Source organism: Lactuca sativa, chromosome 6 (assembly GCF_002870075.4).
Source record: "Lactuca sativa cultivar Salinas chromosome 6, Lsat_Salinas_v11, whole genome shotgun sequence".
NCBI lineage: Eukaryota > Viridiplantae > Streptophyta > Magnoliopsida > Asterales > Asteraceae > Lactuca > Lactuca sativa.
In genome coordinates, this window is record NC_056628.2 from 16,748,845 (window position 1) to 16,810,889 (window position 62,045).

Genomic DNA, 62,045 nt, shown 5'->3' on the forward strand with positions numbered 1-62,045 from the left:
AATCTCTATCTTGTCATAATCTCCTTCAGACATTTCATCGAACAGATGTTATGCATCTATAATCTGGCCATACTAAAACGACATCACAAAAAATATTCCAAGAAGATTAAGATTCTTATTTAAGAAGGGACTTGTTCAGAAGGAAAGAATCAATATGTTAGCTTTGTCTTCCAAAACCTCCAAGAATCTTGCTTCAACTGTTGATTTTGGACCTATTATCTCTTGCACTTCAATGTTCTCCAAAAGATCCAAAATTGAATGTCCACGAACACACTATATTAGTATTCAAAATTAAAGGTTATGATAATTAATCATGAGTAAAAATAACAAAAGAAGCGACACCTGCATACACGACTTGTAATGGCTCTTTTTTGGTATCCCTAGTCTTAAAAATTATCCTAGTTCTGTGGCGATGATTGGCTTTGTAAAATTTAGATGTATCCATGGTAATGCAATGATAAATGACCTTTCCTACCCTTGATTCAATGTCAATAATCACTCCCACCTGCATATCCTTGTAAGTAGGATCTTCATGTGTTGTTAAAAGGCTTGGAAAGCTAAGCAACATCAATATCAGAAATGGAAATAACCTGCAATTCGCCATTGGCAAATGAAAAGGAAACTTAGTTAGTTGTGTGCGCGCGCACGTGTGTGTGTGAGGTAGGGAGACGCGGACAAGAGGTGAAGATGTGATGTGGATTTAGTTTTAACTTTTTTAATTAATTAAAAGTGATATGGGACATGAAATTGGTAATGGTAGATTATAGGGACCAAATAAGCATGTCACTAACAACTTTTTTCCTTATAAAGCATGGAAATAACTAAAGGGACAGAATGAGCAAATGTGCAATATATTATAGGACTAATGTGTCATTTCTCCTTTAATAAATTATCATACTTCAAAAAAACTCACTTAAAACATTTTATGAAAACTTTATTATTAATTATAATTATTACAATTTTTACGATAACAATAATGATATAATTTTTCTAACATACTAAAGAATGTTGCATTCAAAAAACATACACATTCAACGAGCTCAATTTGTTATAGCAGTTTTCATTTTAGTTATTCCAGTGGTGAAACATATAAGATTCAAATTTGAAACAACCCTATTGAGATTTTTAAATCTTAATTGATCACCATTATGTTAACTTGCTTGTGGTTTCGCTAGCCTAAGAATCTCATGATCATTGAGAGATTATGCAACCTCAAAAGATAAATACCAAAGACTTGTGATTTTTCTTGAGTTTTATATATGATCAAGATTTCATTTGGTTTCTATTGATGAGCAATACATGTTTTCTCTATTGGAAATTGAGTAATCTAACCATTTTTTGAGTTTTTTTTTAATATATCATTTTTTTTCTTTTGCAAAATAACCACATATTCCAGAATTGGTCGTTCTGGAACGAATTCTAGATTATTTTTTGGGCCGTTGCCCGACCCATTTCATTGGATCTGGAATGCCAATTCCAGATCAACCATATATGTTCTGGATCAGGAATTTGAATTTCAAAATCCCGAATATAATTTGAGGCGGAGATATCATTCCGAAAGGCGCATTCCGATTCCGACGTTCCGACTCGATTCCGACACGCAACTCCCGTCTCCGACACACATCGACACCTATCTCCGATATGGAAGATGAGCACTACGGACACCATTATTTTACGGGTATGTTCTTTGTTTTCTCTTTGTTTGTTTAAGGTTCTTTTTTTCTACTGTTACTTACTATTCTGGAATTCTTGGACCACCTTCGGAATGAATTGAAAATGTTTTGGAATTTAAATTAAAGATGTCATTGTTGTAGGACCAACTGAAAAGTAGTTTAGATGTTTAGGTATTGTTGATTTACATTAAAATGTCGTGTTCCAGATCTGAAATTTTCATTCCGGAACATGATGAACTCGTCCGGAACATGAAGAACAGGTTCAGAACAGGTATAAAATATTGGTCATTTCCATTTTAGAATGATGTGATAGCACCTTTTTTATTTGTGCAACACAACATGGTTTTTGATGCATCAATTATACTCTCCTGTAAACCCAAAATCGACGGGGAAATTCTTGCGACATTTAGAAACAGTCCCGAATGCGAGACTATGTTCTGGAATACATGTTTCGGGAGGTGGTTAGATATTCCTAATGTAGACGGGGATCATTTGCTTCTACATTACAACATTTTCCACGAAGTTGTCACCGAACCCCGAAGCCAAGTAGAGGAAATGGTCTTTAAGATTGGGGGTTACAAGTTGTCTTTCGGGAAGAAAGAATTTTGTCTCATCACCGGCTTCTGGTTTGGTGACTATTTTCCCCTTCTACATCCGACGTCGCCTTCCATTCCCGTGCCTTTCCTATGGTCCCGACGAATGTCTCGGTCACACCATGTTATGGATGTGTTTAAACATTCACTTAATTAGTTATCGGACGAGGATGTAGTCCGTGTATGTCTTCTATATACCTGTTAGAGAAGAGTTTTAATGGGCGGCTGGCTAAACAACCTGTTAAATAAGAGTATTTCACTTTGCTATCCAACCTTGATAAATTCTGTAATGTCGTCTATTTTATAATTATTGATTTTAATTACCTATTGTTACTAATATTTTATAGAAATTTAATTGTTAACTAATTTTTATGTGACAGATATCCATGGGGGATGATAATTTAGGATCAATTGTACAAACTACTTTTTACTATATTCAGTAAGGTTGACAAGCTTATACATCTAGATGAACCGAAAGAGAACGAACCTCAAAAATTGACCTACACCATACAAGGGTGATCATTTGTACAAACTACTTTTTCATATATGAATGTTAGCAAACAAATAAATAAAAAATAGTTAGAATGTTAGCAAACAAAAAAAAATAATAATAAATATTAGTGACTTACAGAACGAGGTCGGTCAAATGAAAAATGAGGTATGTGAATGTCGCTGGCAGTTGCGGTCTCAGGTGGAGTGTTTAGCAGAGCGTGAAACTACTTTAGCCATGGTTCTAAAACTTATCAATAAGACTCTCAGAGACGATGTTGGTACCTCGAAGGGGATGGAGGTACATTTTTAATTATTTCATCATTTATGGTCGTTATGTTTTTTTTGCATCGTTTACAACTATACATTATTGAACCGTATAGGGATACTACAATGACAATGAGTTATGGGAGCATGATTATGTCTTATGCACCCCTGAAAAGCCATTGAATGTCGGCCCTGAACATCCGCTGAATGACGGCCCTGAACAGCCGTTGAATGTTGCCCTGAGCAGCCGTCTCCGGTTATTCACTTCTCGGATGTAATAGAGATTCCGTAGGATGAACACAAAACATCGTCACCAGCACATCTTAGGCGTTCCAAATGCCAAAAGTTATGTCCATATGGTATAAGTCGCCATGGATACAAATGAAGAAGAAAGGTGTTACACAGCAACAACCAGCACCGTTGGATAATCTTTTAGATCCTACTGTACACATTGTATATAAAGAACGAGATGGTTCGCTGTTGTTTGGTCACAATTATTTGACCGGTTTTGCTACACTTGAGTTAACAGACATTGTTATATGTGGGTAGTCATGAATGATGGTTGTCATGTGATGTAAGTAATATACTTATTTCCTTATTACGTATTACGCTTCTAATAATCATACTTAATTTACTACAAAAAAAATTAATTGGAAGCACATCATGATGTGACCTTCGTATTTGCTATATGACCTACATACACATCATTTATTTAGTTAGTGTATTTGTTAGTTGTTTATTCATTTTAATTGCATTTTATATTTTATAAAACCAAAAATTATATATTTTATGAAAGCAAAAGTTATACATTATACTCGGGAACCATGTATTATAAATGTATTCCGGAACCATGTATTACATTTTATGAAAGCAAAATTTATACACAAAAAAGGTCAAATCTATTCTGGAACCATAGTCCGAAATCATACTCCGGAATTCCGGAGACCTTTCTGGAACAATCTACCATAATAAATGAAAATGTTATTGCCACTTGTCATTCTCTCATTTATTTGGCCACATGTCATTTTGTCATAATTTTGAAATATATTTATTTTCCACTTGTCAATTACTTCATTATTCATTTCCACTATATCATTAATTTAGTTTCCATAAATTAAAACTACTATAATAACTATTAATTTCAAATTTCAAATTTCAAATTTCAAATTTGAAATTTCAATTTCAATTTCAAATAAATTTACACTTTAAACAAATGTATTTAACATTTTATTATAATAAATCGGTTAGTACACGGGTCTAACAATTAAACACATAATTTTAATTAATTTATTTTTTGCATGTTTTTTTTTCATAATTTTCACTTATTTCATATTTTAAATTCAAATAAATTCTTCATTTAATCGCTCCTGTTTAACATTATGTTTTAATTAACCCGTATAATATACGGGTTTCACAACTAGTATGGTTAATTTAACAAAAAAAATCTATTCTAATAAATAACTATGTTTAATCTCCTATTGACAAGTGTCATACTATTAAAACTCCTCATTAATATTATATGTACATATCATGCCACTTATTAACCTATTAATTATCGATTTTAAATTTCTATCTAATTATATTAAATTAATAATTGATTCTTCATTTTTGAATTTCAAATTTTAAATTTTGCAATTTAACTATATTAAATTAATAACATTAGATTAAAAAATAAAATAAAATTAATATAGATTATAAGGTGATATACGTTCACACATTTATTTAAATCAACGATTATAGTTTTATATAACTAAAAAAATATCACTTAAGTAATAATTTATTTAAAATAATTAATTAATAATTATGAGTTTTTAATATAAAAGTTTAATTAATTTTATAACAGTGGTTCTCACGAGTTATAAACTAGTAAATAAATAAATGAATAAAATAATTATGGTCATTTTTATTAAAAAGATTGTTTATAAGGGTTAGATTACTCATTTTCTCTTCCTCTTTTTCTTTAAGTTGTTAGGGTAGCCTTGCTGTTAAAATGAAATTTTTTAATTATTTATGAAGACTAGGTTTTCAATTATATGGAATCCAAAATCAACAAGTCAGAAGCATCTATCAAACTTACCCCACAATCAATTACGCAAAATATTAGCAGTCAAAGATTATATCAAAGCACGTTCACATGCATTGTTCATTTGTATACTTTAAGGCATATCTGTACAAATCATTATACATGTTAAAACGTGAGGGAAACAAGAAAGGTAAGTGATTAACAATGAAAATGAAAGGAGATATGAACATTTACTTGAAACTACGACTTTTGCCTCGAAACAAAATAATAAAATACTAATATTTATTATGGTCGTTGGAGAGTTCATATCTTGGTTATGCTATTGTATAACAGTTGTGAAGTCCAGATTTTATTAAATAATTAGAACTGCTGAAAAGGAAGGATTGCAGTAGTTGTATCACAAGTCAGCATAAACTTGCTATTTAAATCAATTATTTTTATAGTTCTACTCATTGCCTAATAATTTATGTTCACCGCATCAAAGACGATTCTAGAGTCGGCGATAAATCGATCTGGGTTGGGTTTGGGTTCAACCCATTTATTAATTGGGTTGAATATTTCAATAAAACCCAACATTTTTATTTAAGTGAGCGGATATTTCCAACTCAACCTTTTTATTTAAATATGTGGATATTTCCAACCCAGCCCAACCTTTCAGATAAATTGATTGTCACTGAGTTGATCCGTTTATGTAATTTCCAACCCAACCTATTAAATAAATGAATTAAACCTGAGTTAACCCATTTTAAAAAAAAAAAATAACTAAAAATTACACCACTTAAAATAGTTTCAAAATTAAATAAACTTTGAAAGTATAATAAAAATACAATCTCAATTCACAAATACAAAAAAATTGTTCAAATAACATTAAAGATATTTAATTTCGAAATAATTTTAAATAGTGATTAGTGTTGTTGGCGTAAAAAAAAAGATAAGAATTAAGATTGCATTTAAAAAAAATAGCAATACAACATTGTAATTTATAAATTAATTCTTAGATTAATACATGGTAATATTTAAATAATTATTAAATTAAATATATATTAAAGTCAAATGAGTTAGTGGTTTAAAAACAAGTTGATAACTTTTATCAAACTCAACCTATTTAATTAAATGTGTTAGGCAGGTTGACCCATAATAACCTAAGTGGGTTGAATATCTCAACCCAACCTACTAATTTTAGGTTGGGTTGGTGGGTTAAGTCGATTTTTGCCAACTCTAATGGTTTTCAACCTTATTTGGTGTCCATCATGACTTGTTATTATTGTTGAGTCGATTTTTACCATGGGTCCGATGACTTCAACGACTTTAACAAGTTTGGCGGGAACAACTCCATTCACCTTATTGAAACATAGAAAAAACTTTATTGCCCTATTGAGCATAACTAAAAGATGAGTGACTTAATAAGTAATTTGAGAGTTATCGATGACCATTCTGCAACATTAACCCTTATAGAAATAATATTATTATAAAAATAGATTTTTTTTAATAAAAAAGTTATTTCAAATGTTGTAAGTGTTAAAATAAATTTCGATGACTTTCAACTTATTTGACATGTTTCTTTTTATCTATGTTTGCTTACTCGTTTGAACCATAAGTAATAAAATGTATCTCGAATCGACCATGACTTCCTTAAATAAGATATAACGATAAGAGGCCACCATGTAAGGTAGAGGTGGGAAAACGCTTGGTTCTTGATCTGAAATTGTAACATTCTAGATTTTCAAATAAAATTTTTTTTCATTTTTTAACCCACGCAAAACACAGTTTAACATCTCATACTCAAATTATAATTGTTTCAAAACACAACCACACAACTGTTTGTTACATATCCCATAATCCTCAAAACATAAATCAACAAACTGGTGTGTACAATAATGTCGACGTCTTCCCGCGATCCTGAGATGTACCTAAAACATATTTCACACAACACTGTTAGCACACAGATTAGTGAGTTCCTCAAAATACCACACACAAATAATTAGCCTATCATTGCTATATCTCGTTAAGGACCCTCCGGTCATGTGTCTTAGTGAAGACCCTCCAGTCTCACGGCTCAGGTGGGACTCTCCAGTTCTATATCTCTGTACGGACCCTCCGGTCTCACAACTCGGTTTGGACCCTTTGGTCCTATCTCTATAAATGGATAGAATAATATACAACATATATCACAAAGACATAATGCATAATATCACATATCTCCGTATAAGCACATATGACCCTTCGGTCAATAACACAGATAAGACCCTCCGGCCGCACAATAATTACCACTCAGGTAAGTATAGTGAGAAGACTCACCTCGTAAGTAAGCACGTATGTCTCGTACTCAACTGTCGGTTTAGACTCCGCCTACACATATCACAATCATCTCTAATTAACAGTTTGAATTAACAACTCCCAAAGATGATAAGCTAACACCTCTACTAATTCTCAGAAAGGGTGACATACCATTTTACCTAGGGATGAGCATCGGAACCGGGTATCCGCTTTTGGAACTGGAACTGCCTCGGAACTGCTGGTTCTGGAACTGGAACTACCTTAAGCGGTTCCGGTTCCTAAAGTTATGGAACCGCCTTACGCGGTTCTGGTTCCAATTCTCATTTTTTCAGAACCGCCACCCGCTGGGTAACCGCCGAAACCAGTTTATATATATATATATATATATATATATATATATATATATATATATATATATATATATATATATTAGTATTTCATATAAATATATGTGTGTTACTTAGACCGGTTTAAAATATATTGGTTCGATTCTATCCATCTTTGATCCGAATTGATTCGATTTGGATCGAACTGAATTGCGGTTTTATCAAAAAAAGTTAACAAAGTTAATGTAACCGGGTTACCCGCTCCCGGAACCGAAACCGCCGGTTCCGGGATTGGTTCCAAAAATTTAAAAACCGCCTAGAGCGGTTTCGGTTCCGGTTCTCGCCAAATGAGGCGGATACCCACCTATGCTCATCCCTAATTTTACCCTTCCATGGTCTCCAAAATCCACAATTTGACCCAACCCTAAAAAGTCAATGGAAGTCAACACTCAAGTCAACAATCCATGTTGACTCAACTCGTCAACTGCATCTATGCGACTCTTCGAGTTCCTTTTATTCTCAGAAAATCGAGAAAATTCGAGTCAACTCGCCGAGTTGTCTCTCGACACAGTGTCCAAAACATCGGGGGAAAACCCTAACCAACTCGACGAGTTGGGTAACCAACTCGTTGAGTTCCTTCAACTCCTTCTCTCATTCAGACGCTTTTAAGCGAGAATACGGCCCCAAACTCTAGATCTAGCCTTCTAGGGCTGAGATACCACGCAAAGCTGCAAGTTTTACATCCATGCATGACATTTAGGGGCTAACTTTGCCAAAACAAGGCTCAACAAAGGGTATAAGGCATGAAGATTGGCCACTTTGGGCCTAAAGGGCCTAATAGTGTCCAAATTTGAAGTCTTAGGTTCAAAGCATGCTCAAAACCCATAATGACTCAAGAAGAAGCTATAAATGGCCATAAACTCTCTAATGGAGAGATCTAATAAACAAGTGATCAAGGTATTGGCTTTTTACCTTCAAATGGCTGCTACAACTGAATGGATGTCGGATCTATAGACTCTTTCTTATTCCAAGCTCTTCACTCTTCAAGGAATGCACCAAAACACACATTCTTAGCCTTAACACACTCTCAAAATGAAGGTAACTCAATTAGGGTTTGTCTTTAGGTGATAAGTTGATAAGGGAGGTAGGGTAAAGGACTTAAGGTCCTTTAAATATGGTGCAAACCCTAAAAATTAGGGTTTTCTCACTCAGCTCCAACTCGTCGAGTTGAGTCCACCAACTCGTCGAGTTGGTTCTAAAATCACGCAACCAATGTCAATCTTTACTTAACTAGTTGAGGCCTCCAACTCGTCGAGTTGCCCGGTCAATATGAATATCATAGACATTTAAATGTATACCTGCGAGTCGGGATTTTACAGAAATTGGTTTGCAAACGAAACCGATCAAATAAATGAAACCAGTTTAGGTGAAACCGGATATGTACGAAACCTATCTGCCGGTTTGGACCGGTTTGAGAAATTTACACTTGAAACCAGTTTAGGTGAAACCAAATTAAAAAATCGGTTTAGAAACCAGTTTTCAAACTTATAAAAAAACCGATTTTCATATCGTAGAAATATATTGTTTTCATACATTATTTCATTTATTTGTTGTTATACAATGTTTTAAGGGTTTCTCAAGACCAATGTTATAGAGGTTTCTCAATACAGTTTTCACCTTTTGTACAATCTCGGATGCCTGAAAAATACTTTTATAAAAACTCAAAGTTGAAAAATACCACTTTGACCCCCCCCCCCCCTTAAAAAATCTTGAATGCCTAAAGAAACAATTAGAAATTCGGAGATTTGGTGCAACTAGGATTTATGTATAATGTCGAGCGGTTCAAATAAAACGTGATGCAAGAAATGTGGTGTTTTTTTTTTCAAAAAAGAAGGTAATCCAACATTGAAAACTCATATGAACAAAGGATGACCGTCGGAGAAATTTGGGCTCGGGCATAATCAAACAATGACGAAAGGTACTATATTGTGGAATTATGAAACAACTAAATTCAGGATAGTCTCATGCATACATGCCTACTGTTTCTTTTCTTTTCTTTATTAAATTATGAATAGACCATTTTGAAGTAAATAACCAAAACAAAAATTAATCCACTGCGTCTAATATCCAAACTAACCAAAAACATAAGCCAAAAGAAGAATAGGCCAATGCGACGGTTTTTAACCGATTTCGTCTGAACCAAACCGATTTGCGAAGGTTCGTATATTGTTATTGAAGAACTGATTTAGCCTTCAGTTGGTGTTAACTTCTTTGACTTGAAACGAACCGGTTTGGAAAAAAATGCTTTTGTAGTTCTATCTCTATAGTTCTACGAGCAACTACTAAAATATTGTTTTAAGGATAATGACTTAAAAAGGTAATGTATTTTTTGATTTGTACATATTTGGTTACTAAGTTTTTTTTTTTTTTTTTTTCGTTCATATTTACTTCTTCAACTTGTTAAATTGTACACGTTCAGTCCTTATGACCAGCTACTGCAGGTTAGCCAGTAAAAATAACTTGATAGGATAATATACTTCTCACTTTATACACATTTAGTCCTTAATATTTTTGTATTAATGACTTATCTTGCAAATATATATATATATATATATATATATATATATATATATATATATATATATATATATATATATATATTAATGACTAAATATATACAAAAATATTAAGGACTAAATGTGTACAAAATAATAAATATATTACCCTGTTAGGTCATTTTCCCGGCTAACCTGGAGTAATCGGTCATAAGGACCGAACGTATACAGTTTAACACGTTGAAAGGGTAAATGTAAACGAAAAAAAAATAAATAAATAAAATAACTCTTTGGACTAAATTTATACCGATGGAAAAATATATTATTGTTTTAAATCATTATCCGTTATTTTATTTTGTCAATTTTTTTATAAGTTTGGAAACCAGATTCTAATCCAATTTGATCCAATCTAGTTTCAAAATTGGTTTGGATTTTCAAAACCAAATCTATTTTTTTTTAATGCACCTCATCATAGTTTTAAAAAAAAAATGAGTGACATGAGAATAATAAAATAGCCCAATGTAAACATGAACAAACAAGTAGCAGCCCAAAAATCTTATTGGCCTTTTAAACCATGACAAGGAAACCCTAGACTAGTTCCACCGCATCGTATAAGAGCCATAAACGTTTTCAGTAGTCTTCTTTTCTTATTTGTGAGATCAGCTACCGCTAGGGTTTTGGTAATCCACATTTCGAGACATGGTAGAACCCTCATTTCTCTACAGATCTTCTGATTACATCTAATTTGAAATCGTTCGATTTTCAGTACTGATTTTCGATGTTTTTGTTTTGGAATTACTAATTGAAGGGTAAGGGAACCGGGAGTTTCGGAAAGAGGAGGAACAAGACACACACATTGTGTGTTAGGTGCGGCCGCCGCAGCTTTCACCTTCAAAAGAGCCGCTGTTCTGCGTGTGCCTATCCTGCTGCCCGCGTCAGAAAATGTAAGTCTATCGAACCCTTCAATGTATATACTATATAATTTGCTTTCTTCGATCTACAGTTATTCTCATCAATCCGTGGATCAACTATAAATTTTGCTTAAAACTTTGTTAATGAAATCGGTTTGCGTTTCGATTTTCATATGTTGTTTATTTGAACTCGTATGATCAACATATAAGCATCACTGCTATTGCCTTTATCTTGATTTCGACTTTTTTCATTATCGCGTTTGTTCTAGTTGATGCTAAATTGTAGCCACAAAATTAGCAAGTAGATATTTCTCCATTATAACTTGCACAAATCGTATTAGTTTTTTGGATTCCTCACTCACTAAACTATTGATTGCATCACCAAACATAAATCCATTGCACAGTGATGCAAATCAATCCCTAGTTTTGATATGATTGTTCGCTCTTATTCCTTTTCTTTCATTATACCGGCTTATTTATCTTGGTGTGAAGTAAATAAGACACCCGTTTTCTTAGTTTGATCCATATCAACCTCATATAGTTTGAAAAACATGATAAGCTGTTATTTGATAAATCAAAGTGGGGTCTAATGTTGAAAAATTAGAAGTCTTTATTGATTTGCATATGTCTTATTGGATACAGACAACTGGAGTGTGAAGGCAATCAGAAGGAAGACAACAGGAACTGGAAGGATGAGGTACCTTCGTAATGTTCCACGTAGGTTCAAGAGCAACTTTAGAGAAGGTAAAAACTTGTTGTTATGCCATAAAGATTTGTAATTTGATCTGTTTTTGGATATTGATTTTGTTTTTATGAATGATTTTGGTTATAAACAGGGACTCAAGCAACCCCAAGGAGCAAGGGAGCTGTTGCCAGTGCTTAGATTCAAATGAAGATTTTCATGTATTTTAGTATCTGAACAACAAGTTTTGGATTTTGATGATGTTTGTTTGCTTATGAGATTTTACTTTTGATATGGAAAAGAAAGCAGCTACTTTCTATTTTATTCTTGCTTCATTGTGCACCCTATGTTTTTAAGCCTTTAATCTTTAGAATGTTATAACTAATTATTGTTGAAATGCTGGTTTATGTAATCTGGTTTCAAATTAAAGTCGAGAGATATTCACAAAAGTCACAACATTATTACAGGAGATGTAGGTGAAAATTGGCATGGTTTGGTTAAATTTTTACGTGTGTTTGATCTCATTTTGATGTTTGGTTGTTTGTATTATATGTATGAACTCCTTAATCAGTGACTTTGGGGAAGTTTTTTCCTACGTGGCAAATCAACAAAAAAAATTATTTTAACCTTTTCCTATCACTAAGTTAATTGCTTATGATCGTGTGTTCTTGGTGAATCTTCGTGTTTTGAAAGATTTTTGAGAATTCAGTTACAATATGGTGTTCTTTAAAGTCCCATTTTTTTTCTTAATCATTAAGACGTTTGAATCATTTAGTAACAATTAAGAAATAAAAATGTTATTGCAATAACAAACATTTAACACTAGTTATAGATAAATATTATGAATTTTTGGTTTAATGGGAAACAAAAATGGGACTGCATTTGGTTAAGTTAAATTAGTTAGTTTTTCTAAACAAATCAAAGGGTGTTTTGGGACATTGTGTTTTGATTGGAATGAAGCTCTTGTTAAGCTATGAAAATTAATATGTTTTGCTATACGATATCTTTGGATTGTTGTGGGAATTGCTTACCCTGGATATTGTATTTACTTGGACAAACTTGAATAATGCAAAATGGATAATATCATTAAAGTCTATATTTGTAAACCAAAGCAACAAGTAAATAATGAAAAAAAAAACATGTAATCTAATGATTTAGCCAGTAGTTTCTAAGCTGAGACATGTGCAACAAAATCTCATCCCGACCTTGATTTGTAAGACTGCTGGTCATAATCCAAGGTGGCACTGAATCAAAGTATTTGCTAATCAAGTCTTGAAAATCTTGCACGTTTTCTTCCGGATGCTTTCCACCATTCTTTTTCTTTTTCCTCTTGTCACATTTTGTAAATACTATTGTCATTGGCACCTTCAACAAATTAACAAAAGCGTGTTGTGTTGTGTTAATAAGAAGAAAGATGAGTGATTATCTTATGACATGTTTTAATGATGTACCTGATTCTGACCCAGCCAACTTGCATATTCTAGGTCAATCTTTTTGGCAGGAATGCTGGCATCGATGAGAAGGAAGACTGACACCAGTGTTGACCGGTTTAAAAAATAGTCTTTTGTGAACTTGTTCCAATCTTGTTTAAGTTCATGTGGTGCAGATGCATATCTGTCAAAACCATAATCAATTTCAGTTTCAGTTTCAGTTTCATACTTTCATGTCAACCTACTTTATCATATCATTGATAAGTTGAAATACAACAAAAAGTGATCATATTTTCAGGATAATTACTTTCAGATGTTACTCATAAAACTCTTACCCGTATCCAGGCAAATCCACCAAATACCAACTGTCATTAATTCGAAAGTGGTTGATGCATTGTGTTTTCCCTGCAAAACAAATGAAAAAAGCACATGAACAAAAGATGCAATTCTTCTTCTTAGAGTTTAACTTAATGGAAATGGCCATGAAGGTATCAGAAGGGCAATGGATCAGACCCTAATAACTGAAGTTGATCCGGCTGGAGGAGGAAGACAACAAACTAGTAATAGTATATTCATAAAAAAACGACGATTGATGCATCATTCGGGTATAAATTGTAATTTGCTTGTTTTTTCACTCTCAGAGACATAAAATCAAACACATGGTATGCTCACCTGGCTTCTTTGAAGTAAGCGCGAGCTTTTTCCTCTTAACAATAGAATTAAGCAAAGATGATTTCCCAACATTCGAACGCCCAACGAGGGCAAACTCCGGCGACCCATCAGACGGACACGCATCTGTTTCAACACTGCTCTTCACGAATTCGGCTGAAACTATCTGAGCATCTCTAGCGTATTTGCTGAGGACAATGTTGGAACCTCTCAAGATTCTGGGAGGTTTTTCGGAAGATATTTCGGTGTCTGGAGGAATAAAAAGCTTCTCTTGGGCAATCTGTATGGGGGTTTCTTCTGGAAGTGAAATTTCTTGAAAGGTTTCGAGAGAAGAAGAAGAAGAAGAAGAGGGTATTATTGTGGATGTTGAAGAGAAGTGAGACGGAGAAAGTGTAGCGAAAATTAAGAGGGTTTTGGGTTTAGGAGAAAGGAAGAATCTGGTGAAGAGAGAAGACGAGTGATGATGAATCGGAGCAACAGGGAAATGAGTGAGGAATGCCATTGTTGATTGTTTCTCGAAATTTTCGTTTATCTATCAAGAAAGCCATGGGACATAAATATCTTTTAAGCACAAATTCATATTTTATAACTTAGGTTAAAAACCAAAATTATTTTTTTATTTTATTCAGGGGTGTTTGGATAGGAAAAAAATAGACTGTTTATTGCTTAATTCCACATCAATAAACAAATTTAACTATTTGGATAGAAGTCTTTAAAAATCAGCTTATTGCGATAGAAATAAACTAAATAAGTTGATTTTAATAAGCAAGGGGGAATACTTATTGCTTATTTGTAATTTTATTTTACTCATATAAGCTGTTTTGTTTATCAAACACTTAAAATGTTTATTGTTTATTTCCACCGCAATAAGCTAATCCAAACACATTTTAAAAAAATAGTTATTCTCACCGCAATAAACAAATAAACAATAAGCTAAAAACTATTTATTCAAACACCCTGTAAGCCTCTTTAACTTGATAATTGATAGGCAATCACGAATTGACATAAAAGTTCACGAAATATTGTTACATAGTTTACAAGTTTTATTTTTCTCTTTTTGCATAATTATATGATTAACATTACTAATACATGCTTCACGGATTTTCATTTAATCTTTTATTCCGTCAATTTTAGTCTTGTTTGTTTTTTATTGAATATGCAAACAAAGTCAAATAACCAACTTATGAAGATACCTTAATGTAATTAGATGTGTGCCCATGCAAAGCAGCGACTTAAGCAGTTATTGTGGTCAAAAATATAATAGCAGTCACCGACCGCTATTTGAAATCACGGTTCTCGCGGCGTTATAGCGGTGATATAGCGTTTTTTATATTATATTATATTATATATATATATATATATATATATATATATATATATATATATATATATATATATATATATATAAGTATTAGTCAGTAAATTATACTTTAAAGTTCAACCCAATCTAGTTAATTAGTTAATCAGTAAATCATAATTCATATATCATATTTAATTAATCATACTTCACAAACCGGTTACCAAAGTCCCAGTTAATTATACTTTAACTTAGTCAACAAAAAACATATGCAATACTTACTATTTTATCATACTTTAACACAATTACAGTTATCAAATGAAATGATTAAGTAATTTGATAGTTAATCATAATATAGTACTTTAAGTTTTCAACACAATTAACAAGACAACACATACATGGTTTCAATAGAAGTCATGACAATTACAAAATTACAATTTTATTCAATAGAATGACACAAAATTTTTGGTTTGGGTTAAGAAAAACAATTTTATTCAATGGAATTGCACAAAAAAATGTTTTTTTTTATGAAAAATAGCCCAAAAATGGAATTTATCCATATAGCGGTGACCATAATCATGGTAAATAGCGGTAAATCGCGGCGCTAATAGTGTCACCGCTATTTTGAAATAGCGGTTCCTTACCTCCGCTAACCGTTATAGCGCCGCTATTGACTACATAGGCAGCGACGATAAATAATTTTTTTGCCGAATATCGGAAAAATAATTATTAGATTTTGTTATTAGTTATTATATAATAAGAAAAATTACCACTTTTAATTAAAATATTTATGTTTAGAAGTTATATTTATATTGTATGTTTATACATTTGATGTAAATTAATTATTATATGTATCTAATTTAAGAAATGTAAATTAACTTATATTGATGAATTTAATATTTTAAAATTGTTATTCTGCCAAAATTAATTTTTTTAATAACCTTCTTTAATTCAAGTTTTCATAATATTGGTAAGTATTAATGGTTTTTTTTATGTATAATTGATTTGTACAAAAAAATTTGTATCTTGTACCTCTTAAAATTCAAGATATGACTAATATGTTTTATATATAGTATAATATATAAGATATAAGATATTGAAAAAATGAAGAAATCTGAATAATTAATGAAAACTATAATGGTGCAAAAGAATGCCTAAAAATAGCAAGAAGTGCATGATGCTCGTACCGAAGGTTACAGAGGATCTTTGATGGCAACAATTGTCCCCTTCTGGTGGAACTATCTGAATTAAAAGTACTAAAATGAGAATATGCCAGAAAAGGAAGAAGTTTAGATATAAGATCGTTAAAGTAATAGTGCACAATTCATGAAATTTATAATGGTTGTAGTTGGGTCGGCCTCTCATAAATTAATTGATCTTGTCCTTCACAAGCCATAAATAAATATGGTAGTTGACATAAAGTGAATTTATAGATATAACATCTCGTCAAGACCTTATGGACAAACTTTTGTTAGAAAATATTTCATTGCGAATTTACAAGACATTTTTAGCGAAGTTGATGGTCATTTTGTGACAGAAGACGAAAGTATGGTCATCTTGATGCATTTGATTTCAATATATAATCATTATACCTCCCTCTTATACAAAGTAGTGTTAGTTCTTCCATATTAGTGCAATCTTACTTATCTGTCGATTGTGTCACATCAGCGTTTACAATTAGTTATACATCAACGCAATAACAATAACAAGCATCTTTCAAAAATATCCCATTACCATGTCAATAACAACTTTTGTAAAACATTCTTAATTATTAATAATAAGTAATTATTCGATAATATTAAAAGTTTGTTTTAACTTAATTAAAGAAAGAAACGTTGAAAAAGTTTCTTTTAATTTATGCTAATCATTATTATGTTCGCACTTCTTTCAAGTTTTGAAAGATGTAATTAGTGGCCTTTCAAATGGATTTGCAAGAGCCGGTGTGGTGTAAATTATATATTTACATTTTAATAGATATATTTGTGTAGGTAATAATATTCCTGATAAATTATATATTTACATTTTAATAGATATAAATTAAATAATACATAATTTCTTTCTTAATTCGTAATAATTGGAAATAATAAGAAATTAAAAATTGTCCTTTATCCTGCTTTGCGAGGAAGTAGGAGTAATCTACTTATGTAAATAATAAGAAATTAGAAATTGCCCTTTATCCTGATTACATATATAATTTCTATTATGCACCGACCATGGACCTTTTATGTAAGTTACATAGACAATTTTTGTTATTGATTTTTTACATAGAGACTAAACTTGTCAACATATGTAAGTATTGAGGCCAAAGTCAAAAATCCAAATGTTAAAAGAATGAACATGACCTTTTCTATAAATTATAAGGATAGTTTTTTATAATTTATTTTCTATATAGATACCAAACCTGCCAATATAAAAAACTATTATAGCAAAATTGTAAAAGCCAAAAGTATAAAAAGGAAAAATATATATTGTGGCAAAAGTGTAAGTATGATGGCAAAGTGTAAAAAGCAAAAGTATATGTTGTGTGACAAAAGTGTAAAAAGGAAAATACCGTGGCAAAATTGTGAAGTCCACTATTGCTAAGAACTTTTGGTTTAATATATAGTATAATATACAAAGGAAGACCACCAATGATATGTAACCATTGTAACGTGACACACTTTATAAATTGAGATTAATAAAAACTAGCAATTATGAGAAAATTGACAAAAAAAATGGTGATATTGAATATGAATGATATGTAAAAACGTGCGCTTTGTGAAGCAGAATTCACCAAGTGTTAGATTGTTCATCCACCTATAGTGAACATGAGTTAGATTTAGACGGTCGTGAGATAGTTTTATTTTACCCTATTGATGAAAATGTCATAATAGTAATTCAACATAGTACGAAAGAAACCCTTGATTCACACAATTGATCATCACGCTTGGTTGAAAAGTCAGTGACGCGAATGAACTAGATTACGATCAGACGCCTTTAAGTCAGAATTTGGGATAGAAGTGAAGCGTGTGCACACCGCCTATTTGTCGACCAACAGTCGGGCCTCGACCCTCAAAGACACATGTCGTTGGCTAAGCATAGACAGATGAGTCGTGTAGGCTGCTATGAAGTATTTCTCATCAAGCAGATGGTAAAATCATTTGTAGACAACTTAAATACACAATGAGCTATTATAAGTCGCAGAGTGGCCTTGCTACCAAGATCTACTCTGCATCACTCAAATTCTTCACTCCCTCTCCCCCCTTAAAACAAGCCAATTAATTTCATTTCTATGTATATTGACAAGAGGTTGTCTCCCTACACTTAGTAAAATAATAGGCTATGGGAAACTACAACCCAACGTGGTGCCTTAGTTTTGGGTGTTATGCATCCTCATGGAAATTAACTCATATTCATGTCACCAAGCTCTTTGTGCAATATGTATATAGGGGTACCATAGGGACCACCACCCATTGGTGCTCGACAAGGGTATTTGACGACCAAGGCAAACGAGTTTGGCAAGGCTTGGCCATGCGGTCAAAGGAACTAGGCGTCGTCCCAGCACAAACCAGTTAATGAACTCCATGCAAGCCAAATGTTCAAGGGAAAATGGGTACTTGACGACTAGGGTATGCGAAGTTGGCAAGGCTTGGTAATGGCAAGCCAAACAATCATGGGAACTAGGTGTGTCTCATACACAAACCAGTGAACAACCCTCGTGCAAGCCAAATGTTCAAGGGAACATGGGTACTTGACAACCAACGCATGCGAGGTTGGCAAGGTTTTGTCATGGAAAACCAAACAGTCAAGGGAACTAGGCGTCGTCGCACACACAGATCAGTGACCCCCCCCCCCCCCCCCCCATGTAAGAAAAACATTCAAGGGAACAAGCCATCGTCCTACACACCGACCCATGAATAACCAAGGAACAAGGCTTCTTCCCACACATAGATCAATGAACGAACCAAGCCAAGCCTAACGTTCTAGGGAACAAGGCCCATCCTACTCACACTCACAAACCTATATAAGCCAAACATTTAGGGATACAAGGCGTTTTCGTCCCACACACATACCGATGAACGACCCTAAGAAAGCCAAACGATCAAGGGAACTAGGCAACGTCCCACATACAAAGTGTAGCTTGCTCTGAGCGCTCTAATTTCTTCAAAGTAACAATATCGAAGCCACGACCCAACCAATTAAGGCTAGAAGCGCATCGCTAATACAAGGGACGAGGAAACCAGTGCATACCTAAAAACGGACCCATCGACCCAACCCAAAGTCCAACTACAAACTCTTTAACGATAATAACTTAAATATACGCCATTGGAGCTGGAATTATTGTGGATCTGAATCTTACATTAATGGATTCACATCAAGCCTTGTATCCATTTCAAGATAACGACATAGGTTGTACAACAAAGTCTTGAGGTGAGTGAAACTAGAGAAGATATAAGATGCGGATGAAATCAGAGCACACATAAGGTAAAAAAATAATAATGATGAATATGATGAGAGGAAGTCGAGAAATGACAATTATGAGGTCAAAGAAGAAGGGGAAATTTTACGAATAGTCTTTTGGTGCATTGTAGCACGACATGTTTGTTGATTCTATAGATGTAGATGTGTCGAAGGAATCTGCGATTCATTGAAGTGAAGTCGTAGAGGTGAAATTTTTGTACTGCTTTAGTTTGGGTAAAAAGAAACGAAAATAGAAATTTAACACTCTATTTATATTATGCAGGTGAAAGAGAGAAACATAACACATGTCTTACTTAATGGAATCAAATAATCAAAAATAGATTTTCAATCCGTTTAATTTGTTTAAATGAATGGATCAACTTCAATTTAACTAAATAGGTAGATGTAGGTTCAATATGATATCAATTCGTAAGCACTTTAAAACTCTTAATGTTTTTAATTTATATTTATTTAGTATTACTATGTAATCACTATTTTTATAATTAAAAGCTTTGAAAATAAAACAAACAGTTGCATACCAACCCCAATTGCATACAATCTTAGTTAGTCATCTACTTTGTTACTCTCACTGTCTCACATAGTCTTAATCGCTATTATAAATTCTCTTCGATCTTATAAATTACCTTGAACATATTAATCACAAAATCGTATTAGGTAATTGAAACTCAGTTAATCTCAAACCCAATAAAAAGGGTATAATATGATCAAAGCTGAAAATGATAGTTGAGCTACAAAGAATTTAAAAATTAAACATTTATAATGGTTTGCAAACACTTAAATTGTTTTTGTATTACAGTTGTACTATTTTCAAACATAAATGATTATTCGAGTTTTTAAGTTTTGAACTGACTTTTTGGATTTTTAGTGTTTTTTGGAAATTTAAATGGATTAACCTATATTCAACCCGTTTATTAAACATGTTGAATTTGAAAAAAAAAAAAAAAAAAAGGGTTGGGGTTTGTTGGAAAATCTCAAATCGTTTACTTAAACATGTTGGGTTGGATTGAGATATTCAACACATTTGAACTGAGTGCATTACATTACAACCAAAATAACATCATGTTTGATATGAAAGAAGACATTCTATGATCCGAAAAAAAAAAAACTCTATGTGTAAATACAACTTGACAAATTATGAAAGATGCTTGGGTCAAATATGTAGAGCATGAAACCCCTGGAATTAAGAGTTACTTTTGTACAACATTAACAAAGTCTCCTATGATTAAAAAACTTGTGTTGGGTTTTTTTAGTAAGCAAAAGGTTAAAAGTGAGATGATGGGATATTATATTAACAGTAAAAAGTCAACAGAAGAAGTCAAACCTCCCCTTGTGAGGAAGAAGCAGGAGGTCCTAGAGTTGTTAATGTGGTGGTGTCTTTCTTCTCGAGCCCAAAAAAAGAACAGCTTTGAAAAGCATCAAGGCTGCAATTCAATCCTCCAAGTCCAAGACTATCACTTAAAATAACATCACCAGTGTCATGATATCTACACGATGCTACATCCAAATCTAATGCTCCTAAAGACTCCGGCTGCAATTAATTAAAATCCATTATTTCTGACTAAAAAATAAACCAAACACAATACAATACATAAATACAATACATACCCAATACATATCAGTAAGTGAGGTGAGATCCTTTGGGGGAGGAATATGATTTTCATCAAACTCACATTCTTTCGGCTCCTCTGGTTCAGGTGATTTCTATGAACATACATAAAAAAAATATATAATAATAAAATAAAAATAAAAAGAAGTGGTGAGTGGTGAAAAGAAAATGATGATAAGTTTTAGTTTACCTGATTGAGAGAGGGTGATGGAATCATCTGTGGTTTGTCAGTATTATTCTTAGGGAAGGAAAAGGCATCACATGTTTCCTCGGCATCATAAATTGAAGATTGAATGGTGGTGGAATGGAATCCATTATTTTTGGCATCATGATTTTTGTTAATGTGGGCAGCAATTGCAGCATCAAAAGAATCACAGCTGTATGAAATCTGCTGATGACATGGAGTGGGACCTACTGCATTATGAGATACCTCAGAGAGCAGATCACCTACACTTACGTTAGTAAGACTATCAACCCAGTCCAATGTAGACAATCCCATTCCCACACTTCCACCAATACCAATACCATTGTTACTTTCTTCACCCTTACCAAACCAACCATACCTTAAAAAACACAAAAACCATCATCAATGATTTTTCTTAGAATGTTGTAAAAATTGTTGTTAAAAAGAAATGAAAAATTAAGAGAGAAACCTTAAACGGAAAACCGGAGGGCTTCCGATTAGGGCGTATACATCTCCAGCAGTTAAAAGGGAATCCTGATTCCATTTCTGAGAATTGGAAAGATTTGATGTTTGAACATCATAAGGCACCAGTTTTAATTCTCCAGATGCTGCTACAGTAGAGCTACCCCATTTACGTGTCATATGTTCCAAAACCGATGATATTTTCTTTCGTGTACTTAAAGTCAGCTCCAAATGCGGGTTGTGATTGTCCTAACAAATAAAATAAAAAATATTAATTTATTATACATATAAAGATAAAGTACATAATTTATTATTGTTTCTTACCATTTCCAAGGCTCTCCGTGTAGTTTCATCAACAGGGAAGAGTTGAAGTTTAAGTTTCATTGAAGACAAGATGTTTTGATGAAAAATTGGCACAGGGGGGATGATACTTTTGGTTTTGGGAATAGGATCCGAACCTTTGTCTCCTGAAAGCCAAGATTAAATATTAAAAATTAAAGAAACAAAAGTGTAAGTTTATTATTTGGTCAACTCACCACCCTGTAAATCCTGTACAGTATCAGCTAATTTATCCAAGGCTGTCCTTTCCAAATGTTCAGCAGCATCAGCAACTAAAGAAACACCAGCTATTGCAGCCTTCTCCCATTTCTTATACGCATCTGTGGTGGTGGTGGTGGTGGTGGTGGGGGCAGTACCTTTAATATAATTAGAAAGTAGAAACAAAACATTAATGAATGACTAAAATACCCTTGATGAGAAACTGTGAAGATAAGATTTTACCTGATCTACGGCGTTGTCTTGGTGGTTTAACAGGATGTGAACCGTTTCCTCCTTGTGTTGCTGTAGATCGTTTTCTTATATTCTTCTTTCTGTCTTTCAATAGTTGGTGCTCCTTCATGGAAAAAATAAAATGCAAAATTAAAAATGATATATATATATATATATATATATATATATATATATATATATATATATATATATATATATATAAAGAAATATAAAAGTATTGAGAATTAACTAACCAATGTCTCCAAGAACATCTTAAATCTTCGAGGCTTTAAGTGAAGTTTTGAGGCTTTACAGCTATGTTTTTCAAGTAACGACCACCTGTAAAAGCAAAACAAAGATGTTTTATCTTTTATAATTAATAAAAGATGAATCATGAATATTGTTATATTGTTATATAGTTGTATACCATCGAAGCATGGCAGCATTAGTATCCTTAGAGTTTTTGGCATCAAGAGAAAGTTCGGGTCCAAGCAACTTGTTCATACGTCTTACAAGACGATAGTAATAATGTCTAACTTGATCCTTGTTTTTACTTTGGACACGAGAAGTTATCTTCTCAAAATTCTGCAACAAATATTGGTAAAAATTACTTCCTTTTTAAAAGAAATCAAATGATATATATATATATATATATATATATATATATATATATATATATGCATATAAATATAAACATAATAATGGAGAAGAGAAAACTTGTTACTTGCCTTGCCAACTTGGCGTAGTGCAGTAAAGAAGCTTTCCTCTTCCTGACGTGTCCAAGCTGCCCATTGTCGTGTTGCTTTTTTCACTATATTAAAAATTATTAAATAAAATGTGTATACAAATAAAATAACAAAGGCAACTTGATAAGATAAGAAAAATATAAGTATTCCCTTTATCCAGATCCTTAGAATACCTGGCTGACTAGAAGCAACATGGTTTGTTTCAGATGTGATTACGTCTTTAATGAATACATCATCATGGTGTTGTGTGGAAGTGGAAGCCTCTTTCTCAAAGGGAATTTGTGACTCCATTTTTGTGTATTCTACTTGTCAAGGGAATGCTGGTGTTTTCATGACCTTGACACCTGTAAACTTGTAGTGAAATGCTTCCTTCAATGTCCAGTTGAATCTTGATGCAAGATCTAATTCATACAAACTACAGATACATTAGCATTCATTCATGTCCTTGATGCCCTATAAAATGCCACAAACAAATTCCTGGAGTGAAATGCAAGTAAAGGCTCCTATTGGAAATTAATAATGCAATATAAAAGCACAATACATCATCATTTTGGAATCAAAACTTTGGTAAACACAGGTGCAATGGAAACATATGAACTAAAATTGGTGAAATGTAAGCTAACAGTTCCATACGAGAATTTAAATTTGATTTTGGGGGTAACAAGTAGGATATTGAAATTTGTGTGTATTTTACTTTCCTATTCCTATTCTAGATTTTTCTTTCTGTTTGGATGGATATTGAAATTTCGATTTGCATTCTACTAGAAAAAGGGAAAGTCACATGTCTAAAGATAAATGTTTGGATATGGATAATTTCCAAGGGTCAACCAAATCTACATATTCAAGTAACACATACCATAACATTTTAGTAAGCTTTGTTTCCTCTAATTTAGGATTGAAACCACATGAAAATACATCCCTCCAAATTAAATGTAAGCCATTCGAAAATATAGATATCAAATATCAACTAAATCCCAATTGCATAACCAAATAAATATCTTTTAGTATCTATTGCAAAAGAAGAAAACCTAACCAATTACACAGCCACGCATATATTGATACTCTACGGTAGATATGAATAAGAAAAATAGCATATGAAAGCAACCAAATAAGCTCACAAGGGTAACGATAAATAATTTAGTTGAGAAAAAACGATACATTTGGTTGTTGTAATAAGGAATGATATGGATGATTTGGGAAAAGAGACCTTGACTCTGTTGAAGTGCAAGACTACAAGCTATCCGGTTTCTCCCTACGCTATGAAAATTGATGCTTTTGCTTCAAAGAACCTCATGCAGACATCGTTTTAGGTAATGTTTGCAACTTCTTTATTTGCGTAGTTACAGATTTTTTCAAATAAAAAAATATGTTGCATTTTTGTTTAATAAACCTATGTTGTAAATGGTTTTGGTATAAATATAGGGGCATTATCAAGTCTCTTTGCCCGGAATGTGAAACACCTATGGACCTGCCCTGCTAACATAACATATTTAACATTGTGAACACACAGTTATACAGATTACTGATTAGACACAGTAACCAAACAGCCATTACAATTGTCATACAATATCAACAAATCACTCATTGTACGATGACAATTGAACTTTTAACTTAAATTAAATCAACTATTCAACGTAACGTTCTGTAGCATGATTTCTAATTAAGTTATATATGCAGAATTACTTATGAGAAAGGAAATTAGTTTATGATTATGGAAAATTTGACCCCTATAATGTTGTGTAGATCCCCAGCTGACTTATTGAACACACACACAGTGAACAAATTGAGCACATACACAGATTCAACAGACATAATGACACATATTACACATACACGTGTAAGCTGTAATGGTGATTTGTGAAATGCTCGAAAAAAAAATAGTATAAGGTACCTTAAATTCTTAATCGATCAGCAGGAAGCCAGGAACAGCCACCGAACAGGACGAAGGAGAAGCTGTGGTCGGTCGACAGTCGCTGCCGCTGGTGGCCGAGAGCCGGCGACAAACGAATTTAGAGTTGCGACTTGCGATTTGGGGTATTTTGTGATTTTAGGGCAATGGCAGATGAGGCGATGAAAGCCTGTAAGAGGCAGTAGTTGATCGATTGATTACAATACAAAGGCAAAGGCAGGCACATGAGTCTCAACCAAGCCCTTTATTTTTTTTTTTTAATAAATATAGTAATATTTTTTAAACTAATAATATAAAAGGGCAGAGGTCAACCCATAAATCTTTTGGCAAACCCGAACATGACTTTATAATAAGCGGATTGTTGGGTAAAAAAAAACAATACAAATCCGTTTATTTTGGTGTGGAGAATTGTCAAACCTAATCCTTATAAGCTTGTTGCATTTCAAATCATCTCACTTGAAAACAAATAAAGAAAACCTAAATTTACATATTATTGTATTATGATAAGGAAAAACTTAACTTTGTAAAAAAGTTAGGAATTACCATTGTAGTGTCTTGTGTATGGATTTATTGAAATTGATACAACAATACAGACTAAAGATGATAACTCCTAAAAAAACATGATTATGTAAGTGTCGTGTGTTAAACAAAATCAATCAACCTAGCTATATGATATGTGTGATGATCCGTACACAATAATTTTTAGTTATACACAACAATTTATGTTTTATAACAAATTATGTTTTATAAAGTCGTACAATACAATCATCTAAAACATAAATTGTTGTGTATAGTTAAAAAGTATTGTGTACAAATCACTACTCATTTTATATTAATTATCATACCTTATATAAAGACGTCCGATTTATAGGATTGAAATTCTAAAAGTAACACACCTATTTTGTCGATATACCTGCACTTGCAACAACATATATGTACATTACTCATCAATAACATATATGTAAAACTTGGTGTTGCGATAGAGGTAAGCATGATCTATATCGTGTATGGATTTATGTGCAGTATAATTTTGTCTAAAATGGCATAAATCCCATATAGTTCACATTGAGATATAAAAATATAGAATCTTCATGAAAAACTTGTTTTATTGTACTTATTAATGGGATCTACCGGTGATGGAACAATGTTGTCCTTCAATATTATATTCATGTATGGATGCCATTGAATGGGAACAACTTGCTCTCATTCAATAGTATCCACATATTAATATGATCTCGAAGGAAAACATGGTTTTGTCACTAGGAGATCCTAGTAATAAATACAATAAAAACAAGTTTTTCATGAAGATTTTATTTTTGTATCTTAATATGAACTATATGAGATTTGTGTCATTTTAGACAAAATTATACTAAACATAAAACCATACACAATATAGATCATGCTTACCTCTATCGTAACACCAAGTTTTATAGATTTTTGGTTTGAATGTTTTTGATGAGTAATGTACATATATATGTTGTTGCAAGTTCATGTATGTGGACAAAATAAATGTGTTGCTTTAGTGATTATACATTACTTTTAATGAGAAATATGAGATGGATATGGTATTAAATATGAGAGAATGTTTTGTTGCTAATTAAACACAATTAAAAGTTAGATTATGTCATCAAATGGTTTGTAAGGGTTATAAATAGATATACATGAACTTGTACGCATGTTGAAGTTCATGATGGAATTGACCATAGTTGAAAGTACAATGCTTAAATTGGAGGAAAGAGTGATGTTTTGTATGGTTTTGGGGATTAAACAATGTTAAGTGTGACATCCCCCATTTTTCAGAACCAATTAAAACTTTTTATTTACTTTTTAAAATATTGATTTGTCTTTGTTGCAGAAAATCTCAGTTTAATAAAACATTTTGAGATAACAAATGTTGTTTCATAATATTAAAATACCAATGATTTCATAATTAATATTCAACATAGGTTACAACGTAAATACTTAAAGGTCCTAAAAACTATTACATGCTTGTCTCTTCTTTCACTCGGTAGCCTAGTTAGTTTCAATCACCCTTAGTTCTCTGCTACCTATGATGCACATAAATTGAGTGGGTCAAATTTGGGAAAACCTAATGAGATACATAGGGTTTTCAAGCCCATATAATTTAATGATATTAAATTATACTAATAATCCTGCAAAACAAACATTTTCAAATAATATAAATATATAAATCCAACGTAAAATATCTATAAGACACTCTATCCATACATACCCAGTCCAATCGCCTCTTACAAATCCTAGTTCAACGATTACCTAAAATAATCACCTTACATGATGAATCATTAGAGTAACTGTTTGACCACACAGCTAGGGGAGTTCTTGGTCAGTGTAAGTCTTTTAAAGGCAACCAATGTTCAGAGTATTTGATAAATATGATATCCCATTTTATCTACGTATGTGGGTTATGAGTCCACACTAGCAATATAATTTACAAGATCGTCTAGAATAATCAAGTGTTGTTATCCTACTCCAGGAGATGACACAGACTTACTTGCCAGTTGTCTGATCTGGATCCACCATTTATGGTCATCCAAAAAGGGGAAAGTACTACACTCTGCTTTAAACTCACATATTACCCAACTATTCAACTTACTTTGATCTATATATCCTTTATAAGTCTTAGTTATAACTAAGCAAGGTTATAATACATGATATGTAATTCAACACAAAATACAAATAGTCAAATAGTAAAGGATTAATACATACTGAATTTTTTGAGCAATAATGTAACGCTCAGTTTGTGGTATGTATTTTAAATTAAAACTTTCATTTTTGCAAAGGGACTCGAAGAGTCGGAGGCGCCAAACTCGTCGAGTATGAACGAAGGATTGGACGCAGAATTAAAGCCTACTCGACGAGTCGAGAGGCCGAGTCGAGTCGAGAGGCCTCGACTCGACGAGTCGAGAGGCCGAGTCGAGTCGAGAGGCCTCGACTCGACGAATAGGGCTGCTAAAATGAAACCCTAATTTTCAGGGTTTGCATCCTATTTAAACACCTTAACTGCCCTCAACTACAACCTCTATCACCTTCAATCCTTATTCACGAAACCCTAATCCATTTTGAGTGTTATTGAACCTTTGTTATGTGTTCTTGGTGATTTAAAGCTTGAGAAGGAAGAGGAAAGCTTAGGGATTCAAGAGGAAGCAAGTAGATCTAGAGTTTGCGTTGCATTTCCAGCTCATTTGAGGTATAAAGTCTATACCTTGTCTATTCATCTACTAGATCCATTCATGAAATAGTTTAGGGATTTAAGGAACCATTTTTGGAACCACTAATGGATGCAAGCATGTTTGGGGCTAAGACTTCAGATCCAGAGTCTTTGAGGGACTCCATGGCATAAAGGTGCCAACTTTATGGCCATGGGAGTCCCATGCATCATAATAACCACTTTTTAGGGCTATTTGAGCTAAATAGCCCATGCATGAACGTAAAGTTTGTAACTTTATGTGTTATATCGACCTTAGGAGGCCAGATCTATGTTTTGGATCCATTAAGCCTGACTAAAATCGGTTGTATTGAATTAGACTTCGGGGGACTCGACGAGTCGTTCTTAGGACTCATCGAGTTGGGTCGTGGTTCCCTAACCTTTTCTGTTATTGAACAAACTTGTTGAGTCTAGAAGATGACTCAGCGAGTTGGACATGTTTATGGGCTTGAAGATCAAAGCACTCGATGAGTCCAAGGATGAACTTGGCGAGTTGATAGCAAAATGGCCCGATTTGTATGAAGCGGAACTCGACGAGTTTAAGGATGAACTCGGCAAGTTGATGAGCAAAATGTCCCACCATACATGAAGAGGAACTCAACGAGTTCAAGGATGAACTCGGCGAGTTGTATGTGATATACCCCTACTCTGTATGAAGGAGAAATTAACGAGTCCGAGGAAGGACTCGACGAGTTCAAACGGAAAGTCCTGATTCTGTCATGAGGAGAAACTCGACGAGTTAGAGGGTAACTCGACGAGTTAGATCCCGAGTTTCGAGATTATCTGAATCATGGAACTCGACGAGTTGACGGACCAACTCGGCAAGTTGAGTCAACCAAAATGTTGACTTGGACCAGAAGGTTGACTTTGACCAGAGTGTTGACTTTTGACTTGACTATTGACTAGAGTTGACCCTTAAAGAGGTTATAAGTTTGAAAGAGTAATTAAAGAGATGTTATGTGTAGGAGTTTGAGGAGAGTTGATCCCAGCACCGAGGACAATTCAGCTAATTCACGACATTGAGGTGAGTTACCTTCCAGTAGAAGTGGGTCTAAGGCACCAAGGCCGACCCACTAATAGGTGATTATAGTTAAGATGATTGTGTTTGTGATAATTTTCTGGTATGCCACTATCTGTTATGCTTTATGTGCTAGTATGTTATGTGATTATGTGATAGTGGTGGATAGGGGACTAGTCCTTGGACTCGGTTGAGATATACCGGCAGGGTAGGTCGGGTACCCAAATATGTCTGGCAGTATGATATGCTATGTTATTATGTGATAGTAGTAGGGGTGAAATAGTCATCGTAGCCGGTTGAAATAACCAGAGGGTAGGTCGGGCACCCAAATATGCCTGGCAGGGTAGGTCGACCACTCAGATATGCTTAGCAAGGGGTAGGTCGGGCACTCCGGTATGCCTGACAATGGTAGGTAGAGCACCTAGATATGCTCAACAGGATAGTTGGGCACCCAGATATGCTTGGCAGTATGTTTGTTGTATGGTATGTGGTATGATGGGGGAACTCACTAAGCTTTGTGCTTACAGTTTCATTTTTTGTTTCAGGTCCTTCTTATTCGAAGGGAAAGGAGTCGGTACGGTAGTAACACATCACACACACGATTTCTGTCACACCCCCGAACCAGACGGCGGAAACGTCCGGGGGCTGTCGTGACTCAATTGCATACCATAACATTGAATATATATGAAACATAACAACATTCGTCACCATTCATTACATAGTACAACCAGTAGTGTTTACATGTCATACATTGTTTAACACATTACATTCCCAAAAATTAATTTGTTCCATTCATTCAAAAATAAACTGCAACCGTCACTGAATATGATTTCCCTTGATTCACTGGTTCCCTGAGAATACAAGTATTTTGAAAAACGTCAACATATGAAATGTTGGTGAGTTCATAAGTAGTGTTTGAAATCGAATGTTTGTATTGCTTGAAAAACCACCAGAAAATCCGATATTCTCTGAAAAGAAAAGCTTTTGAAAACGTTTGTGAAGATCCATAGGTATGCTTGTTTGTTTCTATACTTGTAAAAAAAATATATTCATTGAATATGTATGCTTTTCAAATCTGTATGTATTGAAATCCCTAGGAAAACCCGACGTTCTCCTAGTTCCTTGAGTTACATGAAGTTACATTGAAACCGTTGCATAGCGTATAGTGTCAGTCCCAGGCGACGTTGGAAGGTTCTCGAGCAGGATTATTTACTACAAACCCGCGTTACACAAACGCTCCGTTTATAGATATACTAACGAACCCGAAGGCGTCGTCAGTACTAATCGCGTTATCCAATCGCCCGGACAAGGTGTAGTCCCACATCCGAAGAGAAAGAGGTCACGAAGACCCCGATGACTCCATTAACCGGTTGGGGAAAATATGCGTGTGAGGGGTCCCCGACCCGCCTCGTAAAATATGCAGACTCTTCTAGCAATACCAAGGACCCTTGGGGACCAGTGGTACAAGCCATTGAAAGTCACTCTACGTTGTGCCAAGTCGGTGAAACTCAACACTTCGTAGAAAATATGTGTCTTCGGGCCTTAAGATCAGGTCATTGGGCTAGCTAGGCCCAACAAGCAAGATTTTACACTTTTGGGGCCCGAAGATGGTGCGTAGACGTCTGTGCACACTCGTATGTATATGTATTACCAAACGTTATTTGTATGAATCGTAGTATCGAAGAGTTAGTAGTTGTAGATTTCCATTGGCTCGAGACCGAGCCAATTCGTTTAACAACGACTTTTGGTATTGTAATGAGTTGTATTTCGTCGATAGTCGCGGTGTCATTATTTGATCAAATTGTACATATTGAATTAGCCTTGAAATATTTCTGGTTTCAGCCCCTCATTATTTGTAAAATTTACATTTTCAACCCTTTTATGTAATATTTCCCGGTTTGGTCCTTAAACTATTTTTCTTGACATTTTAACACCAAAAATTATTGAAATTAATATTTTCCAGCATATTTTTCATAGAAAACAGTTTAAGTCCCTGAAAATGCAGTTTTTCTCGGTTTTAGCCCTTCTTTTCGCAATTTTGACAATTTTGGCCCAAATTGGAAAATTTTTGCAACTTTGGTCCTTTTTAAATTTAAAAAGCATTTTAAACCTTTGAAAAGGATTTGGGACACTTATAGTCCACTGTTTTACAGAAATTCACAGTTTTGGCCCTCCAAAACAGAAAAATTCGCATAATGGGCCTCCTTGGGCCGAAATTTTCATTTTTAGCCCAATAAGCTTGAAATTTATGTTTTTAATCCTCTAATTGAATATAATTCCAGAAATAGTTTTATGGAAACTGTTTTGGCACATTTCATCCATCAGAATCTGTGAAATGTCAATTTGGGCCCTTAATTTTGTATTTTTCACATTTTTGGCCCAAAATGTGTGTTTTTAGCTTAAAGAAAATTGTTGCTAACCACTTAGCTATTTTTCTTGTATCACTTTATATGTAGAAATATATTTGAAGCTAAAATCATAAAACATAAGTTATATCTCGGTTTTGAGGGGTTTAATGGTTAGATCCAACATTAAAACACATAAAAGCATACATATAAGCATGGAAATCATACAAGGCATACAAAACACATATAGATCTACACTTTCACTTGTATTCCCACCCCACAAAACTCATAAAAACAGAAAATAGGGGGTATGAAGCTCACCTTGGGGGGTAGTTTCGGTTCTTGAAGAAAGATTGGAAGAAATGAAGTGATTTTTGGCCTTTGCACTCTTTGATGAACTTTTCGAGATTATGGGGGTTTCTAGAGTGCAAGATCATGATTTTTGCATGGATTAGGAAGAGAAGGAATACAAGTTATAGATCCAAGCAAAACCTTACCTTAGATGATGATTTTTGTGGAAGAACCTTCTTGAATGCTTCCTAATTTTCGAGATTTTGGATGGAGGGGGAGAGTTGTTCTTGAGTGATCTAGAGAGGATTTGAGATATTTTTGGTGGGTGTATGTGTGTATGGCCGAGAGTGAGAGAGGAGAGAAGAAGTGAAGTGATCTTTGAAGTGAAGTGCATGGAGAAATGAGAATAATGCATGGATATCCTATGGGTAAAGATGAGGTGTCACTTGAAAGTCAACTCTTTCTTGTGTTTGGGCCTTGGGCCGAGATTTTAGAGAGGGAAAAGAAAAATTTGGGCTTTTTCCCTTAAGCCCAAAATTAGAGTTAGTTTTGGGTGCTTATTAGCCTTATAAAATAAAATTGTGATTTTTATGCTTTAATAAGCTAGGTTAGGTTAAATTGTGGATCAAAGCTTGTGATTTATTTCATTCTAGGCCCAATATGACCCAAGATATTGAAATAAATAAGTGTGGGTCCAATTAGAGCCCAATTAGGGTTCTAAGCCCATGATAGTCCAATTGGAAGCTTATTGGTCCATTTGGATCCAATAAGGAAGTTCTAGTCCAAAATAGACTTAACAAGAACTTCTAGGGTTTTCCAATTGTTTGATGACTACTTGTAGTACTTGTGTAATGTATTTACTTGAAGTTTTTGATTCACATTAACTTGAATGTATAGATTACATGGCTCAAAATTTACAGTTGTGACAATTTCCGCATATGAGATTCTTAGGATTTGTACTCTAACATTGTTACTATGTGATGACATGATTTTGAGACTTACGCTCTATGGCTTTCTATGAAATAAAATAACTTGCTGATGTTTTCTATAAATTGTTTTATAGATTGCTATATCAAAAATGAAAATTTTGGACCGTATTTTTGGGATGTTACAAGTTGGTATCAGAGCCTTGGTTTGAGGGATTCAGACACACCTTTGGGAGTGTCTAGACTCAAATCGAGGGTTTGAAAGATTTTTACAAAGAAAATAGCTTTTTTTAAAATTTAAAATAAAGAGTTTTGAGAAAGAACAAGGTTTGTAATGCGTGCAATCAACCAGCTCAAGTAAGTTTTCCCCAAGATACCCATACATGTTATGTTATGATATAATTATGAAAATGCAACCTAGATTAGGGTTGGGGATCTAGGAAGGATGTCATATATGCCTATTGTATGTGTATGAGAACTGCATGCTAAATTAGGGCTAAGGATCTTGTAAGATGCCTTATATGCCTGTTATATGTGCCTATTGAATCTCATGCTAGAACTGATTAGTCAATGATATGATGACATGAATAGGATATGCTTGGTTTTGTTACTCAATGCTCGAATGTTGCTTGCTTTTTGCTTTTAGGAGGTCTAGTTATCTTTAAGTAACTAGTAAACAAATACGTTAAGTGTGACATCCCCAAAATCTCAGCCAGAAAAGACCGATTTTCATTTATGCTTTTAAATATTTTCAGAGTAAATCCTTTTGATTTGAAAGAGTTGCGGAATTTGTTCCCAAAAACAAAACATGATAAAACAATGTTTACCGAAGCATTTCATAAAAGAAATGTATTTTCATTATAATCAAAACTCGGGGTGTCATGTTCCGATACAGACCAATAAGCATAAACGAATACATTACAAGTCATATAACAAATATAAACATATGCAGACTTGTAAACAAAACAACTTGATGGTTCATCCATCTCATGCCCCTCCGCCACTTCCTGTAATACAATTTAAAACTGAGTGGGTCAGGCTTGGGAGCCTGGTGAGCATATAGGGTTTTCAACCCACAATAAATATCATATTTAATTTTCACCAACCAACAATAACCCAATTACCCATTCCCGTTATTCTCACTTTAATGTCCCTAAAACAACTAACATAAGGGACCTAGTCTAAGAATATTTCATCGGGGCGACAACACATGCTTCGGGGGTACCTCAGCAATATAAGTCAAATAAGGCAACCATGAGGGGGATGGAGTATAGCGAATGAACACCCAAGTTCATTAACACCTACAGGTGGCGAACCTGGTAATGTTTCCACAAGACTGTCTAGAATAGCCAGTGGTCGTCATCTAAACTCCGCTAGATGACTCAATCAAACAACAACGAGGCCTCTCATCTGTTTATTACACACCAACTGTCTACCCATGTTCTACCCAACATATTAGTAGATAAAAATATACATTTGTATACATAGTTTAAAGAAAACCTGTATAGCATGCTTTAATCAACACATATATCACATAACAGATGAGGCACACACACACATAACACATATCTCATAAAGAAATAAGCAGATCTATAAGATAGAAGTGAGTGAATACACATTCACACATAACACAACCAAATATATACACATAGCACATATTTTATTTAAAATACTTCGTATTATTGTAGTTGGAAGAAAATAACTACACACTCACACTTATAAACAACAATACACTTAATACACTCGAACCAAACTCGTATTATTATTGTGTTTATGAAAGGTAGTATACACTCACTTGATCAGAAGATGATCGGACAACACTACGGCTTATAGAAGTAGTATTCCTTAGCAGATCTGGAAGATCTCCTCGAAAATCGAACTTCTCGCGGGCAGAGCTTCGACTCGGGAACCGCACTTTTCGGGATCTTCGGGGTCTCGGGACTTGCCTCGGGGATAGAGTATGATACCGGGGCTTCGGGGTATCTTCGAGGGTAAAAACGCAGAGCTTTGGCACAAAGATGAGAAGAAATGAACAAAACTCTCGGCTGCCTTCGGATCCTTTATATAGAGGCTGGAGCCTCGGAGTACGCGGGACGTACTGCAGTACGCAGCGCGTACTGCTTCCGAAATCGTCACTGCATGCGTCATCCGAAGTGTCGACACTATGCTGAGTACGCGGTAGCGTACCCTCGTACGCGGGGCGTACTCCGGATCACACCGGTGACTCGTCTTCGGATAAGGCTTCCGATTTTGATTTAAATATAATTACAAAATGATTAATAAACTTCGGAAATTCATAACTTCTTCATACGAACTCCGTTTTCGACGTTCTTTATATCCACGGAAAGGTGAGACCACGCTCTACGACTTTCATTTAGACTCCGTCGGCTAATTTTGACTTTATTTTTATTAATTATTTTTAATAGGGCGCGACAGAAACTTTCGTTATAAATTCATAACTTCTTCGTTTGACGTCCGTTCTCGCCTAACTTTTTATCGCTTCGATACCAACAATGAGATCTTCGATTCTCATTTAGATTGCTTCGGCTAAAAACCGCTCGATCTCAAATCGAGTATTTCAGGCTGCATGCCGCTAAGCCGAAACTTCGATAAATCATAACTTCCTCATACGAAGTCAGATTTGGGCGTTCTATATATATTCGGAAACGTCGTTTCAATTACTACAACATTAATCAAAGATATTGAGTTTATTTTACACTTAAATTTTGACGCTTATTTTTATTCTTAATTAATCAAACCACATAATTAAGCAATTAAGCACAAAACACATAATACTCAAATAATACAATCTTATTATTTCAAAACGGGTTACAAAGGTTAACCTAGACTATTATATTGCTACAAATGGCAAGCCCGGAAACACAGGCGTTACATTAAGTTACATATTGCGAGGACTAATGTAACGCCCGTAGATCTGGGCTAGTCAATTTAGAGGATATAAGCATCAAAAGTGACTTTTTGATAAAATATTATTTAGAATGAATAATCTTAACTAGGTTGTAGTGGTCGTGGCAAGGTTTCCGAATATATAAAGAATACCAAAATCCGAGTTATAACGAAGAAGTTATGACCTGTCGAAGTTTCGCAGCAGAACCGACACGACACAGCGCGACGTAAATAGTGAATTTACGTTAGGGCGATATTTGGCCTAAGTAATCTAAACGAAAGTCGTAGAATACGTTAAACCGAGAGCGTGCATAAAAAGAACATCCAAATATGACTTCGTATGAGGAAGTTATGATTTTTCTAAGTTTCAGCTTAGCAATGTGCAGCCCGAAGTTCGAATATGAGATCGAGTGATTTCTAGCCGAAACAATCCAAACGAGAATCGAAGGTCTCGTCGATAGTAGTCCAACGGTAAAAAGACAGACGGAAACGGACGTCGGATGAAGAAGTTATGAGTTTATAACGGAGTTTTTCTGTCCCGGCCTACTAAAAATAATATAATAAAAATAAAGGTCAAAATTAGCCGACGGAGTCTAAACGAAAGTTGTAGAGCATTATCTCACCTACGCGTGGATATAAATAATGTCGAAAACGGAGATCGTATGCAAAAGTTATGATTTTATGAAGTTTGAGGCACGCATCCCAAAGAGGGAACGCCCCGCATTCAGTACATGGCTCTGGATTGGCCACGTCGATGCTGACTTAGCGGATAAGGGATAGGATCGGAACCCCGCTCCTACGCGCTGCGTTTGAGGAATGCCCTGCGTTCCCAGAAGGAATGCACTGCGTTCGAGGTCGACTTCAGCACTATAAATAGATCGCTTGCGAAGCTGAGATTTGTTGCTCATTTCTTCTCTCTCACTCCTTATTGCCTCGTTTTGCGTGCAATTTATACCCCCCGAAGCCCCGGTATCATCCCAAGACTCGAAGCGAGTCCCAAATCCCCGAAGATCCCGAGAAGTAAAGTTTCCGAGCCGAAACTCTGCCCGTGAGAAGCCCAGTTTTTGTGAAGATCTCCCGGTTTCACCGAAGAAATACTACTCTTAGAGCCGTAGTGCTGCCTGATTATCTTCTGATCAGGTGAGTGTGTAGTTACTTTCTTCTAACACATAGATATGAAGTATTTGCTATGAATTACATGTTACATGTTTATACATTGTTTGTTTACTTGAGATGGATGTTGAATGAATGTTTTATACCGGTTTTTAAATGGTTTAAACTGTATATGTAATTTTTATCTACAAATATGTTGGGTAGAACATAGGTAGACGAGATAGTTGGTGAGTGATGAAGGATGAGTTTGAGGATGAGACGAAGGATGATATAGATCGTGAGATGAGGGTGACAGGTGAAAAATGAGTGAAACCTTTGCCCAAACGATGGCCCCGTCATTCAGCAGAGTAGGGATGACAACCACGAATTATTCTAGACAGTTCTGTGGAATACTAGCAAGGTCGCAACTTGTAGGTGTTGTTGACTTGATGTTCACCGGTGTACTCTAAGAACCATGGCAGCTATAGATTTAGTGCCTTATAATAATAAGATGGTAGCTATGGATTTACTACAGTGTTGATGAACCTTGGTAGCTATGGATTTAGTACTGTATAGATGAACCTTGGCAGCTATGGATTTAGTGTTGGTTATAGGAACCTCGGGTAGCAATGGACTTTGTTCCAATTCCTTAGGTCAATCATTAGGAACGAATGAAGGAAGGATAGTCGATTCTTAGGGTAAAACCTTAAGAAATAAAGAAGATAATGAGGATGGGTAATTGGGTTGATTGTTTGATGATTGAATATAATAAATATATTATTGTGGGTTGAAAACCCTATATGCTCACCAGGCTCCCAAGCCTGACCCACTCAGTTTTCTTTGCATTACAGGTAATGACACAAGAGTATAAGTTGGTGGACTTGACGAGAGATTTTGGATTATAGATCAGTAGTTATAAATAACTGTTGTAAGGTCTATTTTATACTGTTTATGCTTTTGGTCTGTAACGGAACATGACATTCCAAGATTTTGTTATTTAATGAAAATACATTTCTTTAAAGAAATGTTTTGATAATTTCTTATCATATTTTGTTTTGGGAACAAATTCCGCAACTCTTTTAATCAAAGTATTACTTTGATTTTATAAAACAAAGCATAAACAAATCGGTCTTTTCTGGCCGTGAAAATGGGGATGTCACAACTAAATAATTTCAGAAGGTTAGGTCTAGCCCCATTTCGCAGCTTTTGTTTGAGTCCAACCGTTGTAGGGTAGGACCTTTCATTCAAAGAATTATCTGGTCATAGTGATATGTAATGGTATTCGCGAGCTAGTTAGGTAAAGGTAACATGAATTTCTTATGCAGATGATAGCAGAGAGTACGTTAGAGAGTTACCCTAGGGTAAGCCTAGGATGAGATTAGAGCAGTGAGCAGTAGTAGTAGAAGGGACTTGGTGAAGTCAAGGCAATCCTTGAGGAAAGTACAAATATATGTGGAAGGTAGTATGAGCCCGTACTACTAAAAGCAGAGGATCCGTACTAAATTCAAGGAGGGCCGAGATAGAACCAGGGAACTTGTAGAATGTGTGAGACCTCTCGAGGTTATGTATGACCCTGATGATTATGTGTTTTGTTTCAGAATGGTGGTGACACGTTACGGAGCAGGAGGTTCAGGGTTTGGGTTAGGATCCGGTTCAGGTTCGGGTGCAGGTTATGAGCTAGTTGATGACGGACTACGCGAGTTCATTGTGTCTGAGATCACATTAGGCATCCTTGAGGCGACCCTGGTGATTTTCGGGTCGAATAAAGGAAGGGATTATCGAGCTAATGAAGGAGCGTCTCAGGGCATTCAGGAGCGACATGGCATCTGGCCAGTCTGGGACACACACACTCTCCTTCAAGGATTTCAGGGGGTGTGGTGCACCAGACTTCCACGGGGTGAAGGACCTCATTATGGCCAGGAGATGGATTGCAGACATAGAGTCTGCTCAGTTGACTAACTTTTGCCCTGAGAGGTCGAAGGTCCGGTATGCTGCAGGATGTTTGAGGGACCGAGCTCGAGATTGGTGGGAGGCAGTCAGTGATTCATTGGGAGCCCCAACCATTGAGGCTATGACCTGGTTGAGCTTTGTGACCATGTTTAGGGCTGAGTTTGTGCCGACTGTAGAGCTTCAACAGCTTGCCAGGGAGTTTATGGATATGAGGCAGACGACTGAGTCCGTAGCGGAGATTACCGCCAAGTTCAGGGAGAGGGCCTTATTGGTGCCTCGGTATGCGTGAAACGAGGAGATGAGGAAGACTCGGTATCACGACATGTTGAGGGCTGACATCCGGAAACATGTCAGCTAGTCGGCATGCCCGACCTTAGAGGACATGATAGCCAGGGTGAGAGGGAGATTGACATTGAGCACGTCCGGAAGAGGAAGGCGGAGGTTGGGCAGGTTAGTGGGGTTTCGAGGAAGAAACCCAAGGGATCCGACTCTAGGTCGAAGGGCCAGCAGGGCCGAAGCCATTGTGGGAAATGCGACAGGCCACATGAGGGAGCTTGCAGAGCCGAGGAGGCGCATGCCGTACCGGATGTGGTGACGGGTATGTTTTCTTCTCCCTAACTCTTATTATATGTTGTTTATGATATTTATGTGCTATGTTTATGTGCTTTGTTTAGGATCGTTCCATGTGAACGACATTCCAGTACAGATGTTATTTGACTCGAGGGCTACCCGATCATTTGTCTCTCTTGCTCTTAGAAAGAGGTTTCCTAAGTCTCCGGGGATATTGGATTGTCCTTTAGAGGTTGAATAGCTGATGACCGAACTGTTCGGGGGCTACCCGTTGCGTGGGAATCGAATGACATGAAAGAAATGGGTGATAATATGCAAGGCATAAAAGATAGAATGGATAAATTTTTGCAACTTGCTATGGATAGAGATAGTCGGAAACAAAGGGACAACGACCTAAGAGTGCTATCGATTGACACATCGAATTTGACCGGGGATGCGCTTCAAGTGGTAATGAGTGAGGTGGCGCCTATGTATCACTGCGGTTTCATGAGGGATCGCGACACCACTCCCTCCAGCCTAAAAGATCTTTGATGTCAACAATTTTCCTCTCCTTCCGTTGGAACCACCCGAAGAAAAAGTACTAAAATGAAAATATGACAAACAAAGAAGAAATTTAGATATAAGAAACGGGATTTTGTATTTCATATTGTTCAATTTATAATGCACAATTCATGAAATTGATAATGTGTGGTGAGCCATAAATATGGCAATTGAGTTGATATGTCATAAATTAGTTTCTATTATCATTCGCGAGCCATATTAAAGGTAGTTGAGTGAATATGACAGAAAGTGAATTCATAGATATAGCATCTTATTAAGACCTTACGGACTCGCTTTTGTTAGAAAATGCTTCAATACACATTTATGAAGTATTTTTTATCGAATTTGATAATCTGATAGAAGATGAAAATATGGTCATCTTTATGCATTTGACTTCACAGCATATAGTCATTTTAATGACCATCAAAAGTTCATAATAACATTAAAGAAAGGGGGAATCCATTTAAAAAACTACAATGTCAGAACTTTATTACCAAATTTGAATTTTTATCTTTCTCCATCATAATAAGCATAATATGAAATCAAAGAGAACCCCATCCACCTCCACCAGGAGTAAAAATCTGAAGAATTTCACCAGCTTCAACCTCAACCGTATTTTTACCTCCAAGATTCACCACCCGTTTATCTTTCTTCACAAGATAATTAACCCCACGCGCCCCATCCATTCCGCCCTTCAACCCCCTGGGCGCATGCACCCGCCTCTCAGACAGCACACTCACCACCACCCCCCGCCTGAACTCAATCTCCCTAACCACCCCATCACCACCTCTCCACACCCCACCACCACCACTCCCCTCTCTCAACCCAAACCTATGCAAAACAACCGGATACCTCTGCTCAAATATCTCCGGATCCGTCATCCTCGTATTCGTCATATGACACTGGACCCCACTCGTCCCCTCCCACGTGGGCCCCGCCCCACTTCCACCCGCAATCGTTTCATAATACCCAAAAGTGTCATCACCAAAAGTCAAATTATTCATGCAGCCTTGTGAGCACGCGCAAGCTTGAAACGCCATGAAAACGACATCTGTAATCCTCTGTGATGTCAAAACATTGCCTCCAACAACAGCAGCTTTATCACTAGGAGAGAGAAAGGATCCCGAAGGTATAAAGATTGTCACAGGAGCCAAACATCCTTGGTTTAATGGAATATCAATGTCTACCAAACACCTAAGACAGTAAATAACCGCAGCTTTTGTCACGGCTTCCGGAGAGTTCCAGTTCCCATACACTTCAGGGGTAGTTCCGGAAAAATCGAAAAAAGCTTCGCCTTTTTTCGAATCGATTGTGAGTTTTAATCGGATCGTAGAACCGTCGTCCATGTAATCTTCTTCTTGGATTACGATTGAATCGGTAGAATTGGAATCATCGGAATGGAATTGGAGTTTCCCCGGAATTGACTTTAGCATTTCTCTTACCGCTTCTTCCGCGTTTAATTGAACGTAAACCATGTAAGCTTGAACTGTTTTTAACCCGTAGTGGTCGATAAGCTCTTTGATAAGAACAATTCCTCTTTGATTTGCAGCTACTTGTGCATGAAGATCTGATAAATTATCTTGAATCCTTCTAGTCCCTGGAATCTTGTAGCCCGATGATTCCTCCGAACTCGGGAATTGAAGAAGCTTTGTGATTCCTTCTTCTTGAAAGATTCCCTTTTCGACTAGTTTGAATGCTTTTATAGCAGCTCCTTCCTCGTGTATAGATTTTGAAAAAGGCGGCATACTTCCGGGAGTGATTCCGCCTATTTCCGCGTGATGCCCTCGACTAGCAACAAAGAAAACCAACTTTTTTTCATCAAAAACCGGGGTTATAACCGTAATATCAGGTAAATGACTCCCACCAGAACACGGATGATTTGTAACAAGAACATCTCCTTCATGTAAGTTTTCTCCCCAATAATTTAACTGCCATTGAACAGTGCTAGACATGGCTCCTAAATGAACGGGGACATGAGGAGCATTAGCAACTAAACCTCCATCAGGGTCAAAAAGGGCACATGAAAAATCTAATCTTTCTTTTATATTTGTTGAAATTGAAGTTCTTTGTAACGTACGCCCCATCTGTTCAGCTATACCCATGAATCTATGGTTAAAGATAGAAAGCTGGACGACATCAACAACTTTTTCAGATACTTTGACATTGACCGAAATTGACTCTAGCTCAATCTTTATGTTTCCATATTTGGTGATTATGGATTTACAATTGGGTTCAACTATCACAGTGCTGTTTCCATTCATGATAATTGCGGGACCCGGAATGACATGGCCAGATCCTAAAGTTTCAAGCTTGAACAGAGGCGTATCATGCCATTTATTTCCGAAAAAGACCTTGTATTCACCTTGAGATTTAGGGGTAGTGATGGAATTTTCTTGTGTTCGTGGCTTTAAAATGTTTGTCACTCCAATCCCACGAACCCTAACATCACATATTAGAATGTTTCTGTTTTCAAGTTTAAATCCGTATTCCTGCTGGAATAGTTTGACAAATTCAACAGCATAATCACTTCCTGACTTCCCTTTCACCATTATAGCAGTATCAGTCCCTTCATACCTCAAATTTAAGTAAGATTCTGTTGTGATACTACTTTCTCCAAATCCTTGATCTTTAAGCTTCTGTTTCACCTGTTGCAGCAACAAAGTTTCTCTACGTGAAGCTTCTAGAACAGATTCATGACTATAAGCTGCAGAATACGGCTCTTGTGCTTCTTCAATAACATCTGCTAATCCCATTCCATATGCACTCAAAATCCCACAGAATTTATGTACCAAAACTTCATTCATACCTAAAGAACGTGCAATGGCACATGCGTGTTGTGGGCCCGCACCTCCAAAACAAGCAAGAGCATGATTTTTCGTTTCATGTCCTTTCATTTCTGTTAGTTGTCGAATTGGGCGACACATTGTCTCATTAGCAACATTTATAAACCCTTGTGCGATCTCTTCAACTGTCATCTCTTTTGATAATGGATCTTGATTTTTTCTATAAAGATTAATTTTCTTTGCAAGTTTTTCGAATTCTTCTCTGGTTTTGTTGATATCTAAAGGCTGATCTTCATTAGGCCCAAAGATTGATGGGAAGTAATCGGGAATTACATAGCCTAAAACAAGATTAGCATCTGTAACTGACAGCTCACCTCCTTTTCGATAACAAACGGGGCCCGGATGTGCACCCACGGATTCTGGGCCGACCCGGAAAGCTCCAAACTGAAACTTCAACTTAGAACCACCACCAGCCGCCACAGTGTTGATGTCGAGCTGTGGTGCTTGGATTATAGCTCCAGCTATCTGTGTTTCAAGAACTTGTTCATAGCTTCCTGCATATCTGCTCACATCAGTAGAGGTCCCACCCATGTCAAATCCAATGAGGGGCTTTTTCGTCTCAAGCCCAAAAAGTGTCTGAGAGTAGCCAACAACACCGCCAGCTGGACCGGATAAAACCGCTTTGTGGCCGGAGAATCGACTTTCCGGTGCAAGACCACCATCTGATTGCATAAAGAGAACATTCACTTTTCCTAAATCATCATCGAATTTAGAAATGAAACCTGATAAATACTCTTTGATAACTGGAGTCAGATATGCATCTACACTAGCTGTTAAACCTCTAGGAACAGCTCGAACCATTGGAGTCAAAGAAGAAGATAAAGAAACATGTTTGAATCCCATGCTTACAGCTAATTTGTTCACAGCAAGTTCATGATGTGGGTATGTGTAAGAATGCATCAAGACAACTGCTAAACAATTGATTCCCTTTTCTAAAAGACCATTAAGTAAAGGCCTCAAAGTTGCTTCATCAACAGGCTTCACGATTCTAACCTGCTCACCTGAAATACCTGTGACTACATTCGATCCAGACTCTTTTTCATTCTCAAGAACAAGTTGGATTCTTTCATCAACTTCTATAACCTCTTCATATAGATTAGAAGGTTTTGAAACAGTAAGATCAAAGATATTTGGGCGAGCCTGGTTACCAATTTGGAGTAGATCCCTAAATCCTTTGGTCACACACAATGCAATTCTTTCTCCTTTTCTCTCCAAAAGTGCATTTGTTGCAACAGTAGTTCCCATTCGAATCCACTCAATGTTGTCAGTAGGGACTTTTGAAGTCCTGGGGATTTTATTCCCTGTAAATTCTTCCAAAATCCTCCTGATTCCTTCAACTGGAGCATCTTCATAGTTAGATGGATCAACAGACAACAACTTCATTGCTTTGCCTTCAGGTTGACCAGGTATTTCAGCATAGACATCAGTGAATGTGCCTCCTCTGTCTATACAGAACCTAAGCTTTCCTTCATTCACACTGCCCATGGATCCTAGATCACAAAACATAATATCAATACAACACAAACTTAGCTTTGAGGATATAGATGAATCTAGAACTACTAGAACCATTCAAAAGTAGTTTACAATAATCATATCATAGTTGAATTTTAATGAAAGTAAAACACCATAAAAGCATCTTTAGATGTCGTCATTTTCTCTATCTGCTTCATGGATTTGCAATCAATTTTACAAACTGAATATTGAAATGAACTTATTTACAATTTTCAAAAGCTAAAATTCCCAATTTCGACTGGTATAAAATTACTAAACACTATCGAAGGAAGCCTTGGCTTGACAATTGACATAGATACCCTGATATTTAACAGGTGACATGACGGTGGACAATTATTAGAACAAATAGTGCTCTAATGGAGCAGAAATAGTAAAACAGGAACTCTTGCGATGACATTTGAGTACGTTGATCAAGAAATCGTATTCATATGTAAACAGTCGAGCAATCTAATACATAATCCATATTTACTAGAATCGATCAAAGTGTAATGAGAAATTTCGACAGTGGAAGATTAAATTAACCTTGATGAGGTGGTGATTTTGAGTTCTTGAAAGAGGTTAACGCTCGATTAGATGAAGATGAGGGAGTAGTGCAGAGAAGGGCCGCGACGACTGGTAGAGGAAGAAGCTGTGAGGTAGTGCTAGTCGATTAACTCGATTTTGTGTGTTTCTCCGCCGCCGTGTCTACTTTCACTAAATAACGACAATTATTAAATTATTAAAGAAATAGACAATTTTGATAAAATTATTCTATGCATTCTCCAGAAAATTTAATTAGAAATATAATATTTTTCGGAAATAGCCATCAATTTCATACGGGTTCTGAGAAACTAGCATAATCCCTTCAAAAATACTAGTAAAAAGTTGTCATTTTTTTAAATTTGCATAGGTATTCTCAATGACCTTTGTGAAATTGAAGGTCCTGTATTTTTTTTAACGTATAAAACCTTGTTTTCATATTTTAACTTAAAAAATGCAACTTCAAAATGCTCTCAAACCTAATTCCAACGCTAAACTCTCAAGCCCAATCACAAAAATAGATTTGAGTAAATTACATGAATGGTCCTTATGGTTTGGGGTAATTTGCGCGTTTGGTTCTTAACTTATTTTTTTAACTCGGAAAGTTCCTATTGTTTGTTTTTTGTTACACCATTGGTCCCTACTGTTTGCTTTTGTTACGCTCTTGGTCCTTATCTTTCCTAAAAATACTATTATTTAAATATAGAAAAATGGTAGGGTAGGTAAGGTAAGGTGAGGGGATGAGGTTGGTGGTGTGTTTATTTAAATAAATTAACAAATCAAGGGAAAATAGGGTTTTTAGGTAAAACAAGGACCAAGCGCGTAACAAAAACAAACAGTAGGGACCTTCCGAGTTAAAAAAATAAGTTAGGGACCAAACGCGCAAATTATCCTAAACCATAGGGACCATTCGTGTAATTTACTCAATAGATTTGGGTTCAAAGTTCATACTTGGTATTGATCCAAGTTCATAATTTTGTTTAATTTTACTTTAAACGTAATGATTCTTTGTTGTAATATAATGTGGAAAATTGAAGGGAACACAAGCGAAAATGTCATTTTTCACTCAGAAATAATATTTTCGCGGGGAACACCTAGGAAATGACAAAGAGATGCTAAAAATGTAGAAATTGCCATTATAATATTTAACAAAAAGTAACAAGATTTCAGTTTTTTGTATTTTTATAGCAACTTACATTCTGATTTTTCGCTTGTTATAACAATTTTATTTTTCACTTTTTACAACATTATTTTTATTTCTATTCATTTTGGACCATTATGATTAACTAACACTAACCATTAACCAAACCATTATTTGAGTAAAACTGTCATCCAAAATCAATATTAAGTAATACCCAACAACTATTTAAATGCATTAATCGATTGTAATGGTTATGGTTCGGTTTTGGATATCCGAACCAAACTATTTCGTACACACCCAAACTTTCACAACGGACTTATTAACTTGTAGTTACTTTTTTTTAATAGATTTTAAGTACTCGAATGTGAGATGTCCGCATGTCATTGTTGGAAACTCAATAAAATATGAAAAAAAAAAGCCCATATGACATCGATCATTGATGGTCATGTGGGAAATAATTAGCTATGATTAGAAAGATTGAAATTATTTATGTACTGAGTTATAACTATGAAAACCACAGGTAAAAAGAAAAAAAATAACATTGATAAATAAAAATGGTAATGAAAAATCAAATATTTATAAAATTTTATTAAAGAAAATGAAATAAAGAAACATACTGTTATGACACCCAAAAAATTATAATTCACCGTTCTTTTATTTAATAAAATAATAATACTAACTATTTTTTCATAAATATGAGAGATTTAAAAATTCAAGTTCTTTTATTTAATAAAATAATAATATTAACTATTTTTTCATAAATATGAGAGATTTAAAAATTCAAAAATATACGGAGGGCATTTGTATAACATATGAGAAGAAAGATAAAGATAAATTTCTTAATTTCTTAAGAAACTTTTGAAAATGTTAACGATAGATAGTTTATAACAATAGTTTTCTAATAAATAAAAATTATTATAAAACTGATATGAAAAGTAATAACCTTTTGAAAGATTAACTATTTGAGATGTTCTAACAACATATGAATATTAACCATATGAACATTAACGGTCTTATGAACTTTTTATAAACCATTTGTGTTTGTATTACCAAAAAAAATGTTTGTTGCGGTTATACGACACTTTCTTTACTTTTTACCTTTTACCTTTTGAGATCGGAAGTTCATTCTTTTCTTTCTGTTTCTATTTTATTTTATTTTTTCTATAAGTTTTTATATATTTTTTTTACAACTTTAATTTTTTGTATAAATTATCTTTTTTATTAAATTACTTTTTCCAAAAAAAATTTTAGATGCTTGTTTTTATGCGTGTTTTTTTTTTTATTAATTTTCATTTATAGAAAATATATTTTAAAAAAAAATTACCTTTTTTTTTACATATTCATTTTCATAAATGTATTTTTGTTTTTTATAAACATAAAATGCATTTTTATATACCACCAACTTTATTAAAAAAAACATGGTTATATCTAATTAAGGGTTTTCAAAACCAAATATCCGAATTTTAAACTAGGTCACATTTAACTCATGTTTAAAATAGGTAACAAAAGAAAAACAGCTTGACTTCATGTAAATATGGTTTTTATTTTTTTCAAATGAGATCAATTCTTGAAGTTAATAAACAACTTTCAAAAACTAACATTATTTCTTAAACTTTATAAAAATCTTATAGAATCGCCACTCCTTATATTGTATACTTAAAACGCGTGAAATGACTCAAGAGTCGAGTCAAGCTTTTTTCTAATTCAAACTGTGACTGTTCCACAAGCTAACATTTTTATTTCTTGAAATTTATGCAAATGGTTTAGGCTTTGATCTCAAGTAATTAGTTGTGTTACATTTGCACTAGACCTAACTTCACAACATTGGATCAGGCAAACTTTCCAATGTTATTTTTGATGATGAGAATGATAAGGACATTCACGTCTTTTGCATATAGAGCAAATGTCTCAACCCTGTTTTTCTAGGTGAGACAAGAAGTTGCAAATTTTGAATTTTGTCCCATTGACATCAATCTCAGTGTCACAACTCAATCAGTCTCAGCGTCACAAATGCAAGCGAAATCCAATACAACAAGTTGCAAATGAACACGGTCAATAGTGACAGTGAGCTAGCAAGATGACCACAAAAACCAATGTAAATCTTTTTTTAACAAAATCATATTTGGAGTTTCACATTATTCAAATAAAAAATCTGCCTACAGCTTTCTCAACAGCAGAAAGGAAACAAATGGCAAAAACAAGAGTTGAGCCATTAGAATTAGAGATGGATCCCACACCTCTATTCAATTTTCTGGCTCTGGTTTCTCAAAGAATGTCTTCCTCACCCAATCAAATGGCTGCAAAAATTCAACACAACTCACTTGTTAAAACATATGTTTTTCTCTATGAATATACAAGAGAAATTTTGAGCATTTAAACAAAACAATACCCTCACACTCAATGAAATCTAGTCTCAAGGAAAACACCCATAAACTAGCCATGAAAGGGGGGGCTATTAGGTTATGAATCAAGATCTAACCAATGGTTCCTTTCAAAAAATTGCAACAGATGGCAATAAAGGACGGTTTTACAGCTTCAGACTATGATGAATCTTGAAACTTCAGTAGTTTTGAGTTTAAATCTAAGTCGTTCTCACCTTCAACAACCAGAAAAATTATAATTTCAGGCATTATTTTACATTATTGGTCATCTAGGTATAGCCAGGTATAGTTTGACCATAAAGGTCAATGTTCTTCGAAAGATTAATGTCACAGAGCCAAGATCCAGATCTAATCCCTAGCGTAACGACGATTCGAGACTCTGATTTACTAGAAAAACAAACAATTGCACAAAGCATAAATACGAAAACAGAATTTCATCGCGATTAAGAAAGAGATTAACGAACTGATTGAAAAAGATATAGTTCAACGAGATCCTAATTTTATGATGATAAATTGAGTTGATCAAGCGATCAATAAATCGAAGAAATGAAAATCGAAATATTAGGGGGAAGAACGACCTGAACCACCCAAATAGCGCCCGTGAGAGCAACGACACCCCAACCGGCGGCTGCCTGGATATCGGTGGCTTGAAGGCGTTTGGTTGGCTTGATGAGCTTGGTTAAGTTTGAGGCTCCGGCCATTGTCTTCGATGCTTTTCAACCAAAACCTAGCGAAGGGAATATTGTTTGGTGTTTGGAGTTTTCGTTCTTTTGTAAAAAAGCGATAACCAAAATTCAAGATCCTCCTCCCTCTATAAATACACTCCCACCCGTAAATACGAGAAAAACATTAACCATAAAATTGATATACGATGTTTTTTTTAGAGTAAATTGAAGAAATGATCCCTATGGTTGTATGAAAATTGCACTAACACCCATTTTTTTCTTCTAATACTTGATGTTTAAGTGGGATTTCTTGTTTAAGGGCTGTTTGGCTTAGCTTTTCATAGCCAAAAGTCCTTTTTGTAAAAGAAAAAAAACAAAAAGATGTTTGGCAAACTAATAACTTTTGGAGTTTTAATACAAGAAAAAACAACTTTTTGTAAAAGTCAGGAAATCCTGACTTTTTGTAACTTTTTGGAAAAGTTCTTTTGAGTTTTTAAAAGCTAAGCCAAACACGCCCTTAGTTTTTCACAACCCAAAAATCTTTTTTGGAAATGTTATAAAAAGTTAGGATTTCTTGACTTTTCCAAAAAATTCATTTTCCTTGTATAAAAACTCCAAAAGTAACTTTTAAAACTATTTTTGTCAAACATCTTTTGTTTTTTTTCTTTTCCAAAAAGGACTTTTGGGCTGTGAAAAACTAAGTCAAACACCCCCTAAGTCTTTGTTTTGTTACGTATATTCCATTTGTTTTGAGATGTTAACTCAACCCACATGCCTCACACACAATGGCAAAATTGTTGTTTTTTTTTTTATCCGTATCTTTTTTATTACTGCCACTCTCACGTGATAATTTAGAATATGATCATTCTTATGTTAACTTATCCCTCCAAGCTTCAAGTGTTCATCTTCATTGTCACTTACAACCATCACAAAGATTAGTAGGGATTATCATCTTGATCAAATCAGTAGTGCAATAGTTGTGTGAAGCTAAAAAATGGTGTTGACGGTTTGGAAAATATGAGATAAATGGATAGATGACAAAGTGAATGCTATTATCGGATGTTTGATGTCTTTGACAACGTTGGACCCATTGTTGTTTTGTTATTTGTTTATTTGTGAAAGATGTATGATTTGTTAAGTAGCTAATTGGTTTTTTGGTAGTCTAATTGTATTCTATTGTGTAGCTATCAGTGACAATCTTTTTGGCATAGAAACATGTCACTGGGAAGGAAGTGCATGAATATAAAATGACTATGGTCGATTTCTTTGACATTTACATTTTTATCGCTTATTGAAGTAGATGCCATAATGCATGAACTAGGTTATTTAGAAGAAATCCTAATATATTTTCAGTTCACAAAACCAAATGAGGTTTTAGTTTACGAATTGATTTCTTTTGGAAATGATGGAAGTGTATACTTTTTTGTGAAATTAGTGATTAAGCATTTGTGAAATTGGTAATTAAGCATAAGGTTTTACAAGTTTATATTGAACACAAGATAACAAAATTGACACTTACTTTACAACCCCTAGTAATGTGATCATTGATGAGATCATTAAAATCACATCTTAAAGAGCTCGTAGTTTGTTTCTAAAAGTTAAATTGTCATCGACATCTTTATAGGAAGAGCTCATTCTCATGTTCTTATATAAATACATGTGAGGTATTCATTCCCAAACTTATTTATGAAAAAGAGAAATCTGTCATCATATTTGTGGAGTACATGAGGTCCTACCATCTTATTAGAAGGTTGTGTGGTGTCCACCATGTAATAGATAAACGCCCCAACCCACTGACACCAACAAGAATCACATTGTTTAAGAAGATAGAGAAGGATGCTTCGATTGACATCATCAATAACACATGTAGTAATGTTCTCAATAGCAACATACTTATGATTTTGTTGAGAACATGTTAAATGGGTTATAATGGTGTTTTATATACTTGAAGATATTAAAAAAATATTGATTGTTGCTTTCTGCATGTGATAGATTTCCACCGGACCCTCTTATACTAAATTAGTTTCTATTGGACCCTCTCCTAATAGATTAGTTTTCATCAACATCATATGCATTCAATGTAGTAGATCTATGTATATGTGAACAATATACACAATACATATGTACACAATTATGAAGTATCGTTACGAAGAACGATTTTCTAATGTTTGACATCACTCTTGTCATATATCTCTATAAGTCTATATCATAAAGTAACTCGGGATGTTAGAATGATAAACTTACCTTAGAGCTATTTTTATAGTCTATCTCCATTGACACATTTAACAACCCATAAATGTATCATATACGAGGGATGATATAAATTGTAGTTCCAAAGTCCAAACCTTTGGCATGATATATTGAGTTTCACCATGAACATCTGTCACGATCCTCCAACACAAAGAACTACGAAAAAAACCAATCAGAACTTATTTTTTATTAAAAAGAAGTTGTTTGAAATATGTTTGACTACTGAATTAAAAGTAAACACTAAATAAAGAAAATTTATGATATTTCACAGTAAGTTTTCGCAATGGGCCCATTTGGTTGTACCACAACCATTTCGGGATAATGACTTGAAAGGGTAACGGACTTTCGACTTTCTTCACATTTAGTCACTAAACTTTTTTTCGTTATCTATTTGCCATTGAACTATTGAAATTGTTCACATTTTACCCTTATGACCGGTTGTTACCGGTCATAAGGGTAAAATGTGAACAATTTCAATAGTTTAGTGGCAAATAGACAATGAAAAAAAGTTTAGTGACTAAATGTGAACAAAATTGAAAGTTTGTTTCCCTCTAAAAAGTTCAATGGCTAAATGTGAACAAACTTCCTATTGTACTATGTTTTAGCAAATTATTTATTTTTGTTTAATTGTAGCAACATTTGTTCATGAAGAAATCTATGAAATAAAAAAACAAAATGTAACATTCGGATTTCCAGGTATCATAATTTAAGTATTTTTCTTTTGAGTTAAGAAGAGAGACTTGACGAGTTGACGCCTCAACTCGTCGAGTAAGGTCGCGACTGATGACTCGGATTAATGAATGGACTCGACGAGTCCGCCCTGTTGGCAGAAACCCTAAATCTTTGGGCCCGAGACATATTTAAAGGCACTTATGGCCTTCAATTGCGACTTCCTTTCCCATAAGTGAGAACCTTAGCGAGCTTGAGTGTGTAGAGTGAGAGGAAGAGCTATATTGAGCTTTTTGGTGTGATTTTGCAAGAAAGGAGAAGAGTTCCAGCAAGAGGGACCAAGGAAGGTTATTGTTCTGAGTTATTCAAACAAGGAGCTTCATTCTGAGGTACAAAAATGAACCTTTTTCCTTCCCTATTGTGTAGATTCCATTTTGGGGTTAGGGCGTGAATCACTTCATCTTTGGGGTTTTGAATGCCTCAAACCCCTCTTGCAAGTTTGTGTTATAGATCTGGACCCTTCAAGGTCCAGAGAGCCGAGAATATGAAGCTTTAGTAGAGTAAACCTTGGGGTTTGAAGTTAGGAATATGGACCCATCTAGGTCCAGAGAGCCAAGAATATGAAGCTTTAGTAGAGTAAACCTTGGGGTTTGAAGTTAGGAAGCATTTATGGGATTTTTATGGTATATATAGTTACTTTCATCTTACACATACATATGAAGTATTTTATATAAATTACGTGCTATGTGTGCATATTATTTGAATACTTGTTGTCTATGTTGGATAAACGATTTTATACATGTTTTAAAAGATTTAAACGGTATATTTATTTTATATCTACAAATATGTTGCGGATGAAACATGAGTAGATGAAATAGTTAGTATGTGATGAAATAAAATGATGAGAGATAGGTGATGATAGAAAGGTGATGATAATTAGGTAAATAGATGATGATGAATAGGTGATGTAGGATGAAAGGAGATACCATAACCTTAACCGGAAATGTGGCGATGTAATCATCTACCAGAGTATAAATGGCGACCATGGACTATTCTAGACAACCCAGTGGAAACACCAACAGACCCATAACCTGTAGGTGATGAATTACGAGTTCAGGCGATGTTGTAACTACGTATTCACGCGATGATACTCTAACCCCTTACTATGAATTACGAGTTCAGGTGATGCTGTAACTACGTATTCATGGGATTTCACAAATTCCGCATGCCAAACCAATGGTCATAACTCACATCAGTGAGAATGGTTCATTTTTTTGTAAAACATAAATCATATTGGAAATTTTGATTTTTTATTTTGGAAAATGTCAAACCATTGGTTTTTTATTTCGGTTTTGATTTTTTGTTTTTTTTAATATATTTTCAAGGGTTTTTTTTTTTTATTATTTCATAGATTTCTTCATCAACAAATGTTGCTACAATTTAACAAAAATAAATAATTTGCTAAAACATAATACAATAGAAAGTTTGTTCACATTTAGTCATTGAACTTTTTAGAGGGAAACGAACTTTCTATTTTGTTCATATTTAGTCACTAAACTTTTTTTGGTTATCTATTTGCCACTAAACTATTGAAACTATTCACATTTTACCCTTATGACCGGTAACAGCCGGTCATAAGGGTAAAATGTGAACAGTTTCAATAGTTTAATGGCAAATAGATAACGAAAAAAAGTTTAGTGACTAAATGTGAAAAAAGTCGAAAGTTCGTTACCCTTTCAAGTCATTATCCCCAACCATTTCATATTATGGGCCTTGCAAGAGTGCGACCATTCAACGTTAAGGTTTTCACAATTTCATAGTATGGCTTTGTGATAGTTGATCTATTTCCCAGTGAGGTGATAACTGAGAAAACTATACCATGTTTCAGCCAAAACCCCATTCCACAATGACCATATATCACGATGGACCCACTACAAAATGCGTGGCTATATGGTCGAAAAGTGCTTATATTTTGCTAATTTTTCTTGAAAAAAAAAGTATCTAAGAAAACTAGCTATATGTACTATCATTTTCTAAAAATAATATTTTAAAGAGAAAATGACAAAAATAGCCATTTACACTAATTGCATTACAAAAATAGCCAAAAAATCGAAATTACAAAAATAGCCACCCATTTCGCAGATGAGAAGGTCCCATCTGCGAAATGACCTTCTCATCTGCGAAAGTACAAGCACCTAAAGCACAGTTGTGCTTTAGGTGCTTGTACTTTCGCAGATGAGAAGTTTTTTTTTTTTTTTTTTTTTAATATTTTTGCTGTATATATAGGGGTAATTTCACAGATGGAATAGGTCCATCTGCGAAATCCTCTCACTCTATCTGCGAAATGGTGTTTTTTTTTGTATTATTTTTTTTTTTTTTAAGTTTGACTATGAAATGAATTGGTTTGACTACGAAATCATGTTGCTATATAAAAAGTTTTGTAGAAAAAATATCATTTTGGTTGTTATTTGTTTAGGAACTCTCTCTACAATTTGCTCAAAAAATGATTGAATATTTTGTTTGTCTTGTAACCGGTGGGAGATGGCAAGTTAATGGAACTAATCTGGAATACATATGTCCACAGGGAGGTATTTTTGAATTCGCTTTGATATTTTCTGAGTATATTAGTTATAGTGATTTTGTATCTTTGGTAAGAAGCAAAATTGGTTTGTTAGACAAATATAGAATTAGTCTTCGTTTCCACCATCCTAAATTAAATTATTATATAGCTATAGTTGAAGACATGGATGTTAGAATGTTGATAAACGTAATCAAATGTAGTGGAGGAAGGGCTGTGAAAGTGTTTGTGGTGGTTGATGAAGTTGAGGAGGTTAATGGGGGTGGTAAAATTGGAAACCAGCTTGTTGGTAATTTATGCAGTTATAAAGGGAGCAACGATCCGATAGGTACTTTCAATACTCCTAGTATACCTCAGTTTCACAGTGTTGCTGAAAATATTAATGTTAGTTATTCACCTATTCACTATGTGGATCCCGAGAATTACAAGTCTGTTGGTGATGATGATGTTGGTACATATCTTAATCATGTGGGTGGTCGTTGTGATGATGTTGCCGAACAAGAAGTTAAACTTATGAATAGGCGTGTGGTAGATAAAACTAAAAAGAAAAAAAATTCAAGTCAAAAAAATGAAAAAAAGCATGTTTACGGGCATTATGTTGATGTTGGTGATGTATGTTTAGATATAACCGAGCTACAAAGCAATTCCGATAGAGATGAGTTGAGTGATGAAGTTAAAGCTAAGTTTCCCGATAACCTTTTTCACGGTATGCCCCCTGTACCAGCATGGACAGTTGATATTAATGAAGATATCCCAACAAAGAACTTTTAAAGCAGTGTATTGGTAAAAAATGTCTTCGAGAAGGTTTCCAGACGAGGACAAGTAGATCCACCAAATCAAGGTATGAAGCTGTGTGTGTTTCGAAAAATTGTTCTTGGTTACTAAGAGCAAAAGCAATTAAAAATTCTGATGGACATTTCCAAGTGAATAAATTTGTTGATGTACACACATGTTCTTCAACATTGTTGCAACCTAATCATCGACAAGCAAACAAATATGTTTTGGGTGAATATGTTGCTGATGTTTTGGCTGAAGACTATAGTAGAGTTTATCGGGGAAAAGAAATTGTTAATGATATGAGTGCTCGATTGAATATCAATATCTCATACCATCAGGCATGGCGTGCGAAGCAATATGCATTGTTGTCGTTAAGGGGTACGAAAGAGGATTCTTTTACCAAACTTCCGGCGTATTGTCACAACTTGGCCAAACATAATCCGGGTACTGTCACACATATTAAAACAGATGCTGATGATCGCTTTGAGTTTTTGTATGTCGCACTCGGTTGCTCGGTTAGTATTATCATATCCTAATTTAATTTTTTAATATTTATTTTGGTGTATTTGAATATATATACAATGTATTGTAGGTACGAGCTTTTGTCAATTTTTGTAAGCCGACCCTAGTAGTAGATGGAGCTCACCTAAAGGGCGAGTTCAAAGGTACCATGCTACTTGCAGTTACTAAGGACGGACAAAACCAAATATTACCGGTTGCATATGGTATATGCAAAAATGAGTGTACCGATTCTTGGACATGGTTTTTTCAAAAACTACATGATTGCATAGGAAATATGTAGGAGCTTACAATTATATCTGATAGGTCTCCATCTATAGCAATATCCATTGCCAACATTTTTCCTCACGCTCATCATGGAATATGTGGTGTCCATTTGTATTTCAACATAGTATCTAGATTCAGCAAGAGTAAGACGGTTAAAGGAATTTTTTGGGAGGCGTGTAGGGCGTACACAGTTGATGCTTTTGATGCTGCCATGGATGTTATGAAAAAGACAAAAGAACCAGTATGGGAGTACTTAAAAAGTATAAATCCAGAAACCTGGTCAAGGGCACGTTTTAAAAGGAACCGATACAGTCTATAAATGCATTATCTAGACACGCACGTAAGGTGCCAATACTTATGTTGATTGATTTTTTTCGTGCTACAATGCAACAATGGTGGTTTCAAAAACGTAACTTTGCAGGTATTAAGTAAATTTGTAATATTAATGTTTTATTAGTTTTGATGTTATTGATCTTAACTTCTTCATTTTGGCTGTTTTTTTAGCGGAAGCAACAACAACACTTACCCCTTGGGCGGATGAAGTTGTAAAAGAAAACAAGAAAACTTTTACCAAATGGGATGTTCGCATGATCTCAAATACGAAATGCGAGGTCAAAAAGGGGGCACAAAATGTGATTGTTGATTTTCAACATATGACATGTACATGTAGGCATTGGCAACTTGATGGGATACCTTGTGGTCATGTCATAAGATGTTTAACAGTGAACAATTACCAAGACTGCTCGAGGTTTGCATTAAATGCTTACCTTACCAAAACACTGAGGAAAACATATGAGGAATCAATAAACCCTCTGCCGAAGCCATCCGAATGGGAGATCCCCGATGATTTGATGATTGTTAAGCCACCTATAATGGATAAACGTCAGCCAGGCAAGCCAAGAAACACAGACCGCATTCCATCCCAAGGCAAGGGTCCAATTATAAAAGAGTGTTCTACATGTGGTCAACTAGGACACACGAGAAATAATTGTACTGGAAGGGTGTCCGGTAGCAGAGCAGGTCACATAATTTCTACTGCAGAAATGACATATAATATTGGTGGTTCAGCGGGTTGCTCACAAACCCATAACGCTGATTTTGATATAAAACAACCTTGAAAATAAGAGTAATGACGAGTTGTTAGCTTATTATGTATTGTAATATTTTTATTAACTCTTACAAGACATTGCTATGCTTTCATATTTTAGTTAAGTTTGTTGATTATAACAATGAATGAAGCCTTTATATTATAAAATATAGTTTGCAGATTTATTTTAACAGTTACAACATGTTATTTAAAAAAAACAACAAACGATCATTTGGCAACCTAATCTGTTTCATGATAATATTACAACAACTTTATAACTAATTTTTAAACTCAGGGAACTGCAACGGGTACTTCTCTTTCTCCATTGTTATATAGTCATCCCTAATTCTCATTTTGTCTTCGAAACGATCCTTTTTTACCATAATGTGTATCAACTGCCCATCCTTCTCAGCAAGCCGTTTTCCAGTCGTTTTGATTGCCTTCTTACTCTTTTTTATCCAATCTTTATGCTCTTTGATTTTGTTTTTATTGAGGTCAATCCATTCTTGAGCTTGTTTGCATTCCGAATCTATATCATTAGCAAGTTGAGTGAGAAGTCGGGATGACTCTTTGTCCTCTTCTTGTTGTGCTTCAGCCTTTTTTAATTCTTCAAAATTTTCATGTGACATATATGGCCCGGCTGAAGAGGGTGTAAAAAAAGGGTCTACCGAATCACAGTAGTAACAATCTACTTCGTTGCATGAGCAAATTTCGAATTTATGTGAGGAACTCATAATAAAGTCGATATTGTATTAAACTGGAGCAATAAGTGGTATTTATACATACTAGACAGTAATGAGAAGTCCAACTTTGAAATGACTAGACAGTAATGACAAGTCACTGTAGTAACTTGCACATCCCAGTGGGACCCTTAAGTGACAAGAGATAAATGACAGTTTGACATGACAAAACACTGCATAAAGCTGAAAATGGTAGTCCAGATATAACCATTTCGTAGTCAAAGTATTAATTCATAGTCTATTTATTTATATAAATAGATGTTTAAGATCTATAAACCAAACACCCAAATCACCTAAACGAAACGAATTCCCATTATTAGAAATGTCGTCAAATGCAACAAATTCTTCGAATGAAGTACCTGGTTCCAATTCTGAAAGGCCATGGACGACAAACGAGGTGCTAGTTCTAACACGATGCTGGCTAAGTGTTAAGGATGGTGAACCGTTACTTGCTCCCCCGCATTGCCTAATTGGTGATGAATGGAGTCGCATCACATCTTTGTTTAACCATGAGATGGGAGAAGGACAAAAAAGAGAAAAATCAGATGTTGTTACTAAGTGGACGAATGTAAAGGAAGAAGTGACATGGTTCAATCGAGCATGTAGTTATGCGAAACGTAACAATGTTCGTTATCGTGACGAAGAAGAGTTCTTGGAAGTTGTTACAGAGTTTTACATCTGTGAGCATGACGGCAGAGACTTCGAATATGAGGAAGTTTGGAAGGTTGTTAGAGATAAACAGTATTTAAAGTAGATCGCTCTAATTTGTGTTAAGAATAACCCATGGACTTGTGTTTTACGTTAATGCTTTGTTCGTATTATGTCGTTGTTTTTCATGTAATTGTTGTGATGTTTTTAATGGTTCATGGAATCCTTGTTACTAATGTATTCTAATATATTGTGATAACTAATGCAATGGCCATTTATTAACTCAAGTTAATCATACGAGTTGCTCACATAATAAACTAAAATATATTTTAAACAAATGAAATACATACGAAATACATGAAAATAACCTAGTACTCACATAATAAACTAAAATAGATTTTAAACAAACTAAATACATACGAAATACATAAGAAATACATGAAAATAACCTAGTACATGAAAATAACCTAGTACTCAAATAATAAACTAAAATAGATTTTAAACAAACGGGATATATTTCAAAATATTCCAAGGGGCTTCAAACTGGAATTCCAACTCGTTACTTAATGACTTGTATTCCTCCTTAGCAGCTTCCAAGATGACATCCTCAGTAGCATTTAAACGGGTGTCGTCAATTTTGATATAAAGATCGTTGAATAATAGAACTTCGGTTTTCATTTCATACCATCTTGCTAAGATGTCTAGTTCGTCACGATCGTTTCTTGTAGCCATTCGGTTTTCAGCATTGAAAATATTGGTTAAACGGCTCCAAAACATTGGATCGTTCAACTTGCTTGTCTCGTACACATGAATATAAGCATGTGTAAGAACCAAGAACTCTTCATTGCTCCATGATATAGAACTCATTTTGATTGAAACAAAGAGAGTAGAATCTAAAAAACAATATTTGAACAACTTTATTGGTAAATTTAATAAAGTATTGCATGTAACTTAAGGTCAATTTATAGTAGTTTCTACACAAAATCGCAGTCCAATCTTCTAATATGTCTGCAATTCATAGTCAAAATTAACTAACGAATGCAGTGTACTATACTTATAACACAACAGATCACTGTTCGAGTTGACAATTCATCCCCGGTTGAATGACAACATAATACATTGCTGCTTGAGTTGACAAGTCATTGCACCAGGAAAGTAAGGAGTGGTTATAAATAGATTTCAATATCCATTGTAATTGTATTGTATTACTTCCCTCCTTGCAATTATGGACTCACCACATACATGGAGGAACGCAGAGGAGGTCGCTTTGGTTCAAGCTTGGATTACAACTGTAGAGGTGGATTTTCCACCGGGTCCCCCACAAGTTCATGCTGGATCATTTTGGTCTCGTGTCTGTCATTTGTTTCACCATTTAATGAACCGCACTCAATATCGAAGAAGAAGAGATGTCAAAGCGAAGTTTCTGGATATGAAAATGAAGGTGAAACAATTTCAACGTATTTATAACGAGTTGGATAACGAACATGCAAATACGGATGAAGACATTCTACGGCAGGTGGCTTTGGAACTATACCGTTTTGTATATGATGGTAGCGAGTTTACCCACTTAGATGCATGGAGTCTTTTAAAGAATGTCCCTTATTTTTAATATGCATGTTGGTTAAGTTAATTGTTTTTCGATATTTAAGTTAGTTGTTGTTGTATGTGTCTAGTCGTTACTATTTAATAAACGTCCATTTCTTTTAATGTATGTTGTTTCGTCAATAGCCAATATATAGAATGCAATAAAATATAAATGTGGTACATAAATAACTAATACATAATACGACATAAAATATAAACTAGGTACATGGATAACTAATACATAACACATCACTAAAATAAAAACGGGGTACATAAAAAACTAATACATAATACTACATAAAACATAAAGGTGCTACATGAATAACTACTGCATTGAGGGAGGTAACAGGACCACCGTTTCATTTGGTATTTCCCAATGCACATGTGATGGTATAGTATTCACCAACTCAGATCCATATGCAAGTCGATACACATAATCAGTGAACTTGTAATCAACCATTCTCTGAATGGACTCAGATGTACGGGTTCTTAGACATGCTATAGCGTGGCCACATGGTATACCGCTTTTTTGCCATTTACCACAACTACATACCCTTCGTTCAACTTGTACGTTGCTGGTGGCAAAAGTGTCATCGACTTCAAATGTATCCCTATACAAACGTCTTGCATTACAATTATAAGACTTGTTAAGACTTTTTTGAACCTTACTCTCAACGTAAGGGGTCAACCCACCAGACAACCTCCCTGTAAAATTTGATATTTTAATAAAAATAGTAGCACAATAAAAAAAAACTAAATATAACAATCTCCCTTACCAGCCAGTTCGGCCCGTTCAGCATACTTTTGATTGTATCGACGTGGTGGTTAACTCAATTATCGCTGTTATAGGAAACTCACGTGAGGATATAATTTGCAAAATTTCAGGGACGTCAATCGATTTAACATTGTAACGTATTTTTGGAAAAAATGCTCTTGTCCATTTTGAAATCGGTATATCGTCAAGCCAGTAAATTGGACTCATAAGCAAGGTGCAGAAAGGTGGTTTCCTACATGTACTTTGCAACCTTTCCAAACACAAGTAAAAATCATCAACGCTATATGCATTGCATGACTTCCAAAACAACGATTCGACTTCCGTATTGTTATGTCCGACAGACTCACGTATCTTTCGAGCTATATCTTTAGGACAATATCCATGATAGGAACCCGGGTAGGCACTCTGAACACCAAAGTCTATGTTATCACACAGGTTGCTTATGAAACCAACCTCTATGTCCTCACCTAAACAATCTCTTAACCTCATCATGAACCATCTCCATGATTCTTCACACTGTAAGGTTCCCAAACCAATTGCTAAGAGTAGTGGTTCATGATTTCCATCTAAAGCCACTGCGAAGTACATTGTTGTCAGAAAGCTCCCAAGAAGGGGTAAATAACTCACATATATCAGCGGTATCATGCACCTAAGGAAGGTACGAATCTACATAAAAACGAACACATATTAGTGATAAGTAAAAACTAATCGAGATACATTACCATAAAATATTATATAACTCAATAAAAGAAGTATGTTATACCACGCAACCTAAAGCCACAAAACAGAATTGAAAGCGGTTGGTATCGGTTTTCTTAATGGCTGTGAAGGTATTAGGATTTGTTCTTTGAAGGTTATGCAAGAAAATTGGTAGTTGAGAAAAGGTTCTTTCGCTGT

The 62,045-nt window shown here is 34.8% G+C and overlaps 4 protein-coding genes and 1 long non-coding RNA gene across 7 annotated transcripts; 1 reads left to right on the forward strand and 4 right to left on the reverse strand.

Annotated features, from left to right (window-relative positions):
• Positions 1–10,747: 10,747 nt before the first annotated feature.
• Positions 10,748–12,120, forward strand: LOC111913053 (60S ribosomal protein L37-1). The gene is made up of 4 exons (XM_023908780.3): positions 10,748–10,905; positions 11,012–11,147; positions 11,757–11,858; positions 11,951–12,120. The coding sequence occupies exons 1-4, from the start codon at positions 10,903–10,905 to the stop codon at positions 11,995–11,997; spliced, it is 288 nt and encodes a 95-aa protein (XP_023764548.1). The 5' UTR covers positions 10,748–10,902; the 3' UTR covers positions 11,998–12,120.
• A 735-nt stretch (positions 12,121–12,855) lies between these two features.
• On the reverse strand, positions 12,856–14,427 carry LOC111913052 (GTP-binding protein At2g22870). The gene is made up of 4 exons (XM_042895654.2): positions 13,899–14,427; positions 13,562–13,631; positions 13,248–13,410; positions 12,856–13,161 (listed from the first exon to the last, which is right to left on the reverse strand). The coding sequence occupies exons 1-4, from the start codon at positions 14,395–14,397 to the stop codon at positions 12,943–12,945; spliced, it is 951 nt and encodes a 316-aa protein (XP_042751588.1). The 5' UTR covers positions 14,398–14,427; the 3' UTR covers positions 12,856–12,942.
• A 6,235-nt stretch (positions 14,428–20,662) lies between these two features.
• LOC122194398 (TSL-kinase interacting protein 1) lies at positions 20,663–25,561 on the reverse strand. Of its 3 annotated transcripts, none has more exons than XM_023908777.3 (12): positions 25,311–25,561; positions 23,593–23,820; positions 23,402–23,484; positions 23,101–23,258; positions 22,928–23,012; positions 22,686–22,797; positions 22,442–22,600; positions 22,230–22,372; positions 21,913–22,154; positions 21,450–21,822; positions 21,259–21,354; positions 20,663–21,181 (listed from the first exon to the last, which is right to left on the reverse strand). In XM_023908777.3, the coding sequence occupies exons 2-12, from the start codon at positions 23,708–23,710 to the stop codon at positions 20,969–20,971; spliced, it is 1,782 nt and encodes a 593-aa protein (XP_023764545.2). In that variant the 5' UTR covers positions 23,711–23,820; positions 25,311–25,561; the 3' UTR covers positions 20,663–20,968. The 3 variants fall into 3 exon arrangements, with proteins under 3 accessions (XP_023764545.2, XP_023764546.2, XP_023764547.2); XM_023908778.3 differs by having other exon boundaries at positions 23,593–23,834; XM_023908779.3 differs by having other exon boundaries at positions 23,593–23,872.
• Positions 25,562–40,552: 14,991 nt separating this feature from the next.
• Positions 40,553–45,240, reverse strand: LOC111913051 (5-oxoprolinase 1). Its single transcript, XM_023908776.3, has 2 exons — positions 45,071–45,240; positions 40,553–44,526 (listed from the first exon to the last, which is right to left on the reverse strand). Exon 2 carries the CDS (start codon positions 44,519–44,521, stop codon positions 40,736–40,738), a length of 3,786 nt encoding a protein of 1,261 aa, XP_023764544.1. The 5' UTR covers positions 44,522–44,526; positions 45,071–45,240; the 3' UTR covers positions 40,553–40,735.
• Positions 45,241–48,286: 3,046 nt separating this feature from the next.
• LOC111913050 (uncharacterized) lies at positions 48,287–49,528 on the reverse strand. The gene is made up of 2 exons (XR_002857406.2): positions 49,168–49,528; positions 48,287–48,505 (listed from the first exon to the last, which is right to left on the reverse strand). It is a non-coding gene; the product is annotated as an uncharacterized LOC111913050 (long non-coding RNA).
• Positions 49,529–62,045: the final 12,517 nt, after the last annotated feature.

Bases quoted from the DNA above. Each gene is read 5' to 3' on its own strand.
- LOC111913053 (XM_023908780.3), top strand. The intron at 11,148-11,756 runs GTAAGTCTATCG...TATTGGATACAG, and splicing joins TGCTGCCCGCGTCAGAAAAT to ACAACTGGAGTGTGAAGGCA. The intron at 11,859-11,950 runs GTAAAAACTTGT...GGTTATAAACAG, and splicing joins CAAGAGCAACTTTAGAGAAG to GGACTCAAGCAACCCCAAGG.
- LOC111913052 (XM_042895654.2), bottom strand. From the start codon at position 14,397: ATGGCATTCCTCACTCATTTCCCTGTTGCTCCGATTCATCATCACTCG. The intron at 13,632-13,898 runs GTGAGCATACCA...TTTGTTTTGCAG, and splicing joins GCTTACTTCAAAGAAGCCAG to GGAAAACACAATGCATCAAC. The intron at 13,162-13,247 runs GTACATCATTAA...AATTTGTTGAAG, and splicing joins GTTGGCTGGGTCAGAATCAG to GTGCCAATGACAATAGTATT.
- LOC122194398 (XM_023908777.3), bottom strand. From the start codon at position 23,710: ATGGAGTCACAAATTCCCTTTGAGAAAGAGGCTTCCACTTCCACACAA. The intron at 22,601-22,685 runs GTAAAATCTTAT...ATTATATTAAAG, and splicing joins AAGACAACGCCGTAGATCAG to GTACTGCCCCCACCACCACC. The intron at 21,355-21,449 runs GTAAACTAAAAC...GTATGTTCATAG, and splicing joins CATCACCCTCTCTCAATCAG to AAATCACCTGAACCAGAGGA.
- LOC111913051 (XM_023908776.3), bottom strand. From the start codon at position 44,521: ATGGGCAGTGTGAATGAAGGAAAGCTTAGGTTCTGTATAGACAGAGGA.